The 72089-nt window shown below is 35.7% G+C and overlaps 5 protein-coding genes across 7 annotated transcripts in view; 2 read left to right on the forward strand and 3 right to left on the reverse strand.

Moving 5' to 3' along the window:
* Positions 1 to 3869: 3869 nt before the first annotated feature.
* On the reverse strand, positions 3870 to 11489 carry LOC143553314 (DNA mismatch repair protein MSH1, mitochondrial-like). 2 transcript variants are annotated; one of them, XM_077043335.1, is made up of 19 exons: positions 11413 to 11488; positions 10889 to 11008; positions 10690 to 10737; positions 10536 to 10600; positions 10345 to 10430; positions 10060 to 10224; positions 9873 to 9982; positions 9675 to 9780; positions 9522 to 9597; positions 9171 to 9229; positions 8782 to 8849; positions 8511 to 8684; positions 7638 to 7844; positions 7307 to 7563; positions 7076 to 7219; positions 5912 to 5969; positions 5404 to 5694; positions 4445 to 5107; positions 3870 to 4364 (listed from the first exon to the last, which is right to left on the reverse strand). In XM_077043335.1, exons 5-19 carry the CDS (start codon positions 10355 to 10357, stop codon positions 4134 to 4136), a joined length of 2622 nt encoding a protein of 873 aa, XP_076899450.1. In that variant the 5' UTR covers positions 10358 to 10430; positions 10536 to 10600; positions 10690 to 10737; positions 10889 to 11008; positions 11413 to 11488; the 3' UTR covers positions 3870 to 4133. The 2 variants fall into 2 exon arrangements, with proteins under 2 accessions (XP_076899450.1, XP_076899449.1); XM_077043334.1 differs by having other exon boundaries at positions 4248 to 5107; positions 11413 to 11489.
* An 11397-nt stretch (positions 11490 to 22886) lies between these two features.
* LOC143553315 (28 kDa ribonucleoprotein, chloroplastic-like) lies at positions 22887 to 33994 on the reverse strand. Of its 2 annotated transcripts, none has more exons than XM_077043337.1 (4): positions 33510 to 33994; positions 32848 to 32949; positions 32246 to 32518; positions 22887 to 23014 (listed from the first exon to the last, which is right to left on the reverse strand). In XM_077043337.1, exons 1-4 carry the CDS (start codon positions 33939 to 33941, stop codon positions 22961 to 22963), a joined length of 861 nt encoding a protein of 286 aa, XP_076899452.1. In that variant the 5' UTR covers positions 33942 to 33994; the 3' UTR covers positions 22887 to 22960. The 2 variants fall into 2 exon arrangements, with proteins under 2 accessions (XP_076899452.1, XP_076899451.1); XM_077043336.1 differs by lacking the exon at positions 22887 to 23014 and adding an exon at positions 31340 to 31660.
* Positions 33995 to 37946: 3952 nt separating this feature from the next.
* On the forward strand, positions 37947 to 40415 carry LOC143553298 (uncharacterized). Its single transcript, XM_077043324.1, has 4 exons — positions 37947 to 38094; positions 38191 to 38428; positions 38500 to 38649; positions 39554 to 40415. The coding sequence occupies exons 1-4, from the start codon at positions 37960 to 37962 to the stop codon at positions 40198 to 40200; spliced, it is 1170 nt and encodes a 389-aa protein (XP_076899439.1). The 5' UTR covers positions 37947 to 37959; the 3' UTR covers positions 40201 to 40415.
* Positions 40416 to 43487: 3072 nt separating this feature from the next.
* LOC143553309 (putative F-box protein At5g62060) lies at positions 43488 to 44879 on the reverse strand. Its single transcript, XM_077043331.1, has 2 exons — positions 44556 to 44879; positions 43488 to 44463 (listed from the first exon to the last, which is right to left on the reverse strand). The coding sequence occupies exons 1-2, from the start codon at positions 44877 to 44879 to the stop codon at positions 43726 to 43728; spliced, it is 1062 nt and encodes a 353-aa protein (XP_076899446.1). The 3' UTR covers positions 43488 to 43725.
* Positions 44880 to 65417: 20538 nt separating this feature from the next.
* LOC143553311 (uncharacterized) overlaps positions 65418 to 72089 on the forward strand; it is an 8020-nt gene continuing 1348 nt past the window's right edge. Inside the window, exons 1-2 of the mRNA XM_077043332.1 lie at positions 65418 to 65558; positions 70946 to 71626. Of these exons, the coding sequence (XP_076899447.1) occupies positions 65418 to 65558; positions 70946 to 71626 (822 nt within the window). The remainder of the gene's footprint in view (positions 65559 to 70945; positions 71627 to 72089) is intronic.

Genomic DNA, 72089 nt, shown 5'->3' on the forward strand with positions numbered 1-72089 from the left:
TGATGTTACATACATATATGTAGGTTGGTTGTATTTATGTCTTAATTACACATTCATAACTATCTACAAACATATAAATGTACCGAAGCTACATTCAAACCTATGTACCTACACACATACAAATATACATACACATATACAAACATACATACACACATACAAACATACGTACCTACACACATACATATGCACCTACACAACGCACATACACATAAGAAATAGAGTGAAATTAGGGATTAATGGAGTTACACCTTCACTTCTCGCACTTCTCGCTGTAAAAAAACTTTTGAAATGATCCAATACCTTGTCCACAAAAACATATCTTGGAAAATTTACATTAGTTTCCAGATGTTTTAGAAGACAAAAAACATCTTCAACGGTTTTTAAGTATTTTAACTTATGCAGAAAGTTATATTCCTAAACTTGCAGAACTTAGAAAACCACTACATGTAAAATTAAAAAAGGATTATGTATGGGAATGGAAACAATCCGATACATATTACATTAAAAAGATAAAGAAAAACTTAACCAGTTTTCCAAAACTTTATCTACCAAAAGAAAATGATTTTTTAATCATTGAAACAGGCGCTTCTCAAGATTATTGGGGAGGAGTTTTGAAGGCTAAAACAACCGAAAAAGAAGAAATATGTAAATACACTTCGGGAAGCTTTAAACAAGCAGAACAAAATTACCATAGTAATGAAAAAAATTATTAGAGGTAAAAAACACTATTTCAAATTTTTTTATCTACCTAACCCCGGTAAAATTCCTGGTAAGGACAGATAATGAAAACTTTACTTATTTCCTTAAAACAAAAATTTCTGAAGATAATAAGCAAGGCCGTCTAGTCAGATGGAAAATGTGGTTCTCTAGATATTCTTTCGACGTTGAGCATCTCGAGGGAACCAAGAACGTGCTGGCTGACTGCCTGACACGAGACTTTCAGAAAACGTGAAAAAACTATTCACACCTTTTTTCACCTATTTAAGGAGCCAAAAACCCCCTCAATGAGGTACAAACAATTCTATTCCACAAAAGGAAAAAATCAATGGAAGAATTAAATGCATTGCGCCTCAAAGAAAAAATTCTTCTTATAGAATTAAAATCCATTCAGGAAAAAATAGCACGCTATGACGAAAGTCTATTCAGAGCAGGAATCCGAAAGGAGACAATCTGAATCTATTCCCTTTCAAACGGCAAAGGGTAAAGAAAAAACAAGTCCGTTTACTCCTATTGCTTTGGAAAAAAGCAAAAGAAAGGAAATGAAGAATTAAAATCTTCATCTAGTCCAAAAGCAAACGGCTCTGGTAAAGACAAATCAAATCCATTGATGGCTAACAGTTTGCCAAAAACTGAAGAGATCTCACTAAGACCAAGCTACTCTCAAATTACCCAGAGACCAGAAAATCCTAAAACAAGGTTCTATGTTATCTTTGACGGTGAGCATAGGGGGGTATACGAAGACTGGTCAATAGTCAAAAGCTACGTGGATGAAAGTAACTATCCATTCAAAAAGTTTGGGACGTTAGCACAAGCCCAACAAAAAGCCACTCGCTATTCAACAAATCTTGGAAAAAGAGAAATACCTTTGAAGGTAACAATAATCTTTCATGAACCCTTAAAACCATGAAAACAAGAAAGAACCGTTGAGTTCAGAAAAGCCTCCCCATTTCCCTCAAAATTAAAAATTTCTGAAGAGAAAGAAGAAGAAGAATCCCAATATATTGTATCTCTTGATGAATTTAGATCATTATGGTCTAAAGCACGGTCTTTAAGTCAAAATGACTTCGAATCCGAGCACATTTACACAGAAGATAAGGCTACTAAAAGTTTAATTGTCTTTTGTCCAAGCGCAAGCCCAGAACTTATCTCCTTAGCATTCTCTGTTGGGTTAGTTAAGTATATTTACCATGCCTCCAATTTACAAGAAATTAGTTTAATGGCTGAAGGAATGAAGAAAGCTATCAAAAACTTTCGCAAAAAGATTGCAGCGGCAAAAGAGGCTAACATCTTCATCAAGTGTACTTCTACATTCCCATATTGGCATCAAGGAAAAACCTTCCAAAGCTACCATCATCTAGAAATCGGTCTTGCTAAAACAAGAACCGTAAATTCATCCAAAGTCATGGAAGAAAAATATGAAGACCCGAGCAACTGGGTTGAAATAAGAGTCAAGAGTCTTCTAAAAATTTTCGAAAATTTGCAGAAGATAAAAGCCGGAAGCTTTAATAAAGTGAACTATTACAGTCACCACTGAATAATCACCAGCTTCAATAGTATTCCGCTACCAAAGCACGAGAAAGAAGCTTTAGAAAAGATGGAGCAGAGAATCATCTTTAATAAAGTAGAAGCAGGATCAGTCACTAAAGAAAGGCTATGTTAGAAGCTTCAGTGCATTTATGAAAATCATAATTGTCAATATTGTTCAAGCGGTACAAAAGAAAATAATAGCTCTCATCTTTACAGCTATTACTCTGACGAAGACACCAGAGAACTGTACCCAACACATGGGTATGTCGACTAGAAACGTCATACATGACGAAATTGTAAGGGCATTTTAGTCAATTGTATAAATCTTCTCATCATATATAAAGGGGAATGATTTTTAGTTTGAGCATCGCATCCTCATCTAGTTTTTTTTTATTTTCTCTTTACTTGTAATATCAATCATGTGTGCTAGTGAGTAATCTTCTTGCTAAAGGAGAGTATTATGTAATTACCAAGAATTTCTTCCCCAGGGAAGAACAATTATGAAATAAATATATCAGTTCCTATTATCCATCATGTTCATCTTTAAGAATTTTGCAAAACCTGGAGCCCTGGAGCCATAAGAATACCGTTAAGGCAGGAGGCTGTAGGGAACAAATTGGTTGGGTTGGTCACTTGAAAAATTCAACTTAAGAGATTTACTTAGTTGGATAAGAAAAAAAGGCATGGTTTATTTTATGACTGTTAAATTACTTCAAAAGTATTTATTATAATATCTCCTTAAGCACTTTTACAAATATTTGATTTCTCAAACAAGACTCGATTAGTCTCTATCGAAACTAAATGATTTCTAATAAAAAACTTAGTCAAAACAAAACAATAAATAAAGACTTTATGTCCAATAAAAACGATCCCACAAATCGTTTAATACTCAAGAAATTGGTGCATCGACATTTTTACATGTCTTCTGACATAAATACCCATAAATTGAGTTTAATACTCAAGAAAAATGTATCAAAGCGACTCATTATATTGCGACTCATTATATTCAAGGTAGATAAAGAGGTTGTACATATAGTTATCCAGGTTGTACATAGATGCCATATATATATTATACATATTTTTAAAATCCAAATATGTCATGATACCTAGAAGAGATACAAGGCAAGTTATATAAATGCTTGCAAATGAAATAAACCTATAAGAGATACAAGGACAATTTTGAGTGTGTTTGGGAATCTCTTTATAGTTTATAAGTTATAAGGTGTTTAAAAAAGTTAAAGGTTGTGAGTGGATAAATCAGAAGTTACAACTTGAAAGTTATAACTTATGACTTATATAAATAATAAGGAAGTTAAATAAGGAATCCCAATAGTGAGTGCCTGAATGGTTTTATTGTGCAGAATCTTGAAACCACACGAAAACTTATTAATGGCCAGTTTATATAATAGGATGGAGTTCATACATCAATCTATTATTGCGTATAATAACATAACCCAGAAGTACCTACCGGTTTCTCAGAGGCACAAACCACAGTAAAAGACTGCGAGTCATGACAGTAGTTTGTTGATAATGACGTCTGAAAACGGGTCATTTTAGTAGGACGTTAAGTCGTTAATATACATATCAGGTGATATGGCCTTTATATAGAAATCGACTTTGGACAACATCAACTCAATTTGGCCCGTGCCACTTCTAGCTTAATTCTTTAATGTATGCTACAAGACAAAAACACAACCTAGACCGACAGATCCATCGAAAAGTAAACGGGTCAAAATTCCTACATTAAAAAGATGGTGAAAGAGCTATAACCTTCAGGCCCGCCAAACTAGTGGTGGCTGGCTGACAACAAAATTTCCCGTTCCGCCAGTATTTGAAACTACGATACATCAATTACTAAAAAATTTACACAGTCCCTCCGTTAATCACCTCTGTAAGCTTACACTTTCTATCGAGACATCACACGTGCCAAAGTTCCTATGCTTACCATCGGCTATATTCGTGAGCTGAAACCCATGTTTTGGTAGCTGGTTAATCAGAAGAGTTTCCAGCTGGCACGCCATGCTCTTCCCCGGTACTAAGAAATACAAAAAGGAAGCGTTTTGCATTCCCTGCTTTGATCGATGAGCACGCACCCGCCCCTCCAGATCATCACTCTGAAATAATAATTTATATCAAAGACATTAGTGGAAAATCAAAAAAATCTTGAAAATAATAGTTAAGTGAGATGACTTGCCTGTCCGACATAAAGGCTGTTATCAGGTCTAATAATCACATAAACGCTCGAAGCACCAACTGCAGATGGTGGCGGTTGTTGCCTAGGAGCAATTACAACGCATCTTATTCCACCTTCATATTCACTTCTCATCTTGCAAACCTCAATCAACCCCCTCTCACATATCATGCTAACAACATTCTCAACTTCCTCCAAAAAGTTATTCGTTCGGTCAGTCAGTTCAAGAGTAAGGTTTTTGTCGGTTTTATGAGACCCATTTTCATTAATAAAATCTTGTTCATCAGTCGTGTGCATTGAAACATAAAGCTCTTCGGCTCTTTGTATAATTGCCTCAGGAACCCCTTCGTTCTTAGCTGTTTCAAATGCAAGACTCTCCCGACAAATTCCATCAGTCAACTGCCATGTGGGTTTGGTTTGACCGTCCACGTGTTGACTTCCCATGGCTTTAAAGACGGTATTCTTTATGGTCAATGGCAGCTTGAAGATATCATGCAAGTGAGTTGATACAATGCCTAAACAACCAATCGAATCAAGAGTTTCAACAATACTAGCAGCAATACATGTCCCTTTTGCGGTTTCGGTTCCTCTACATATTTCGTCCACTAGGACAAGGCTCCTTGAAGTGCCCCCCGCGATAATAGACCGCAACTCCGACATTTCAATCTAAGATCACCAATCTGAGGTTAGTGTTGTTATTCGCAATATCTAGTAGGGGTGTACATTAAACCAAAATAACCACCGGTAACCAAACTAACTGAACCCAACCCAAAATTGACTTTTGTTATTAAACTTAATGATTATAATTTTTATTTTTGAATGTTAAATAATTTATATGGATATAAATTTTTATCCCAAAAATTTTAACCCCGTGTTCGATCCATACCGGTTCGGTACAGATTAAGCTTAAAACGACAGCACACCCCTAACGTTTAAGGCGTAAGAATTTATGGTTATGCCACCTGAAATGAGCTCTTGCCATCTGCAGGGCTATCATAAGATTTCATGTGTAACATAATAGAATCGAACTGAGGAATTGTTGCTGACTCAGCCGGGACCATAAACCCACATATTCCAAAGAGTGATGCAGCACAAATGGAACGCAGCAAGCTTGATTTACCACCTCCGTTTGGTCCAGTTAAAAGAAACATGGACTTCATATCAATCGTATTCCTCACACCGCTGCCTTCAGCTGCATCAAACCAATATGGTAATAGACCCGTAATCTGCATCCCACTTGTTTGCCCCGTTTCCTACATCGAAATTCAACGTAAGAACAAAATACTAACATTACATGACATGAAACCTTTATATTACTTGGTTTTCTAGCTCCTGCTATAGAGCATATCAGAATACTCTCACATAGATAACAGAAAGTGTGACAATCATAGTGAATCAAAACAGTAACAAACCAAAAGGTAATAAAATAATAACAGTAAACTACAGCTAACACAAAATGGTGAGAGATACCTGAGAAGCAAACGGATCAATGAGAGTAGGAAAAACCCATTTCCTTCTTCTCCCTTCGCTGCGTCAGCATCAGAGAAATCAGGAAGCATATTAAAATCTTTTCTGATCCCCTAATAATCAAGAATCTTACAAAATAGCACTTGCTTGTAAAGGTACAGAAACTGGCATGTACAAGAAATGAGAGAGAAGCAACTTATCGAGCCAAGCCGCCGGTGAGCTACTCAAGATCAATCACTACGAGCTCGAATCAAGCCGAGCTTAAACAAGCTTGAGCCTAATAATAAGCTTGTTTACTAAATGAGCCCAGGCCCAGTGACAAACTAGGATTTCTGAAATTCGTTGACTGAAAATTCATAACAGCTGGCCCAATTCGAGAAGGGCTAATTCTCCGATTACAAGGATACTGACAATAAAACTCGACAAAGAACGAAACAAACGAAAAATAATATTAAACCTACTACTATGAACAGTTATGAAACTGCTACCCACTACTTCATTGATGCAAATTAATTGCAGTTAAAGGACTTAGGCAGGAACAACCCGGTCTGACTTGTTTCCCTTTGGGGGGTAACCAGGTTAGTATCACCCGAGCTTCACTTATGGAGCTTGAGCGGACTCATGAGCCTATCCAAGCCTATTATATATAAAATTTTCCTTAGTATATTAATATATTTATATAATAATTAGTTCTGTATATAAAACTATAATAAAAATAACTAAATAATATATATTATGTTATATATATATATATGTATCACAATTAAAATGTTAAAAAAGAATAAAAAATGCATATAAGTTAATTAGTAGATCATAAATTAGCCGAACTCGAGCTTGAAAAACCACACTTGAACTGAACTCGAGCTCCCGTAAGCTAAACGAACCAAGCTCAAACCTAGTAACGCTGGGCTCAACTTGTTGGCACCCCTAAGCGCTAGGTGATAGAAAAAGAAGAGGCTATAAATGTGGGTCAAATTTAGGGTTTGGAGGAGGCTCATGTGTAAAAACCAAAAGAAAGAACAGCCTATAAATTGTTTTCTTGATGAAGAAGATTAATATGTAAAAGAAACGAGAGAGATGTAACTTTTGGGTGTACATAAAGCTTATCTAGTTGTACATAAAGCAACGCCACATGCTTTTTAAAACCAAGGTAAAGGTAATATGTACCTCACATGAGCAAATAATGCCTTTGCAATGACAAGCAACACAGAGGCAAAAACAAGAACATTAACTTTAGCTTGCAATTCACCAGAAAGCTCCCTTAACAACTCTAAAACCATTTCCTTTGCGTTTGCCCCAGCCTCGTGATACCTAAAACATGAATACAAAACCACAAGTTCCGTAACATAAACAATATAATAAAAACTATTTATTAAATCGAAAAGCAAAAACACTAACCTTGTGAGTGCATCCTCCACCTTCACTGTGGTAAACCATTCCTCCCCAACCTTTCTACCCCTCGAATCCTTACACGGCCTAAGTTGTTTTATTTGTTCTTCTCCCGGGGTCCCAGCCCACACAGCTGGCGCAAACCGTTTCCCTTTAAACCAAACAGCTTTGTGCTCACGCGCGTATGCGATTTCTCCCTTTGGGCCTCCAAATGGTGAGGTGCTAGCTTTTATTCTTGACACTATAGGAAGGAAATCTTCCGTAACCTAAAAGAATAGGCACACGTTCGGTTATGGTTATTAAACGTTTGATATAAAACAAGATTACTATTATTACTTACGGCTAACGATAAGGCTTCAGCAGCTTTATCAACTTCCTCGTAAGCTTCTAGAAGATGGATCCTCTTAACGCGGCCCTTCCATGAAGACTCCATCTCCTCAAAGAATTCATTTGGTATGTTCACATGCGAACTCATTTTCTGATTACTTTCACCGTCTAAAGAGATGATTTCACCAATTCTACATGAGACACTTTCACATTCTTTCACCTGAAAATCACCAACAAGAAATAGTTAACTAACCGTTTGTCTAAAGATGTCCATTTCAAAAAAAAAGTATAATTACAATATATAAAAGTGTTGTCAGTTGTCATACACTTATGTAAATGGTTCTTAATGCATAAACTATTTCTTGCTGTTTTGTACTTATATATCATGATACTCAAATTTAGGGGTTTAAATGAGCCAAGCTCGGCTCCTTTCGAGCTCTATCTCTAACGCTCGGGATTGGCTTGTGGGTAGTTTTTGAAGCTCAAGTTCAGCATGTTTATTATTTATTAGTTTATTAGTACCTTTATAATTATGTTTATATATAATTACAATTAAAAATTTATATTTAACATAATATATATTATGAAGTTATTTTTATCATACTTTTATATATAATAAAATTTATTTATGTAAATATATATTTAATATATTAAACAATACATGAATAACAGGCTCATTTAGGCTCGCAAGCCTACTCAAACTCAATAGGTGAAGCTTTGGCTCGTTTATTAAAGAAGCATATTGTTAGGATTGAGCTTGTTTAAGCTTGGCTTCATTCACGTTTTTAGCGAGTGGATATTTAGTAGCTCATGAGGGGCTCGGCTCGTTTACATCGCTAATCAAAATCTTTCAAGAAGAATCATTTGAAGAAAACTGAACACTTACTAGTGTCTCCATGTCGATTTTCAGTCCTGTTGCCACCCAAGTAGGATCCACTAATAATCTTAGAATCTCATTGAGTTCAGAGTTACTATACAACTGTAAGATCTCATCGAGCACACTTTTGATCTTCCAGAACTCAATGTGGTTTGTTTCCCTCAGCTCAAGTAACTTTACAAGCTGCAAGATACAGGGCCAAAGATATTGAACTCAGGTAACAGAAAGAAAAGTATCTAAAGATTTATGAGTGCCAAAAAATTGAATCAATTTTGAATACCTTTGATGGTGTGATGCAAGTGAACTCGGGAATTGTGCATGAAACATTGCTCATAAGTTTGCAGATGTCTGAAAATGTTGAAATAGAAAACAAAAGCAGTTAACATAAAAGTAAGGCAGAAATTATTTATAAATAGTTTCTAGCAGAGGTTTCGCAACATTGTGAACATCATTCACAAAATTTGAACACAGATTTACTTATGCGCTGTCAAAAGAGTTTGATCTCAGCTGACAAACTCTCTAACTATAACGAATTCCAACATAAGTCTCCTAGTCACACCTTCAATGAGACATGTTTTCTGGATGCGATGAATGATTACTAATATATCACATAAAAATTATGGTTGAATTGAATTATTTCATGCCAACCAATGTTAGCTAGAAACGGACCTTGAATGGTAGATGCAGTTGCGTAAGCAGGAGGATTCAAAAGAAGATCTCTAAAATACCTGTATACCGAGCACAAAAAAAATCAAGGAAACTTAATGGCAAAACATTAATGAAAAGATAACAAAATTTTATCATCAAAGATAAAAAATAAATAAATAAAAAATGATTGCATTAGTTGACATTCTTATTTTGTTTGTGGGAGGCATCGCAAAAGAAGACAAGAACTTTGGGCCATTTGGTAAGATTGACCCAATTCAAGACTAAAAAATGTAAGCATAGCTTTTCAATGTATATCTCTGCCACCAATGCATTATATAATACAGATTTTTAATTAACAGACTCTACACTTACATCGCCGGTAGTCCAGTACAATTTGATGGGAGCAAATATTTTAACAAAAAAGGTATCCCCTCAGTTTGTATAGCACCTAACATACACATGACACGTGTTAGAACACAATACAATGATACAAAATACATCATAATTGAAGAGATGACATCTAACCAATTTGTGAGGCTGTTCCAAGATGCAATGGACGAGGCCTGTTTTCTGAAGCAACTGTCACATTCCTAAATGCCACGTTGTCATCGAGCCCATATACCTCTTTTACCTGAAATTACAACATAAACAGTAAACCATTTATAACACGTTGACAGATGCAAGTATAGAAGTTTATAAAAATACATAAAATGTATATTAAACCTTAAATAAGATCTCATCAAGCATGTCCCCTAGAAGCCATTCAAAGTGTCTGCCACTGCATTCTGCCCACAATAACCCGCCTTCACCAAACTCTCTCCAGCTAGAAGTCCCTATTAAAGAAACGAGAGTCATGAACTCATGATATGGCATTTATTACAAAAATGTTGTATCGAAAAGAAAAAAATACCCGAAGAATTGTTCTTCAGTGATTTATGAAGAAACAAATAATGGTAATGGCAAGTACGAAGCTTGGTAACTAATGCTTCTTCAGTTAAACCGTCCTCTAAAGAAAACGTCTTCATAGTCTCCAGTACTGAAACCATGCAATACCCTTTTGCAGAACGAGATATGCCTATAAATTGTAAACAATAACAACAAGAATAGTTCGCATGTAAAAACTAAAAAATAATAATAATAAACATGATTTTGATAGCTACTGAGATAAATGAATAAAGTTATAACTTGTACATACCAACAACCGGCATTGGCTCGGGAAACTCAAGATCACGATCGTCTTCAACGAGCCCAAAAACATAAGGACTTCCAGGATGTGCATGCCTTTATAATGTATAAGCAAAATGCAATTGGTCAAATGCAAAGGGCGGTTAAAAACAGACTCAGAACGAAGTTGCAAGGATGAGATTTGAGTATGTAACTAACTACCCGGATATAAAACGGCTTTTGCGAGAACGGGCTTGAGTTGGACCCTGAACTTCTTCAACAATGCACTAGAACCACAAGCAATAAATTTTTTTTCCGAATCAAAAGTCAACCATGATGAGTAAAATTGACTAAAATCAAAAGTCAAAGAACTTACTACTGAAAACCCGTTACGTGTTAAATCATCCAATGTTTGACGTAAATTCTGCAGAATATAAAACAGATAACACTGATTACTTAAACGGAAGTCCAAGAAATAGCCAATCACAGCAATTGTGTGTAAAGTATAAACCAAGCTTAACAAATAACACAGGCTAGTTGTTAAAACTTTTAATATGGTGATTTATATGTCATACCACAACAGGACAGCCAGCTTTTGGAACGCTATCTGAACGAAGACCACCACAAGGATTCAAACCAGCATATTCCACAAGGATACAAGCATCAAATCCAATGGCTTCATAAAAGTCCCCAACCTAAATAAATAAACATCATTATATTAGTTATGAGTTTATGGCTATTAATTTCAACGAATTTACTAATGGATGGGTTGATTTAGGTTGTATTTTATCTCAAACGAGTCAAATAAACAGATTTAGAAAAGGTAGAACCACTTAAAATTCACCTGAGGTTATTGTCATTGCATACAGCCTCTTGAATCATTTTGTTTAAAGATTAATAGTATTATTGTTACAGTCATTAACTGCACACTATTTACCAAAAATTTTAAAAGATGAAAAAATAATTACTTGAGGGTCAACCCAATCACACCCCACCAGGACGTTTAAGCCCGTACCAAAAATTAGCCATTTCAACCCGTCAGCCACCCCACGCATCAAGCCAACTCTAGATAGAAGAAGAGAGAGTACTATGAACATACCCTACAAAGTAAAACTTCACGAGGGAACCTTGACTTTAACTTCAATATTTCACAATTAAGTGTTCCTTCTTTTAGACTTCAAATTAAAAAAGAAAAATCAGTTCCAAAGATTCAATAAGACAATTGAATATAATGAACACAAGGAAACAACACTTGCCTCCCATTCTTCAAGCTGTCATCCAATCCAAGCAGATTAGAGTTAACCAACCTCGTTACCAATTGAACAGAAGATGTCTTCACACATGTTTGCATTTTCTGAAACAACAAAATACCCAAAACATCTAAGAAAATAAGCAAATAAACTAGTTAAATGTTTATCTATAATATATTACCTCCTTCCACCACATAATATGAGAATAATCTTTCTCCACGGGAACATCTTTTGGTTCCCTGAGCTTTTTTGCTGATTTGGTGCTTGCAGCCCTTCTCTCTTTGAAGCAAAAAACCTGCTTCGGCTGCCTGCTACTTCAAAAACAAAAGACCAATAAGAGTGTGTTACTGTTCATCAATTTTGTAAAAATAAAAGAGGACTACTTATTAATTAGCAAACACTGGGTGAAACATACATGTGTGCTCTATCCAATCAAGAGTTAGGAACTTACGGCCAGGAAGAAAAGTAACGGAGAGGAAGAGAAGAAGAAGAAGAACGCCACCAAGCGGCCTTTGAGATACCCACGGACCCCACTGCCACCGTCACCCAACACATATTATTGCTTCTTGTCCGAAGCGCTTTCACCGTTTTCCCGCCATAAGGTAGAAGATGGATGCCAAACAGCGGAGTTCTACTTCAGACAAACATGTCTCTCACCATTGTTGTTTTCTAGTAGCCCAGCGCCTCGACCTGTTTTTAACTATTCGTTTGTGTTGGTTTAATTAAACGAGCGAACCAAAATGAACACATGTTTCTGCTCATTCATTTAACATTTGTTTATGTACTAATCAGCTTTTTACTCCCCCCCCCCCCCCCCGTGGGGTCCTAATTACGTGTCGTTCATTATTTCACTGGAGGCTGTCGCTTAGCCTGTTTTATTCACATGTTTGCTTTTCTTTAATCGATGTATCATTTCTTCTGAGAGAATGTTACTTTCTCTACACTCTTCAAATGTATTTCAAATGGATGACCTTCTATAATGCGTGTCAGCTCTTGACACAATAATATTTTGGTGGCTGCAGTAATTGATGTTTTTGAAACTTCCAACCGTAATTTGTTGAAGGGTTTTTAGAATTTTTAGATATCCATTGACTCTAATGGAGACCCAGTTGCTAACGTCTTCTCGTTCTTCCATTATTTTGGAAGGTTGGAGATTTCTTGTTTTGGCTATTCCAACTTCTAACACATGTAGAGCGGGAAAGCTTCTTCCTTGATACCAATCTAGTAATGCTGAAGTGAATTCTATGTAAATGTTGGCATCTTTTGCTGCTGCTATTTTCTTTCTAAAGGTTTTATAGCCTTCTTCATTCCTTCTGTAAGATTTCTTGTAAGTTTGCTGAGGGATAAATATGTTTAATTAATCCAGCCGAGAATTAACTAGATGGGGATCTACTCCTGGATAGAAGTTGTATAGACTCTTTGTCATTTTATCTTCTGTGAATATGTGCTCGACTTCAAAGTCTTCAGGACTAAGGGCCCTAGCTTTTGACCAAACTGATCGGAATTCGTCTAGAGTGATTAGATCGATTTCTTCATTTTGGATTTCAATTCTTTTCTCTATTCTTTTTCAATGGGTAAATTTGAAAAGCTAACCGGTGAGGTTTCTTTAGTTTTGTTACAGGCATGGGGAAGACCATAATCCTTAAAGATATATCTTTCTTTCCGAATTCTGCTGAATACCTTGTTGCTTCTTGTTGAGCTTGTAACAGGGAGCCGAATTTTTTGTAGGGAACTATTGTATGCTGAACGTATTTTGAGACAATAGCCCAGTCTTCATAGATTCCTCTGTGGTCTCCATAAAAAATGATGTAGAACCTCGATTTTTGATTTCCTGGAGATGTCACCTTTTGAGCATAGGTGGTTTTAATAGTTTTTGGCAAACTATCAGCCGTGAACGGATTTGAGTCGTCTTTACCGGAGCCGTTTGCTTCCGGACTAGAAGATGATTGTGGCTCATCTTTTGCCGTATGTATGCTTTTTCCCAAAGCATCAGGGATCAACGGACTTGATTTTTCTTTACATAACCGTTTGTAAAGGAATAGATTATGTTTTTAGAGTTTCGTCTTCCTGTACAGAATTTACAGTTTTGGCGTTAAGCAACTCATTGTATAGCGTTATTTGCTGTCGCAAAGCTTGTAATTCTATAAAAAGAATTTTTTCTTTTAGGCGTAAAGCCTTGATTTTTTCTTTCTCTTCTTCCATCACATTTGTTTTTCTAGATATGGATGTGATGAGTTTTGAAATTGTATTTTTTTGCCGCCAGTAATTCTTTTTCATTACTGTGGTAATTCTTTTCAGCTGGTTTAAAACTTCCAGGTGTATAATTACAAATTTCCTCTCTATCAGCTGTTTTTGCCTTTAAGACCCCTCCCCAAAAATCATTTGAGGCACCGGTTTCAATTATAAGGGAGTCTTCTTCTTTCGGAAGATAAAGTCTTAGAAAGCTTTTTAAGTTTTTCTTTATCTTTCTAATATAGTCTGTATCGGATTCTTTCCAATCCAATACTTAATCCTTTTTTAATTTTACCTGTAGCGGCTTTCTGAGCTCTGCAAGCTTTGGAATGTAGCTTTCTGCATAAGTTAAAACACCAAGAAATCTTTGTAGATGTTTTTTATCTTCTAAAGTGTGGAAATTTATTTAAATTTTCCAAAATATGTTTTTGTGGGCAATAAGTACCTTGATCTATTTCAAGACCTAAATAATTTATCTTTGTTTAAAAAAGATTTGCCTTTTTTCTTGACAAAATAATTCCATATTTTTCAATTGTTTTTAAAACTGATAAAATATGAAAATAGTGATGTTCCTCGGAGCTAGAAAATATTATAATATCGTCTACGTAGATGGTACAATAATCTTCTAATCCCCTTAAAGCATTCTGCATATGTCTTTGAAATATGCTTAGTGCTTGTTTTAATCCGAAATGGACTACCTTCCATTGGTAATGACTATCAAGACATGTAAATGCAGTTAATAATAGAGATTCTTCGTCTAACAATACCTGCTAGAAACCACTTTTGCAGTCGAAACTAGAAAATATGGTTTATTTCTCTTAAGAGGGTTAATAGTTTTTGCTTCCAAGGAAGATTGTCACTATCTCCTATTGTTGCGCGTTTACTGCTTTATAATTTACGACAATTCGCTTCTTTCCTCATCTTTTCTTAGCTTCATTTTCAACTAAAAAGGCTGGTGACATATGAGTTGATTTACTTGGATAATTAATTTTAATTCAAGTAACTCTTTAATCTGTTTGTTAAACTCTTCTCTGTCCTGTGGACTGTATTTTATGGGTTTTACTCTAATTACAGTCTTAGGGTCTATTAATTTTATTAAAGCCTTCATCCAGTTTTTGGATTTTTCCGGGTCAATAGGATTTTCTGAGCATACCTTTATAGTTATGCTCCCATTATTAGAATTTGGTATGCCTTTGTGATATGTCCCTTTCACAAAACTCATCACATCCATATCTAGAAAAACAAATGTGATGGAAGAAGAGAGAAAAAATCAAGGCTTTACGCCTAAAAGAAAAAATTATTTTTATAGAATTACAAGCTTTGCGACAGCAAATAACGCTATACAATGAGTTGCTTAACGCCAAAACTGTAAATTCTGTACAGGAAGACGAAACTCTAAAAACATAATCTATTCCTTTACAAACGGCTATGTAAATAAAAATCAAGTCCGTTGATCCCTGATGCTTTGGGAAAAAGCATACATACGGCAGAAGATGAGCACAATCATCTTCTAGTCCGGAAGCAAACGGCTCCGGTAAAGACGACTCAAATCCGTTCGCGGCTGATAGTTTGCCAAAAACTATTAAAACCACCTATGCTCAAAAGGTGACATCTCCAGGAAATCAAAAATCGAGGTTCTACATCATTTTTTATGGAGACCACAGAGGAATCTATGAAGACTGGGCTATTGTCTCAAAATACGTTCAGCATACAATAGTTCCCTACAAAAAATTCGGCTCCCTGTTACAAGCTCAACAAGAAGCAACAAGGTATTCAGCAGAATTCAGAAAGAAAGATATACCTTTAAGGATTATGGTCTTCCCCATGCCTGTAACAAAACTAAAGAAACCTCACCGGTTAACTTTTCAAATTTACCCATTGAAAAAGAATAGAGAAAATAATTGAAATCCAAAATGAAGAAATCGATCTAATCACTCTAGACGAATTCCGATCAGTTTGGTCAAAAGCTAGGGCCCTTAGTCCTGAAGACTTTGAAGTCGAGCACATATTCACAGAAGATAAAATGACAAAGAGTCTATACAACTTCTGTCCAGGAGTAGATCCCCATCTAGTTAATTCTCGGCTGGATTAATTAAACATATTTATCCCTCAGCAAACTTACAAGAAATCTTACAGAAGGAATGAAGAAGGCTATAAAACCTGCAGAAAGAAAATAGCAGCAGCAAAAGATGCCAAAATTTACATAGAATGCACTTCAGCATTACCAGATTGGTATCAATGAAGAAGCTTTTCTGCTCTACATGTGTTAGAAGTCGGAATAGCCAAAACAAGAAATGTCAAACCTTTCAAAATAATGGAAGAACAAGAAGACGCTCCATTAGAGTCAATGGATATCTAGAAATTCTAAAAACCCTTCAACAAATTACCCCCCCCCCCCAAAAAAAAAAAAAAAATCTTGTATTACAAGTTTGTTTTACATTTTTGTTTCTAATATTTATATTCTTGTTGGATTTAATTTTTTTTTATTGTAAACAAATTAATAATATACAAGTTTGATGATAAAATGGTTTCACAAATAATTGATATGCTATAACTCAGTTTAAAAGTTTTCTGGGTTTGCTGTGACACATGAGCCGCTTAATTTTTTTTTACTATAATATTGTCTGTTAATTATAAATAATATCTTTTTTAGGAAATTATATATTAATTTTTAATATATTTTTATTTTATAGGATTTTCATATCAAATATTTGGTGAGATTAATTTATAATTTAATGAGATGTTATAACTTGTTTAAGGGCTATCTGGGTTTGATGGGACCCATACACGTGAATTCGGGTCAAATACATGAGAATCCTCCGTTTACATATAAACAATTTGGTGGCTTGAGATAATGTAAGGAGCAATCAAAAAACTTTTAAATGTTTCATTTATATACTAGAAGTGTGCCCGCGCGATGCAAGGGGAAACACATACTTTAGTAATCATGTAAAAAATTTATGGGTATTCATTATTCCATTTGAAACTGTGAGACCGTTCATCAGTTTGGTTTCACAGTTGAAGCCAGAGCTGACCGTATATAATGAAATGTTAATTTTAATTATTTACTTATTTAATATTAGATATGTTTTATAATATATATTAAATAGTTTTAAAAGATAGTTAAATAAAGTTTTATTTAATACTAGTAAATGCGTCTATTACAATTTTAATATAGCCAAATTTCTATTATGATTTTTTGTAATCTTTATTCTTGTTATGATTTTGCTTTCTATTTATTCTAATAAGGTTTATCATTTCTATGAACAAAGTTATTTTTGTTCATATTATGATTATTTTAAGTAATTTATTAGTTGGTGCTTAATTTGAAGTGAATGTATAGACAAATTAATAATTCTTATTTTATACTCAATTTATTATCGAAATACAAACTACATCGGAACCTAATCATTGGCAATGGTTCGGTTTAGTTGGGTTTAATTTAAAACAGTTCAGTTTTGGTTTTGACAATAAAAAAACGTGTAAAGTTAGCTATTGGTTTAATTTAAAACCATCAAAACCGAACCACAAATGCTTCTGCATAAAATGTTTTTTTTTACTTCGAAAACTATAACAATATTATAATCAAATTATATATAATAAAATGCTCGTTTTTATGATATCATTTATTCTAAAAAATATTAACGTATGAAAAAGTTATAACCGTTTAAAAATCGTGAGGGTAGTTGGGTTAAAAGTCAAAATAGTATATATATATATATATATATATATATATATATATATATATATATGTATGTATGTAAATGATTAAGGATCAATATTGTAACTATGAGGGATTCAAATTGTAATTATTTTGAATAAGTTTCAAATGCACGTGATATTTAGTGTGTTAATGACCCTTCTACCCTTTGTTATAGGTTGTACCTCATGCTTGGAATGTTATAAATTACTTAAAAGATCGTCTTAAATTACCATTGTTTGGTGTATTACATATACTAAATATATATTTATAACGGAGTATTTAAGATAGAAAATCATTAAATATTATCTGGATGAGATATCATTTGTTAATTTGTGTTTCATTTAAGTGTTTTATTTATATTCGCTTGTGTTCATTTACATTTGTTCATATATGTTCATTTATTTTGTTCCGTTATGTTGGTTTATATTTTAAACAAACGAACGCAAATGTTCATTTTTTAAATAAACAAACATGAACATAAATATTTGTTTGATTAAGCGTTCGTGTTCGCTTAAAGTTAAATGAACGAGCACGAACATGCCCTTGTTCGTGTCCATTCGATTCGTTTACAGGTTTTCTTTATTCACATTGATGAATACATCGGTCTCAATCTCTAGTCTCTACCGATTTTATTTGTGTTCGTGAACACATTCATTTCCTTAATGAACGATCACGAACATAAGATCTCGTTCAATAAGTGTTCGTGAGTCGTTCGTGAAAATATTATTTCCTTAACAAACAAACATAACACAAAGCCGTGTTTGTGTTCATTCGGTTCATTTACAGCCCAATAGCGCCCGTTTCTAAACAAGTGTGTTCATCATAAATAACTTATGACTATAGGTTCATAATAAGTTACACCATGACTAAGACTGGTTTGTTAGACCATGTGAACGTGGTTTAGGCGAGTGTCTCATCTCTACATCACCACCGTAGCATACGCCGCAGGATATACGGGTATACTTAAGGGGAAGACGGGCGTGAAAAACCTCCGAGGTGAGAAAATTGACTTGGTAGAGGAATCACAAAGCAACACCTTGCGTCTTGTTTCTTATTATTTCTATTTTGATATATTAAAAAAAGTATATAAATATTTTTATATAAACTTTTGATGAAAACGTAGTTGTTTTATGTTGAAAGAACCAAATTTGTTAATATATATTTTTTATTAATTATATTTAACCTGAATTGTTTAAATTTATGGATAAAAATGTGATGTTAAAAGATGTTTTTGCATATACTTGATTTTAGAAGGAATTACGTCATGCGCAATTTAGGGGTGTGCAATAATCGAAACCGAACCGAAAACCGACGAAACCGAACTTATATAATCGAAAACTGAATTAACTGAAATTAACCGAACCGAACCAAACTCTTCATTTTTTAATATTTTCAAGCTTTTTTCCCTCTATTTCATGTATTATATGTATTAATAGTTAGTTATGTATTCATTTCATGTATTTAAACATTCATTTCATGTATTTTTAAGCAAAATTTTAGCCCAAGTTTGATATTGGTTATTAACCGGAATTAACCAAATCGAACCATGCACACCCCTAATGTGCATAAAGGAAAGTTGAAGGGCTTTTTGAGAGAAAGTTTGGAGATCCAACATGCCCAAGTTACGATCGACATTCATTCGGTTCATCATTGTCTTCTCCTTTCCATTTGAAGCAACAATTGATTTTTTCTGAGACCTAGCATAATGCATAAAATAATTTTTGAATAGCTATAAATTGTCTTGAAAAGCCCTGAGAAAGAATTCTGCAAGATGTTGTGTTTTCTCATAGAAATATATTCGTTTAAAAAGAGCTCTAAAAGATATTGACATATGCACATACACAAGAAGTATATAATTTATTTTGGGGAGAAGAACCGTCTTTATTTAAACTAGAAATAATAATACTATCTCAATCATAACATTTGGTAGTTATTGTTTCGTCCAATCAAATTTTTTTGTTTGATTATTCAAATTGGTGAATCGTGTATCGAATCTTTGTACTAAACAAGTTAAACAAGCCATAATAATAAGGTCTAAATAGCATTAACTAACTTTGGCATCTCAAAAATAAATATCACAAACTATTTGACACGTGCTTTGATTGACAGTTAGGATGAGAAGTAATTAATTAAAAATATTTAATAAAATACATTAAGGGTAAAAAATTAGTTGCAGCTGGTGGTTGGTGGTTTGAAGCTGGTAGCTGGAATTTTTTAATAAAATGTATAAAATTACTAAAATGAGCATAACTAAAAACAAGAGAAATCTGCTATTTGCCTCCCTGGTTTATATCGTCGCTGTATTGGTTAACCACTGAAAAAGATTTTGCGAACTTTGACTCCCTGTATTTCTCCTGCGGGTTCCTATGACTCCTACCACCAGTTGACCGTAGGTATTTTAGTAATAATACGGTATGGCTGGCAATTGGGTACCTGTTAAAGACACGATAAGACCTGTTAATCAAAAAGTGCGGTATGTGATTTTTCTATTTTCTTAAATAATTGAAATTAGTAGTCTAGACTCCCTCATTATCCCTTATTGGTACACAAAACTTAAAACTGTCTTATAGTCATGGCATATAAAGTAGTTAAACGAGTCGTATTCAAGTTTTAAATTTGTGTCACGTGCATCGCCTCTTACCTGTTAAACCTGTTAAGACACGAATTGCCAGCCCTAATAATACCAACATATTAAGGGTATTTTAGTAGTCTTCTAATAAATAATAAATATAATAATAATAGTAATAGTAATAATAATATAATATAATAATAATAAACAGAAATAATAATAATAATAATCTAGAACAGCAGCTTCATCATCTTCATAACATCAGCTTCATCATCTTCATAACATCAAGAACAACATCATCTCATCTTCATCAACATCTCATCTTCATCATCAACAACCTCAAATCCTCAAACCCACCACCAAGTAATCCCTCTTAATATCATCATCTTCATCATCAATTTCATAACAAGTAATCAAATCTCTCAAATCCTCAAACCCTAGATTTCATCACTCAAATCCTCAAACCCTAGATTTCATCACTCAAACCCTCAAATCTCTCATATCCCACCACTAATCGCTCAACCACCGCACCCATAAATCATTCCGATCAAAACCCCTAACTTCCGGCACCACGCCGTCGCTACGGCAGCCACCGCCGCCATGGATTTCGGCCATCTCGTTTTTCCGGTCACGGCAGCCACCGCCACGGCACCCACGTTCGTGTCTTCATCGACCTTCTGCAACGCAACCACCATGGCATCCATGGAAGCCACCACCCCCGTCGCACCTCCACCCCGTCGCAAGCCCACCCATGTCACACCCGTTTCTCCAGTCACTGGTGGTAAAAGATTCTGTCGGAGTGATTGCAAACGGTACTTTGATTCCGAGAGAAGAATATTGATTTATATCTTAATTTTTTTGTTTTTCTATTTCAAAAAATTTATTAATAATTATTAATTCTTGTGTCATATTTGTTGTTATTGGATTTTTGGATGAATATTGATATTTAGATCTTAATTGTTTTGTAAATATGGAGATGATAATGAACTTGAGATGTTGAAGATATGGTGATGATGATGATGTGTTAATAAAATCTGGAGATGATGGTGACGATAAACCTTTGATGAAGTTATAAAGTGGTAATATATATTTATATTATATAGTTATAACAAACATTAGTTTAGTTCAAATGGTTTGTTTTGTTTGTTGTTAACTGAGACGTCGTCGGTTCGAACCCCACCCTCTACACGATTTGGATTATTAGTTTTAGAATTAATTAAAGGCTCAGGGTTAAAATAGTCATTTCAACCTTTTTTGGTCAGTCAACGACGGGTCAACTGACGGCAGGAGTCAGAAGAACCCGCCGGAGTAACACAGGGAGTCAAAGTTCGCAAAATCTTTTTCAGAGGTTAACCCATCGCGCGACGATATAAACCAGGGAGGCAAAATGCAGATTTCTCCTAAAAACAATAATAGTAAATGTATTTATTTTGGAAGGTTATTTAAGTAAATTAAAATACTAAAAGCTTGTAGTTCTTTCTAAACGCTACTAGTAGAAGCTTTAAGCTTTTTCTACTGACCTAAAAACTTCAAGCTCTTTGAACCAAACAAAGCTTTTAATTGAGTAATAGTTTTTTCATAAAAGCTTGAAGCTTGAAGTTTCTAAAAGCTCTTAAAAGCTTCATGCCAAACACACCCTAAATAATGAAAATAGAGCACGCATTATTATAGACTCATAGTAAACATGTTACATGTTTAGTGGAAGTGGTGGTAACATTTTACTATCGCTTACCATAACACATGGTCTTATGGTCAATAAGGGATCTAAATATGCAAATAAGTTAAAAACTTAAGATTTTTTCTTTTAGTGTCGGTGGGAATACTGGATTTGTTGCGTGTTGCCATGTACATGAATTCGCCCACGTCTATTGCATACAACATAAGAAGCATAGATGATACATAAATTGACAAACTTATATTGGGTGCAACCAAATAAAAACGCGTGTTAAAAAAGGACTCAACTGTCATTTCAGAAAAAAAAATTGCATAACTTTATATCCATCAGAAGTTACGGATCCATGAAATCTGAAAGAAAATGGTAAAGCGGGTCGAATGTTACAAACACCATAGGCGTTTTATGTGACTCGTCAACCCCATCTAAACCCCGATTTTAAGTTCGGAGTTCTTTCGGTTTTAGCAATTTTGATTTATTTTTCTTTGATGGTAAAAACGTGGGACTTAATGTTTTACACAGGCAATTAGTTAAAAGTTAAAACTAGGTTGTAAAGCCCCAATCGATAATCAAACACGAACAAACTTATCAACGAAAGGGGACTCAATTGATGGTTTTATTCGATCTGAAATGTATCAATTTTTCTTAAAGTTTCTCTTTTATAATTGTGTTCCCACTATGCTTAGTTGCTTACCACCTGAAATCAGTATTTAGTTCATTTCATTTTGATTTTAGGATCTTACACCAAAGATGCACTCATTGGTACATGCTTGAATGTATGACATAACTTTGATCATTAATATCATATTCATTAAGAGGTCTTATTTTTCTTGTCTCATTGTATTTCCATATTGTAATTCACTCATCTGTTGATGATGCATGTCTCTTTCTGAATGTCTATATGCTGGTGACACCATCATAAAATAGGCTACTTTTGGATGTATCATCCATGAAAGTTTGTACTTTAAAATGACGCCTATAATGTTTCCAATTTCGTGTCACACGTACAAATCTAACATCATAATCAAACTTGACCAAGGAACATAACGGTCGTTACCTAAGCAAACTGCTATTCCCATTGCAGACATGTCTCCTGATTAATTTATTTGTCTCTAGACAGGGACTTTAGTACAATGCTAACACTATGCTAACCACACAACAGATCAACTGGCTCCATCCATCTAATCGCGCCTGCACTTGAAATCTTGAATCTTGGGACTCTTACTGCTTCTTTCCTTGTGCTAGGCTAACTCGTATTGACCGCCCTTCTAGCTCCTGTTAAAGACACAACACAACTGTCATTATTTACGAAAAATCGAGACATCAAGCGAAGGGGTGTAAACGAACCGAGCTGAGCCAAGCCCGAGTGTGGTTCGTTTAACTGAGCTTGAGATCATGCTTGCCTCGTTTTGAACTCTATTTCTAAAGCTTGAACTCTCTGCACATGAGTAGTTTTCAGGCTCGAGCTTGCCATTTTCATTATTTATTAATCATGTGTTATACATTTTTATTTGTTTTATTAATATTTTCAATTATCTTTTATATATATTTTAATTACAGTTTTCATATAGAACATAATATATATAATATAATTACTAGTAAAATTGCCCGCGCGTTGCGACGGGGACATAACGGGAATTCGGTCGGTATTTTTCGGTTTGTTATGGTACCCGCATTTCCTATATTTAAATTTTGTCTTTCCTGCAACCACTAATTTCTTCAATCTTATAAAAGACACATTTTTTTTAAAAAAAAGTATATATGATCACTCAAAAATGTAAAAAAATATATCAAACCTAAATACGTTGCAATCATCAAACAAGTATCACTGTTTGACCCATTAAAACTGATTTGGTAAGTTTGACTTAATGACCTGTATGAGGTCAAACCGCAAAGAGCCATTTATAAAAAAACCTTTAAAAATGCCGAAAATGCCCTTTGTTATCGATGTTGGAGCTGAAAACTAAAATGTGCAACCAATTTTCATTTTTGCACGTTGACCAGATTAGTCTTCGGTTTAATATGTTTTAAATACATTCATTTATGCAATAGGTGCATGATAATTTATCATTACAGGTAAAATTATCCGTTTGTTTCTGGTTCATCAGTTCTTTCACCTTGTTTTTCTAAATTAATTTTGTTTTTTTTTTCTTATATAATTTGCCATGGTACATTACACATTAGCCAAAATAAAACAAACAGCATCAACACATGTATATTGTTTATGAACTACCTAATCATCACTAACAACCTTTTTATAAAAAGTTAACAATATCGGACGACCATTTCCACCCGTACAAGAAAAGTTTCCGCTGAACCATTTACTTATGAGTGGGTATATATGGCTTATATTCATCACCAATAGGTCAAACAAAAATAAAACCAAATAGAAAAAACGGGTGAAACGGGAAAGTCACCCGCCGATTTTTTTTATTATATAATCATCGTAATCATTATTGACAAGAAATTGTTTTTAAGAACATTACAATTTTTTTACCAAAAGTGTTCCAATCAATCTAACCCGACTGTTTACCCCATATGTACACGTCAATGGAATTGTCGGTACAAATAGAAATGAATGGAGGAATATGTAGAGGGAACGTTGCCAAGCCGGAAAATTAATGAGTGTATTCCGGCGAGAATATGGTTTAGCCATCATTCAAAGAGTTCGTTCAATCCCGAAACCAATCCATTGATTACACCTGCGAATTTATTGCAGGAGGTTAAGCAAGTCCCGCCAAAAATATAAGATCATAACATCATAATTAAGAAAAGGATATTTGATAAATAAAAAAAAAGTATTTTGGGAAACAAATGTACCAGAGCCATAAATGAATGTACCACCAACGCTACTGCCAACGACAACACTCCCGTCGAAACCATTTCTGTTGCAGCCTGCGCCACCATCAATGGCTCTGCAGACTGCAGCTAGCAACAACGTGTTGACCCCTCTACCTATGTATTCACCATGTTGACACCACACCTACAACCACAGTATTGATACGTTTTTTAACCTCGCGCATAAAATATATAAATTGCATATGGTTAGTTTTTTTTACCTGGCTCTATTTGTGATGGAACTCGTTTTCACCCGAACCAAGTTGATGTATTTTTTAAAATAGCATGCCTTAACCTGAACTTGTTATTTGTTTAACCAAATTGATGTGCTTTTAAAAAGGCTCGTTTTGACCTGAACTAATTTTACTTTGAACCAATATTGTGTTATTGACCCGACCCATTCTGAGCGGAATCAGTCTGATTTTTTTAACATGACTCGTTTAGACCCAACGATGACAAAGATTTAATGGAAATAACTTGATCCTTGGACCCAAACTCAATCATAAACAAACCAAGTTGAGGAACAACATGATGGTTGATAAAGAATGGACATGAAATAACAAAAAAAAAACAAACAAACATTAATGAAAAGATAACGCAAAAAACTGCCAGAACTTCAAAAACTAAGCATATCCAAACACCATCTCATGTAACACATTTCGTTACCGTTGATTATTTGATTGTGAATGTTCAGCAGTTTCAAAAGTGTATCCAAGCATTTTTTGAAAAAAAAAAATAGTATAAAAGATACCTCCATAGATAATCCTGGTTGTAGCAGCAACATCAACACTAAAGTTTTGCTCAAACCATTCCATTAGTCCTGCATGTACATTCTTGTTAGAGATGTAACAATATATAGTAGTAAACGTACTAATTAACTATTAAACCATATGTGTTTTCCATATTGTATTGTTAAGACAATTTTAGGCCCAGTTTGTATGTATACCTGTGAATATAATTAAGAATTTGTCAAATTGTTCATATTGTAATAAAATATCAAATGCTAGCATAACGTGTAACATACAATGAGTTTGACCAAAGTCCAGTCAAGAAACTTGTATGAAGGTATCCAGGATCGAACCATGATCAAACTTTAATAAATTCGTGATCAAAGTACTTTAAAAGTGATTAAACAAATGAGAAGTAGTAAAAACACAAATTTGGATTAAAGACCTATAATATACTGATGATCCAATCCCCTATTGAAATAAGCTCAAGCTATAACTCAAGGTCTCTTGTCGCTTCTATAAAAATTCTCTAAATCCTAAAAAACGATTACCTCTACAACAACAAATCACATTTTATTTATTGAACAGTACTTTTCATTAATTAAAATGATCAAGTGACAAAGGAGTTGATTACAAGTTCTTAACATCACGAGTTTTGTCTTGCAAACAGTTCTTGTTGCATGAAACTGAACACATATTATTATTATTAGAAACACATGAAGGTAATAATAGTTTATTGACCAGTAAGATCCCAAATATAGTTTTTCTGGTCCGGGTTTCGATTCACATAAAATAGGTTATTCGGTTCCAGGTCAGTTCCGGTCCTAACCTGTCGGCTGACCTGTGTAACCTGTGAGAACCGATGCCTTGAAACAATTTAAGGGCTATAAAAATGGAAAAAGATGATTTGAATATGTTCTTCCATCATTGACCCGGCGGGTTTGCAGCTTAACCTTTAAAACTTTGTCTCATAATGTTTTTCTAATAGAAATAACAAAACACTAACAATTGACAAATAGGTAAACTTTAACACTAACAGTTTTCTTCAAATCGATATAATCACACAAATTGCATAAAAAAGATAAGGTACAATATGAAACTAATATATCAGCTTAAGATGCCAATGCTGGCCATGGTACTCAATAGGCCGATAACTACCCAGCCCTAATCGGATGATATTGAGAACCAATTCGGATTGATTTATATATGAAGCAGGTGTAGAAACTGACATCGACGATCAGTTGAGTCCATAAATGTTCCATTGAATTGACTACAATTGAAGTGGCGATTAATAGCGTCGGTAGCCCTAAAATTGAAATTTGAGAATAGCAAATGAAGGAGGGTGTTGTAACGGCTGCAATTAAGGAAGGCCGGAGTGAAATTGATTGTAGCCTGAAACGGAAGTATTCAGGCGATGAACCCACATAAATTCAACCGCAAAGTTGTCTATAATGTAATATTGATTATAATTATAATTTTATTAATATTGTTAATTAAAATTACAAATACACATTTAGTATACTAAATTAAAACTATTTAAATAATAGGTCGTGAGTCAATTTGAACTTGATAATCGAAGCTCAAGCGTGGGCCCGGGATTATTTATTAAATATGCCTAGTTTTAAGCTCGAGCTCATTTAATGTAAACTTGATTCGAGCTTTAAGCGAAACGACCTCGAGTAGCTCGCAAGCGGCTTAACCCGTGTACATCCTTAATCATGCAAGGGTCACGGTTAGCTAAAAAGTTATTAGTTATTGCCACTCCATTGAGAACTTGTCTCCATTTCGGCTTTTGTGTAGTAACTAACAAACCCATAACCACGAGACCTACCGGTTTCTCCATCATACAAAACCCGTGCTCCAACCACATTTCCATGTTCACAAAATAGTTCCGTTAGACTCTTGGAGGTAACTGACCATGAAAGACTTTAGTAATAATCTCATTCCTTGACATAAAAAGACTGTGGGCTATTTGTATCCCATTGGACGCGTTTGATGTAATGTGACACAAATAAACAGTGTTACAAGAAACGGGCTTGAAATTAATGATTTTAAAGGAAACATACCCGACTGCTCATGGTCTTAAATGCAAAGCCTCTGTTGTAGAGTACCGGGTAAATCAACACATAATTCTTTATGTAATTTCTCAATTTAAGATGCATATAAAAAGAGGTGACAATTTCTGGCATGACACGAAATGTGACTTGAACACAGACACAAAAATAATTAGGTTTTGGGTTGGCATATCTAACACGTTTAACAAATGGGCCACGTGCAGGTTGACATGCTTAATTAAACGGTTGTTTCGCGTTGACATATCGTCCCGCCAACATGTTTAGTTAATCAATCGACAACTAACCTGTTTAACCCATCTTTTTACAGCCCACCAACTCGATTAACATGTTTACAACTTGATTATCACTCACCAACCCATTTGACACATTTAGATAAATGTATTAAACAAGTTAATTATTGGGTTACACGATATTAAGTTTGTGTGGATTAGAGTTAATGTTTTGACATGAATAAAAGCATTACATGTTTTACACTCTTATGATAATAAAGCTAATATACAAAAGATTCACGTTTTCTAAAGTTGATGCAAGATTGATATATCATATATGGGGGAAATGGAACAAATAATTATAAGGATAAGTAGTTAAGCACCTCACCAAGCTCCGGGCTGCCGTAATCTTGAGTTATTTCGGCGAGCTGCGCACTGTCGCAGGGATACGGCAAATTCCAACAATACTGCTTTGTATTTACAGATGGGAGCTCGATAACGTAACGCACCCGATGGTCGAGACGAACTTCGGGTTGAAGTCGGTACCAATCAATGTAAATGTTTCATATGAGATTATTATTAGATAGAATATCTACGAAAAGGGCATTATTAATTAGAGGTATACACGTTGGATATGACATTTGTGTTCTATGTGGTTTATTCCCGGAATCATCGGAACATTTAATGTTACATTGTCGTGTGGCCAAATGAATTTGGTCAATTATCCACAGCTGGATTAAGGTATCGGGCCTGTCTGACTTTGATTCGGTAAAGGAGCTGCAAGATTATCCAGTGAAGCTCAAAAGGAAGGAGGATGAATGTATGTTAATACAAGCTATGTATATGGTGACGTGTTGGTTGATTTGGAGAACGAGGAATGTCAAAATCTTCAAAAATATACCAGTATTGGTGGACAGGGTGGTGAGGGATATTTAAGCAACCTCTTTCGTATGGGTCTTGAATCGGAGTCAAAGATCGGGTGTTGATTGGGAAGAACGGTGTTGTTCAATTTTGTTCACTTTCCTTTGTAATTGTTTGGTTGTTTCACTTGTTTCGGTTCCTAATATACCGGCCTTTCAAAAAAAAACATATTTTGAAAGTCTTTTTAGTAAATTTGGGAAAACAAAGAATATATTGTTTTGACAGTTGTTTAGATTGGTTGAAATACAAAGAATATATTGTTTGACTTTAAAGAGTCAAATAAGAGAATCAAGAAGCCTTTCAGCTTCTTGCTCATCATATGGGCATCTTAATGTCTATGAATTCTAGAACAAAAAACTTGGCATAACCTGATAATGTTTTAAACAAAGTTTTCAACAAACACAAAACACACATTCGAACACCATGATAATAAAACATAAAGAAACCTATCTGTCCTCTAGAAAGAAAATAAGGTTTCCATGTAACGATAAAAACCTGAGACATGAATGAAGTAATGATTTTTATGATATAACTCCTTAAAACTCTTGTCGTGAACATTGTACCATATCATCTTCGCGGGAGTTAACAGCACCAAGAATGTATCTTCTTCTTCTTTACCTCTAACCACATCAACGACTTTAAAATCACACTGGTATGGATGTTCCATCTCCCCGAAAGCACCCGGACGCTCATATTGAGAGATCAAGCACGGGAAATCAAGCAGAAGCTCATTAAGTTGTAGTCGATACTTGACAAACCACCCCGAATGATCCCTCAGCATCTCGTACACATTCACACGCAAAACATGGTCTTCGCCATCGGTGTAAAATATTAAATGTAGATGACCTCTTGATTCCCCCAAATACATTACACTTGTTTCGTAAGACATCATCTCCGCCGGTAACGGCAGCAATCGTAACTCTTCATCATCTAACTTAAAGTAAAATAAATTATGTTGATAAAAGGAAGCCCAATAAACAGCTCCATTCCAATAAACCGGGTCGTGGAACTTGGGATTCTGCGCAGAGACTGCATAAGACTCGATACGGACGAGTAGACTTGAATCTGAATCAAGTCCCCGCCGGGCTCAAAGGCATGGATACAAACAACTTTAAAGTGCACACAATTTGTTTGATGAAAAGCCAAAGCCATAGAACAGATGTTTTTACTTTTACCAACGCGGACGGATGGGATGAGTGCCAGTTGCTTGGTGGTGGGATTAAAAACGTAATATTCACGAGCGCCATTGTGAAAGGCGGAACAAAGTAATAAACCGTTACAAGATTGCTCGATTCTGACACATTAAAGTAGAAATCAAGACTAGTGAAAGGAGGAGTAGTGCTTCGGTTTTCAATGCCATAAGGAACATAAATATCGCCAAGAGATTTTGAGAGGTTGTTACTATTGTACGGGTGGGTTAGACCGGGAGCGTTTGAAAAGTTAATATTATCATACCGGTTGGTGAAATGTCTGTGAGTTAAAAGCAACCGCCAATGTTTAGTTGGATGGAGGTAACTGGGAGGCGGAAAAGGATTTCGGATATGAGGTCTTCGCTGGAAGTGATTCGTGTTCCGGATTGGTACTTATCGATCATTTTGTTGTTGGTTTTGGATCTTGTGTTCACCATTTTGGAGTGTTGTTGAAGAAGATGTACAGTTTTGGGGGTTTTGTGCTTCGTCTAAACTATAGTTAATTGCCGAATGGGAGTGATCGTGGGATCATGGATTAATAGATTTACTTTGAAGCCGGTTTAGTTTTTAATTTGGTTTTGGATTAATAACTATTAGTATTCAACCACCAACTCATCAAGGCTATATTTGATAACCATTTAAATATTATTCATGAAACTCCTCCTTAGTTATCAATTGAATATGCATAACTATAAGATGTTGTCTTGTTAAAACCCGTACCGGAAAAACTTATGGGACAAAACCATGCTAAGGAAAAAATAGTGCAACATGCGTATAATATTCCCCCTCGTTTATACATCCTTTAAGTGATGAGTTAATGAGTTATGTTCTTTTGCGAAAGTTTATCTACGACTTTTGTAGTTAACAATTCGTCACTTGATCTTCAAGCACATAATTCCTTGTGTCAACTGTCAAGTAATAATGCATTATCTTCATGTGTGACTTGTAGCACCAAGTCTTCAAAATAAGTATCACAAGATCCGTGACATTGTTGTATTACGTTCCCGACCTCAATACGATTAACCAAAACTTTTGTATGGGTTAGTAAACTATAAATTCATTTATTACATATTGAAAGTATCAAAATACTTAATTTTAGCTCATTTCGATGTCTCCTCACCGGAAACAAACTATACCGATAAAATATATTTAGTTGTGTATAACTAGCAAGAAATACTTAATTTTGCTCGAAACGATGCTCCACACGGCATTGGCTCTACCCCTTTGGCGCATCTTTCTACCCCCTAAGACTCAGCCTAATGCTTTACAATAATTTTACAATATCCTGCAAGATTAGAACGTATCTTCAAAAGGGGCCTGATGTAATAGTTTTATTCGATCTGTAATGTCTAAATTTTCCCTTTCTTTCTCATTTTATTTGTATCTGTCTTTTGTTACTTATACTTTGAAATCCATACAGGCTTGATTGTATGACATTAGCTTGATTATTAGACATTAGTATCATATTTATTAAGATGTCTTATTTTTCTTGGCTCATTTTATTTCCATGCTGCAGTTCACTTATCGGTCCCTGATGCATGCGTCTTTCTGAATGTCTTTCTATATGCTGGTGACACCATCATAAATTTGGTTTACTTTTGTAAGGTAAATGCACCTTGTTGAACCTTTGGATGTATCATCCATGAAAGTTAATGCTCCAAAATAATGCCTATAATGTTTCTAGTTTTGTGTCACACGTACAAATCTAGCATCATAACCCAAACTTGACTTGACCACCTAAGCAAACTGTTATTCCCATTGCAAACATGGCTCCTGATTAATTTCTTAGTACAATGCTAACGGTATGCAGTGCGCGCATCGATAGTGAGTACTAGCCACACAACAGATCAACTGGACCCCTCTATCTAAACATGCTTGCACTATAAAATCTTGAATCTTGAGACTCTTACTGCTTCTTTCCTTGTGCTAAGCTAACACGTATCGACCGTCCTTCTAGCTCCTGTTAAAACACCACACAACCGTCATTACTTACGAAAAGTCGAGACATTATGCGTAGAGTGTAAACGAGCAGAGCCAAGCCAAGCCCGAGCTTGACTAGGCTTGAGCTCGGCTCTTTTAACTTACAACCAGCTTGTGAGTAGGTTTTCAAGCTTGAGCTTGGCTGGTTTATTATTTATTAAATAATTTATATACATTTTTATTTATTTAATTTTAAATCGCTCTTACTAGGTTTGATTGATTGATTGATATATATTTTTTATCGTAATTTATTATATATACAATAATATATATTATTTAGTTATTTTTCATCATAGTTTTATAAGTATTTATAATAATTATAAAAATATACATTTTGTATACTAAATTGTAACTATCTAATTAATAGGCCCGTTGCTCGCGAGCTTGCTTGAACTTGATAATTGAAGCTCGAGCTTAGACTCATTTATTAAACAACCTTATTTTTAAGTTCGGGCTCGTTTAAGCTTGACTCAATTCAAGCTTTAAGCAAGGTGATCACGAGCAACTCACAAGCAGCTTAACTCGTTTAGACCCCTAGGGGTTAGCTAAAGTTATTAGTTATTACCGCTCCGTTGAGAACTTGAAGTGCCGTCTCCATTTCGGCTTTTGTGTAGTAACTCACAAACCCATAACCACGAGACCTTCCGGTTTCTCCATCGTACAGAACTCGTGCTCCAACCACATTTCCATGTTCACTAAACAGTTCCGTTAGACTCTCGGAGGTAACCGACCATGAAAGATTTCCAACAAAAAGTTTGAACTCGGTTTCGGGATACAATGGCTCTTTTGGCTTTGGCTTGTCTGAGAAGTTTACTCTTAATGTTCTACCACCATATTCCTGTAAACATTCAAACATGTTGGGTAAGAGGTCAAAATGGGCCCGGGTTAAAATGGGTCGGTCTAGTTACCTGGTACGAGTCAAAATGGGACGGGTCAGTCAGTCGGTCTAGCCCAAACATTTTTTAGTCCTTGTTTTAATTTTTTTTTGTAGTTAATAAATGGGTAATTATGACGACAAATCTATGTTATTGCAGTAACAATCTAAATCCTAGATATAGGACTTTGGGCTATTTGTATCCCATTTGACCCGTTTGATATAAAGCGTGACACAAATAAACAGAGTTACAAGAAACGGGCTTGAAATTAACGGTTTTAAGGGAAACATACCCGTCTATCAAGGTTTTCGATAACCGCTTTGCAATCTTCAACACTACTCATGGTCACAAATGCAAAGCCTCTGCTTTTACCGGTTTCCCTGTTGTAGAGTACCTGGTGAATCAACACATCAAATCCCGTTATTCTTTATGTACTTTTTTCCCAATAAAACTTTTGTATACAACGAAGGGTGACAATTCCTACATGACAAGAAACACAACTTGAACACGACACGAAAATAATCAGGTATTGGTTTAATAAAACAAAATGGTTGTGTTCAGGTTGACATGTTTAATTGAACGGTTGTGTTTCTGTTGACATTTCTAACCCGTTTAGTTAAACAGGTCGACTCATCAACATGTTTAGTTAAGCAATCGGGCAGCCGACCACTAACCCTTTAAACCTATTCTTTTGCGGCCCACCAACTCAACTAACATGTTTACAACTTGATTATCACTTAGCCAACACGTTTGACCCATTTAGATAAATGAGTTAACCAGGTCATGTTTCGGTTACACAACATTAAGTTTGTTTGGATTAGAGCTAATGCTTTGAAATAAATAAAAACATTACAGGTTTTAGTGTTTACACTCTTAACTAGTACACAAAAGATTGACGTTTTCTAATGTTGATGAAAGAATCATATATGTAAATAATAATTATGAAGAAATTACCTCAACAAGCTCCGGGCTGCCGTAATCTTGAATTATTCCGGCGAGCTGAGCACTGTCACATAGATACGGCAAATTCCCAAAATACAGCTTTGTATTTACAGAGCTACTGTCGGTCGGAGACTGATCTCCTCCGTCACCGGAGACTGGTTCTTCTTCCTTAACGGCCACCGTCTCCTCCACCTCCTCCGTCACCGACACCGCCGCTTCTTCTTGAGCCACCGACGCCGACACCCTCATCGCCGGCCACTTGCCGGACATGGGTATTGGTTCGATTCTTACACGAGATAGAGGTGATGATGTTGAGATTTGCAAGATGGGTGTTGTGGATTTTAATGTAAGAAGCATGGGATCGGAAGGCCATGGTTTTGATTTTAAGGAGAACGGAGAGCTGATGGCGGCGGTGGCGGTGGCGGTGGCGGTTGTAGCAGCCATGGTGTCTGCCTGTCTGATCCGGTGGTTGGGATAGTTTGCTTAGCTAGTGGTTGTGGTTGTGGTTGTGGTTGTGGTTGTGGTTGATTTGATGATCGGTAAATGCCATCGCTTTTTAGATATATGTAGTGACGTGGACTAAAGATATCCAATTGGATGTGAAGTTGAGTGAGATGATAAGATGGGGTCATGGAGGCAATGTTATACCAAATCAATTTTCTTACATTTTTTATTTTTATGCTGTTTTTGAATTTGGATTTTAATTTGCTTTTCAATTATTGATGATTAAAATGGGTTTATAGGAAACTAGCTAGATACGATATGATGTGTTTGGAAGGCTACAAAGATACTTATTTAACGGGAGGTTGTGAATAAAGAGTCGATCGAAACATGCTACTAGCTTATCTTGGGAGAATTTGAGGGGTTTTCGGTTGTAAAATGTTCATAGTTTGAGCCGGTGATTTGGTGTTCTTTTTGGTGGCTATATGTCTAGGTCTGGCTGGACATCTTTACATATATCAAAAAGTTGGTTGGTCTTTGAAAAAAAAAACCAAAAACAACATGTTTATACATTTAATTTGTTTCACTTAACAACTTGTTGAAATTAATGTTAGGAAAAAAAAGGAAAAAATATAATAAAAGTAATAATGTTTGTTTGTTTGAGTATTAATAAGTTTGTAGTTATATCTAAACAATTTCATGGAATCACGGGTAAAAACAACATTATGTTGAAAGGACTATGTTTTTTTTTTCATATATGTCATAACCGATCAATAGAAATACTTCAACACTTCACTATTCCATGCGTCACACTAGAAAGATATCATGTTCATGCAATATGATTCAATTTCAAGATGCCTTGGTGGTGAAATGGTAGATACGCGAGACTCCACATCTCGTGCTAGAGAGTATGGAGGTTTTAGTCCACCACCGGCCACCATCTTCGTCAGCTCTCTACACCTTCGCACCATCGACCACCACCGCTGCCGGACCCGAATCCACATCTCTTTTTTGCCCCGTCGATGTAGCTAACCAGGTTCAATATCTAATTCTGATTCCGTCGATTTATATTCCTTCCTCGATTGATAGATTTAATCGATTTCTGATTTCTATGTAATAGAATTCTGTTTAATCCATTTTTTTATTGTTTGGTTCAATCGATTCAGTTTAATCGGGTCAGAGTGGATGCATGGTCAAATTAAGATAACTTCTAAAGCTATGAAATCGTTCTCTTCTCTGCTAGTAGAACACAAGGTGTGATTTTTTCCCATAAACCCTAATTCTTGTATGTAATGATATTATTGAAATAATTTTGAAGTTGAAATCAGAGAATAAAACCTTGAAATCTTGCTGATTGTTGCTTAGTTATGAGTTATGACTGTAGGATTAAATTATTTATATTCAACTCATGTTTATCATTTTTGAAACTCAGATTTAAGTTAAAATGATATTTGGGATGGAATTGGGGCACGAGTTTGAACTTTATGCTTAGAATAACTAATATAATGTAGTTATGAGGAATTATGAATCAAATTGTATTGTTAATTGTTGGTGTAGTGTCTTTAATCATAAAAGTGGTAATTCCCAGTTGAGTTGTGGTTTTAATGAAGCTTATATAAGTGTAAACCGGAGTATGGATATTGATGTCACCAGAAAGGGTATAAAACTGTGTTTTGAATTGAATTTGAAAACAAAAACAAAGCTGATGCGCAGCTAATCTCGTTACTGGTCTGTCTTTAAAATTTTGTATAAAATCGCAGAAAAATCTAATAAGTGCGTATCTTATATGGTTAAAAAGCCCTTTCAGTTTACTGCATTTCATATTAAGATATAAAAAGCTGATTTGGATATTAAGTGGGGTAAAATGGCTGACTTCTGTAGCTTTACCTATAGTTCAGCAAAGCTGATGGCCAAAAATTACACTGCTGACTTGTTTTTCTCGAATTTATATAAAATCAATCGTATCTCGGATAAATGTGTATTATATATGGTTAAAAAGCTTTCCGAGTCTACTATATTTTACCTTTGATCATGTTGAAGTAATTCAGGTCGTAAGGGTGTCAAAATCCATAGGGAACAGGTGCTGCACAGAATGTGCAACACTAAAATTGGGATTTTATAAGATTAAACTATGTCATGCTATATTTTTTTTTATAAAGAAACTTGAAATGAGTAAATGAACAATAAGTGAAGAATACCAATGGCTGGGTGATTTACAGATCTGTCTTGTGTGTTCTAGTATTGAAAGTTGACATTTTATCAAGATAGGTGCTTCGAAGCTTAGAGGTAAACGAGCCAAGTGGATGATCACAAAACAAATATAATTAATTAATCATACAATTGAATATAATTATGAGTCATCACTTAGATATGGCTAATCTTTCATGGTGATAATGTGTAGGTAATTTATGAAAGTGTTCGAGTCATGCAGACAAACGAGGCGACTATAGGTAAAGTTTTGAATGCGAGTGCCAAGATGATCAAGTTTTTTAAGATTGGGCGTTGTAGAAGTATGAAGACATCGTTCGGGCTGCAAGAATGAAGACGCCGGTTTAGTTATTGTGTATTATGTTCATTTTTAAACATTTATATTTGTGGTACTCTGAATTTTTGTATCTTTGAAACTTTTATGTACATTGTTTTCATTTTTACGTATATATTTTGCGTATATATTGGGTTTCAATGGAAAAATAAGTATTATGGTAGTTTGTTGGGTTCTTCACGAAATATTTTAGAGGGGTAAAATAGTCATTATGCAGTCATTCAGAGATCCAACGAAACAACACTTTACTGGTTCAACACTTATTGGCTCAGAGCCTCTTAATCATTCACACCTCTTAATCATTCAGCACTTAATGGTTCAGCACTTGCCAAACAGCCCCATCTTTACATATATCAAAAAGTTGGTTGGTCTTTGAAAAAAAAACCAAAAACAACATGTTTATACATTTAATTTGTTTCACTTAACAACTTGTTGAAATTAATGTTAGGAAAAAATAGGAAAAAATATAATTAAGTAATAATGTTTTTTTGTTTGAGTATTAATAAGTTTGTAGTTATATCTAAATAATTTCATGAAATCACGGGTAAAAAGAACATTATGTTGAAAGGACTATGTTTTTTTTTTTTTCATATATATCATAACCGTTCAACACTTCACTATTCCATGCATCACACTAGAAAGATATCATATTCATGCAATATGATTCAATTTCAAGATGCCTTGGTGGTGAAATGGTAGATACGCGAGACTCCACATCTCGTGCTAGAGAGTATGGAGGTTTTAGTCCTCTTCAAGACATAATATTGAGAATGCTCATTGAATAAGAGAGCTTGGCCAGTTTCATATTCATTGAGTAATTTGGTATAAGGGTCAAGGTTTTGTAATATTTCAAGGGTGTGTATAGAGGTGGGCCCGCGGGGGACAATGGTTATGGCACAAGCGAAGGTGATGGTGTCATCGACGACGTTGCATGTCATGGCAATGACAAATGATTATAAGTTATAACGGTAGTAGTTGCCTTGGGATGGTTATTGTGGTGGCTACACGATAACAGTGGTTAGGCGATGAAGAACTACACGAGGCTGCGATGGGTGGTGACGATCCACTGAAGTTGTTTTAAGTTATAAAGTTTTACATGAGCAACCTATGTTAACTTTATCAGTAATTTAAATGATCCAAATTAACTCACTTAATAAACAAAAAATACATAAGGTGAGTCATTTCCCTCACCATGGGCCATTGACAATATATCTTTTAGTTAGTATATCTTTTTGGTAAGGATTTAAACGAGTCACTTACAAACTACTAAAGATGGTTTGTTAAGAGACAAAAATCAAATTGAGTTTAAATACGCTCAAAGCCTAAGTTGAAGCCCAATTACTTAAAATACCTTGAAATAACGCTGATCAGGGTTTAGGGTTTAACATTATGATGATGATTTTGAAGAAGAGGAGTGGATTGAATTTAGCATCATCAACCAAAAACATTCGTCGGTGGTTCAGCTCGAATCCTCGTCGAATGTTGGATGAAGGCGATTGGCTTTACTCATCGGAATGGTGGGACGATAACGACACTAGTAACACGGTCTTCCGTTCTCTTTCCGACAAGGGCAACGGCGTCGTTTCTGTTGTTGCTTCTCATTCTTCCAGACCTGTATGTTTTTATTATTAAATTAATTTCTCAATTAGTACCAATTCACCGTCATTTATATGAAATCTTGTCGTCTAAATCTTGTTGTAATTGTTACAGAGTCAAAGTGATTGGCACCAAACTGAGGATGTGCTTCGTCAACGCTACGCAGAGTTACATGGCTTACATCCAAACACTTTTAAAAACGGCTTGTTTAGAATTCTCGGGTATCAGTGGCGTACGCTTCGGTTTAATGACGATACCCGCCAAAGCACAGCTAAAGTCATGGCAGCTTATCATGAATCAGATCCTGGATCTATATTCTTAATGCAGCAGCCGAGTTGTTTGGCTGCTCCATGTAATTTATATCAAATTTGCCACGTGTGATTTGTTTTTTACTTTGCTGTTAATGTTACGCATTTATTGCAGATCTTCGAAGTATGATATCTGCTGGACTGACTTCCCTATCATGTAACTGTGATATGCTAAGTTCGGTTTATGGGAAGACTTGTATGAAGATTTTGTGTATTGGTCATGGTGGTGGAAGCTTACCGTTATTTTTGGCCCGTAAAGTTCCAGGTGAGTTATGTAATAGTAATTAATAGTATATTAATTAATGGGATGTAGTAGTATTATACTGATATATAATTTGCTTTTAGATGTACTTTGACAATTTACATATTTGGCATGACTTTGTACTTAATCCTTGTTGATTAGCACTCTTCTTTGAGTCAAACGGGTAAATAATTTAGCTTAGAAGAAAAAAGGTCAAACGGGCTGAAAATCGTCTATATTATTTTATCCAGGAGTTATATTATTCTTGAAATGATAAAGTTATATCAGTCGCATATACCATTGTAAACGAGTTGAGCCGAGCCCGGACTCAACTAAGCTGGAGCTTTACTCGGTTAACTTACAAGAGCTCAAGCTCGGCTCGTGGGTAGTTTTTTCAAGGTCGAGTTCGGCTCGCTTATTATTCATTAATATTTATATAAGTTTTTAATTGATTTATTTTCTAATTAACAGTTGTATATAACCTAATATATATTATATATAAATAAAAAATATATATAAACAATAGGCCCGTTTAGGCTCAATAGCCAGGTTGAGCTTGTTTATATGACAAGCTTATTTTTAGGTTTGGGCTCGTTTAAGCTTGGCTTGATTCAAGCTTTTAGCGAGCCAATTTTGAGTAGCTCATGAGTGGCTTGGCTCGTTTACACCCTTGGTCGCATTTGTCACACTTATAGTTTAAAAAAAGGTTCACAAAGTTGGAAAAGGTGTTTTGGGTTGATCAGGAGTGACCCATTTTAACGCACACTAAAAACTCGGTTGACCCGTTATCGAATCTGCCCAATTCGCCACATCCTATTGTTATGATGTTTGTAAAATGACGCAGCCAATTTTCATGGGTGGTTTGCAGTTTATTGCTTCATTTTGTCAAATTTAACGGACATTTTTATCTGATATGAATATTTGACAGGCGCCATAATCGACATAGTAGAAGTTGACCCGGTAGTTATTGCCGCTTCAACCCAAGCAATGGGTTTTCCATCTTACTCTATAATGAAAAAACACGGGGTGCGTTCACACTCGAAACCGAGTCTAATAGATCAAGTTTTATGGAATGGGATTCACGAAAGGCTATTCTTACACGAATCCGATGCCCAACAGTTCATAACCGAAAGTACCAGCATCTATGACATGGTTTTTGTGGATGCGTATGATGGTGACGATGTATTTCCCCGCCCGCTGTGGGACCCGGATTCTGTTTTCCTCAAAGCCTTGGGGGACCGGGTTCATCCGGACCACGGAACGGTTGTGGTGAATCTTCATTCGGATAATGATATTGAGGGTGAATCTTTATTGCCAATGGGTAAGTATGTGTCTCAAGTATGCAAGGCATATAAGAAGGTGTTATTAGATGATTTTGTAAGTGTCTCGGGTTTTGCGTTTACGGTTCAGGCTCCTTGGGTTTGTAACACGTCTCTTGTCGTTTCTAGGGGTTTTAGGAACAGTACGCGCGATACGGTTAAACAGGCGCTTATGTCGAAATCAATTCAATTTGGGGATACTATGTCATTCTCTTTTTTGCAATATATAACGAGAGGGTTAACATTTGTTGATTAATTTTTGGATTCTTGAAATTGATAGTTTTCGCTTTGTTTTGTTTTGGACATGGATTTTGTAGGGAGATGTATAAATGGGGTTGAATCTTGATGTAGGGTCAATGTTATGGCAAGTTGTCATAACAATTAGGATCTCTTGTCATATGAAAAAGAGATTCTAATTGTTATGACAACTTTTCTCAAAGTTAAGATATAATTTTATGTAATAATTATTGTACTGCCTCTAGATAATTTGGACTTTTATTGTGTTACAATTGGACAAGTTGATTATTTTATTCTAATTTGATTGGATTGGATTTTATTTTTAACATTGGCGTGATTTGTATGTATATATTGAAATACGTAACAAGCATCATATATACATCTTAAGCAAGCTGACTGGACTCGTTTATCGCAATATATGCATCTTAAACAAGTTGTTAGGAGTCGTTTATCGTCACTTTACCGTCGACAATAAATCTTAAATAACTTTTCCCTCTTTTCATGACCCCTTTAACCCCCGTGGTAATTGGTAATCAATGTGTATAGAAGGTAAGTTAACAAAACTAATAGAGTTAACAAACTACATACTTTTTCACTTGTTTTAGTATGGTTTGAAATTGAAACCATTTGCTAGCACCAAACGTTAACATTTGTTAATGTGTAACGGGCCAAGTTCAAAGCCTCAAACTATATTCTATGTTGGCTAATAATCTAATATGACTAACTAGTGATCCAGCCCAGTGACATCAGAAGTGGATCCTGCCCAATTATAATTAACACGTTTTAGGCCCAACACCCAAACACGTAGGAGAGCATACCAACACAAGTCCAGTTCCACGCTTAGATCACTTGGCCCAACCCGATAAAGATGTTCGGCCTAGAGGTGCACATTCCGGTTAACCAATAACCGGTTAATTTTCTAACTGGCTAATTGTTTGGCGGGAAATAACCGGTTAGACTAGTTAATCGGGTTGGGTACTAACTGGTTTTGAGACAAGAAACCCCTACCCGGTATAACCGAACTGGTTAACATGTGAATAACCGGCAAAAAAACTGTTTTTTTAAATAAGAAAAATCGGTTAACCGGTTATGGAAATCAATAATAAAAACCGATTTCTAACTAGCGGTTAGAACCGGGTATAAACCGGTTAGTGGTGGACCGGTTACTAACCAGTTAGGTTTCCAGTTAGAAATCAGTTAACCAGTTAGCTTGTACAAATTAATTAAATGTAAACATTTTATAAAATGTTAGCTAGCTATCTAGGTAGTTTATATTAGTGAATAAATTTTATGAAAATTCATACTTGCATGTTTAACTTTTATAAAATATTAGCAGAACATGCACACTATGTAATGTAGCCATTTGGATTTTATGGTGATTAAAGTGAAAAATGATTTACTTATTAGGTACGCCTCAAAACTATTGAATCCGAAATGCCTTTGAACCCAATCTGTGGGAAAATTCTCAAAATATGTCAAATGAGGAGAGAGATTTCTAATTTAGGCAAAATTTTTTGAAAAATCTCATAATGAGCCATTGAAAACTCACAGGGCCGTTACATTTGTGTTCGTGCCGTGAGTTTTCGCTAGCCACTAATATTATGCCACGTGTTATATGTCTAACCCCACCCTCGTGAGATTTCAAGCCAAATCTGTTTGACCCGTGAGTTTTGATACCAAAATCGTTTTCTTGAAAACCAACTCCCCCGTGATGTTTCACCATGCTTTTATCTCCTCCATGAGATTTGGAAAAAAGTTTGAATCCACCTAATTATACTAGAATAAGTTCTCTGTTCTTATATTGGCTTCAACTGTAGGCCACTTTTTGTTGGGAATTGGATACACAAAGAAGTTCAAGATGCTTTTATAAAAGTTTTGAAAGTTACAATGTATAAAATACTAGTTTACTTTATTCTTTACTTGGATTCATGCTGCACTGAACGCTGACTGTACACCCGTTGGAACCTCTGTTGAAGCCACTTAGCCAACCGACTTAGACAACTGACAATTTTACGGTTTTATGGTTTGGCTTTGCGGTCTTAGAAAAATGTTTCTTATAAAAACATATGCCTGCATTAAATTAAAGAAATGACTGTTCATAAATATAATCTTATATATATAGCATCGCTGTCAAGATCAAATACGAGCAATAATTTTTAACGTGAGAAGTGTGTGAAGTAAAATGAAAAAACTTGCCATGTAAAATCAATTACAATTAAAAAATTTTAATAATAGTAATCGGTCTATGGGAGAAACGAAATAGCAGTTAACGGTTCTTTTGCATTTGTGTAATTGAACAAAGCCTCATAGAAACAAATTATTCTTGTAGTCAATAAACAGTTACATTTACGTATAAAGATGATAGTTTAAAGGACATTTGAATACCACATGTTAAGTGAATCAGACGTTAAAAACATCACATATTCCTGCTTCTACTGTGATAGTTTTTGGCAATTAACAGGTGGAGAGCTTTTGATCAGCTATTTTCACTACAAAATTCTGATTTGAAACATCCTAATAATGTTTATTTAGCTTTATAACCGAGCTTTCAAACTTCATATTTCTGATTTTCTGAAATCCTTTTGCAGAAAAACATACAAACAATCCTTCAAAACATAACACAATTTTAAAACATTTTGGTTTACAGTTTAGTAAAACTTGTTTAGAAACACAAAAGTCTGTTTTTAAGGAAAAGCTACGTTCTAAAACCGGTGCCTGCAAATTCATTACACAAATAATCACATGGTAAAAATCAAAGCAAAACGCCGAGATTTTATATCATTTTTTGTATAACATCCCGCTGGCCCTGCTTAAAGAAGTCAACAGTCGTTCTCAGACTTTATACTACATCGATCCGTTAAAAAAGAGAAACCAACAATCCAACATACGATTATATTTATATTAACATAATCCTATTTGGACCCAAGTCAAAAGTATCTGAAGCCATTGAATTACAAAAGGGTTAAACAATCAATTAGAATTCGACCTGGTTAATTAAATAGCTTAAACATTTTTTTTTGGCTCGTTGGTTCCTCAAAAAAAAAATAAAAATAAATAAATAAACATTAGGGGCAAGACCTATAATCAAGCTATATCTGCCTAATTATACTATTTATCAGCAGAAGCTCAATAAAAGTAGTGCACAGATCACTTTTATGATGTATAAACTGTTGATTTCCAATATTTAAACTCAAGTTTAAGTTATATTACATCTTATAGCCAAAAAGATTATCAATATTAATTAAAATAGAAGACTAATTCCCTTCCACTCAGTATAGGTGAATGCATTAGTTTTGATGATCAACACTGCATATTTCTGATTTTTGTATAAAAGTATACAAACAATCCTAACATAACACGATTTAAAATGGTTTTACGGTTTAGCAAAACTTGTATAGAAACACAAGATCCAAAGAAGTTGATAGGTAAAACACTATTAATATAAGAAACTCCATTTAAACATACATCAAACCTGAACTACAAACAACATTTGCCCATGAAAGAACTTGTATTGGATCAGATCATCAAGTGTTGTCCTGTTCCTCTATAAAGGCGCCATGCTTTCAACATAACACTTGATCTCCATGAACTTCAGCGTTCTTGACAACAGAAACCGATACTGATGACCTAAAGTGAATCGCAACGATTTCAAACACCTACCCTTCTTGTTATAGACAGGTACACTTAAAACATCACCAGACAACTTGCTCTCCGAGGACAATATAAGCTCGTCCATATTAACAAAATCGATAGGATAAGGGCAACACATCATATGCTCGGGGTACTTAACGACTTCTCTGACCCAAACACGGTTTTCATAGTCTTGCAATATCCAACTATGCATCTCCTTGTTCTCCCACGTACGATCATGACATACAACACCAACAAAACCATTGACATCGTTAATGTAAGGATCGTCTTCCGGATACGGCATTACATCTTCAGGAGTGTTGATGATCGAAAACTTCTCCGTCACCAAGTCAAACGCCAAAATATCGTAAGCGTAAGGGCCATCTTCAAGCAATAGATGCACTACACTATTGACACAAACACTCATGACACAAGCTGAGTAGAAGCTAAAACGATCCCAGTTGAAACCGAGAGGAGGGTCCACTTCTATGGTTCTCCACGAACGATCTGACATAGAGAAAATCATAACCTCTACTCGAATACACGGCTCGTAAAGCTTCCTAATGATCAAAATCTTATGTTCGTTTTTAGACTCATCCAACCCATACAAGTAATGCACATCCACGTTATTATTAGTTAAAAATCCAGGTATAGTTTAAAAAGCTTACGCGTGGTCGGGTTAACGACGAACGCGTTATACGTGCACTGGCTGGGTGAGGTTTCTTTAATGCAAGTGAAACTAACAAGGCCATGCAAGTGTACGGGGTCAGTGGTGAAGTACTGATCGGAGTAATCTGTTTCGAGTGTGGTGAGGTGGGTGAGGGTTCCGTCGTGAGAGGCGGATAGGAGGTGGGTCTTGTGGGTGGAGGCGTCGTAAGCGGAAATGAATAAGGCGGTGCGGGTGGAGCGAGTGAGGTGGAGTTTGGTGAATGATGGGTCGGAGATGTAAGAGAGCCATGGCTTGGATACTGATCGGAATCGGAGGATGGATTTGACGGGGAGTCTGGAGAGTATTTCTACGGTGATGTCACTTGGGAATTGATCATCTTGTTGTTCTAGGGTTTCCATTTCACGATGAAGTAAACATTGTTTTTTTTCTGAAGGGCTGTTTATAGGCGTGAGCTAGGGTTTGAGCTTGTTTAAGCTCAGCTTGATTTAAGTTTTAAGCAAGCCGATTTTGAGTCGTTTACGGACAACTTGATTCCATTACACCCATAGTCGTATTTGTCTAGGGTTGTAAATGAACCGACCATTCAGCGAACAGGTCGTAAATCGTTCGGTGGGAAGTTCGATTAGTTAAACAAACTAACATGAAGAGAGCCCATGTTCCTTCATTTGTATTCGTGAACGTTCGGAAATGTGTTCATAAACGTTCGTTCAAGAAAGTTTTTTGTACTTTTAGTTATGTTTTCTAAGCATTTTATATTCTTTAATCTATTACCCATAATAATATAGAAAATCATATTCTTACATTGTTTTTGAATTATTCTCATTACCTTTCTCAATGTTCACATTGATAAATGCATCGATCTCAATATTTAGGATATGCCGATTTTATTTATGTTCGTGAACACATACATTACCTTAATGAACAAATACAAACATAAAATCTCGTTCGGTAAGCGTTCGTGAACTGATCATGAACACATTATTTCCTTAACAAATGAACATGAACAAAACCTTATCTGTGTTCTTTTGCAGCCCTACATTTGCCACAGTTCATGTTTATAAAAAGCTTCATAAACTTGAAAAAACTAACGCATTTTGGGTTGATCTAGATTGACCATGTTAACACATACTAGAAACTCGAATAACCCATCATCCAATCTGTGCAATTTGCTTGTTGCCACATCCTATTGTTATGATATTTGTGAAGATGTAGCCAATCTCCATGGTTTATAGTTTATAACTTTATTTTATCAAATTAATTTGGTATGAATTTTAATCAGACACTGTTAAAGCAAATTTTGATCCTTATGATTATAGATCTAGATAGGCTATGGTTAACAAGTAATGTGAGTGATATTTGAGAGGTATGAGATTTTATAGAAAACACATAGTTAAAGGTGAAATGATATCTATGATATTCATATATTCTGAGCAATGTTACAAATCTTTGGAATATTTATACAAGACAATATCGCATCTACAACTGTACTATTATTTCTTGTGGTCATGCCCGATAGCACGTTTCTAATGGTTGAGCTTGATGAACATGCCCTTTTCTAGCTTTCGTCTGTTGTACGACCATTTTTGTCTTTTACCGAGCCCTTATGTTCTCTTAATCTCCTCTCATAACAATGCTATGAGCATGGCTCTTTCGGTCGTATTCGTACCGATGCTTCTTTTAGGGTGTTACCCTTACAGACACCATAACCGATATGTGTTAATTATTTTGAAAATTTTTCTGGGTTATGGTTCACGCTCCGCGAGTTTACACTTGTCCTTTGTGGTTTCTAGGAACATACATGTGACAAGGTTCTAAATGATCCTATATAGGTGTAGAGCCCATTTTGGTATTTAAGTCTTATGTATTATTCTCGAACATAAATGTGTATTTATTTGTCTTTGTTTGTAATGTTTGGGCTGAGGCCACTTGATGTAAGCCCATTGGGCATGTGTACTAGTAACTCTATTGGGCCATGCTTCCCATATAATAGGAAGCATGTCATGTAATACAAGGAGAACCTTTTTGTAAACATTATCTTCTATTCTTACTCTCTCTATTCACAACCTAACTCAATTATCAACAAGAACCGAGATCTAGGTTAGCTTTAGTGATTTCCGCTAGCTAAAGCTTAGACTGATTCAATAACTTGTGTTGTTAGATCCGTATTTGGGACCTACAAATGGTATTAGAGCTTTTGGCTCTACTAGTAGTAGTTCTTGGATCACAACCTTGAATGTAAGTCTTGTTGTGGTGTTTTAAGAAGTATTCTTGCTTATTTTCGGGTTTCAAAGTGTTCTTGAACATTTTGAAAGTGTTCTCGGGTGTTAAAGTGTGTTTTGAAGACTTAGGTTCTTCAAGTGTTCAAGTTTGTGTTGGTTGCATTTGTGGTGCTTGTTGTGGATTTATTATTGTTTGTGTTGTAAAAGTGGTGAAAAAGTGTGTAGATCTACATTCGAATCGAATCGAACAAAGTACAAGTGTTTCCGAAAGTGAATCGAAGCATGCAAAAAGTTGTTTTTGGACCATTCTGGAATCAAATCGAACCGAAGACACAAGTTCTACTCGAATCTAATCACATCGTTTAATCGAATCGAGTTGCCATCTTAATCGAATCGAACATACAAACTAATCGAATAGAATCACCCATTCGATTCGATTTGTTTTATATTCGACTGAATAAAATCATTCGATTCGATTGAAATAATTGTTTGATATGACTAAAATATATTTAATTCGATTCCTTGTCTCGTTCAATTTGTTGGTCCATTCGACTCGAACTCCCTATTCGACTTGATTAGATTATACTTGGGTTTATAACAGAATTTTCCACAAGTCCTCTCAAGCTACTGTTCTACTGTACAAGATGTCTCACGATCCAGAATTGTTAAAGAGATGCATAATATTAGAAAATGAAGCAGGTACAACTTTGATGACTTTAAATGGAGGTTTAAGAACTTTTTGAGGATGACTGATCCTGGCCTGATTAGATCAATAGAGAAAGGTCCACACATACCAGTTGCCACTATTGCAGGTGGTGATGTTGAAATTCCTGGATTTGGTTTTTTTGATGCAGATAAAGAGAAGATCAAAGAAGATGATAAAGCCTACGGGGTTCGAGAGCATACTCCTGCAAGGGACTTTGGGGGTGCCCTTGTTGAAAAATTCGAAGGAAATATTGAGATGAAAAATATCAAAAGGGAAATGTTGAAAGGTGAGTTCAAAATGTTTAACCACATTCACAGAGAAACTGTTGATACACAAGTAAGTAGGGTTGAGAAATTAATAACCAAGATGAGGAGTAGTGGTCTCAGTTATGATCATGCTAAGATCAACCAGAAGTTGTTGAACTCTCTACCTTACTCCTGGAACAGAACTGTCATTGCCATTAGACGCACCACAAATTTGGTTGTAACCTCTTTGTCCGATCTGATCTCCACCATCAAGTCTTGTGAGATGGATGACAAGTTGAATTTGAACAATCATATCAGCTCTATTAACCATGATGGTATATCCACAAGCTCTGCTTTCTTGAGCCAAAATTCCGTGAGTGGTGCGGCCTTGCCTATAGCAAAGCCCACAAACAACACAGTTTTTAATTCTTATCAAGTCAGCCAGCTTCAGCAAACTCAAACTCGTTTCAAGATGCAGTGAACAAAGCCGTGGAGCTAGCACTCAAGGCTCACGGTATTAACAGGTCTACAATAAAAACAACAACTCAAGCATCCCATCTAGCCACACATCCTCAAAGTCTTATCCCTTGGTGAATGATTCCCATATTGCCCTGGTACATGCCTTTCTTTCAAGCCATGAAGAGCTTTTATAAGGGAAACTGTTACCTCCATCATTTGAGCAAGGTGATATCCGGGAGATCAATAATAAGGATCTGAAGAAGATGGAAATCAAATATCATATGGCCATGGCTGTTCACCAAGCTTCTAACTTCATGTATAAATATGGTATGAACAACTTCAAGGCTTCTGATCTCATGGATATTGGGTTTAACAAATAAAAGCTCCGTGCACAAACCCATCCAAGCTGCAAAATGACATTAACATTACTGAGGTAATTGATCAAAAAGCTACAAGGAAGCAAGATAAGAGTTCCATGGGTCAAAGGGGTGCTCCAGGTCAAAGAGTTCCACAGATTGGAAATGGAAGATTGAACAGTGGGAACTCTAGCTCAGGTTCAAGAGCCCTAATCATAGAAATCAGTGAAGGCTCTGCTCCTGGTTGGGAAGATGACTAGTTTAGGGAGCTATCCAACCCTTTAAACATGGCTGGGATGACTTTCACCAATGGGCAAGCCTCGACACTGCAACAACATGAGGAAACCAAGACACTTCTAAAAATCCCGAAGTATGCACCCACTTATGCTCACAAGATTGCATAGATAAGATAGAAAAATATAAAACTCATAATGCAACCCATATTAATGAAAATATTTGCCTTAGACATTTGAATAGTGAGTATATTAAGTCTGACAAAATATATACTGCCAAAATAAAGACCCATAACAACGACATGGCAAGGCTAAACATGAAGCTATTTCAAGCCACTCAAAATGCAGAATTTTATGAGAAAAGAACTGTTGAACTTAGCACTAAAATTGAGCAGCTAGAGTCTGACTTAGCTAAAAAGAAAATCATGGTAGATAAGTTTGAGCTTGCCTCTGAAAAATTGAATGGGATCATTGGTGTAACATCCTATTTTATGGATAAAAATAAAATATTTGAAATTTATATTTCAAATATTAGTAGACGAGTAAGTAACAGGGTAAAACGACTTATTAAAATACAATGTGTTTAAAAGTGTATCTAGCGCTACTTTATATAATTTAAATATATAGATAATAAATAATAAGAATTGTTATTATAATTATTATTATTATTATTATAAAAGTATTTTTAAGTTGTATGGGTGAATTAGTGATAATACATAATCATAATAAAAAAAATAATAAATGATAAAAAAAATTGAGATGCACACATGTTCTCTGCTCGCTACATAAGTTGAGGATAATAACAAAAAAAATAAAGAGGAAAATATAGGATAAATGAAATAGGTATAACCTTTATATCTAAGTAAACGTACCGATGAAGGATTCCACGTGGCATTCAAATCATTACACAAAAGATAATACTTGAAGGAATCTTCAATATTAAGAATGGTATCTTTCAATCTATATATATAGTGACACAAATATATATACCATAAGAAGTAAACAACATAATAGAAAGGGGCGATCCTTACAAAATAAACTCAAGTGATGCAAATACGAAAACAAGAGGACTATTTTAGAGAGCTATATACGGTAGTTTAGCCTCGTCAGTCATCAATCCGAGTAATCACCAAATACTTGGAACTTGCGTAGTATTTTCTCTAGGTTGAAGGTAAGTACACGGACCATAATCATGTTATTTTAACAAAAGTTTCATATATGTTTATTTTGTTATGCATATATATGATTATTTGAGAAATGATTGTGGGTCCAAGTATGTGAATTAATGTGTGGCTTAAAAAGAGGCTATAGTTTTAAAATAAATATGGTGGTATGCCTCTGATAAAAATACGGGTTATGGGTCACGAGGGTTTCGGTAGTTGAAACTCCAAAATTTTAATACTATGTATAAAATATTTCGGGAGTTGAAATCTTAAGAGGTTCGGGTGTTGAAACCCATTTATAAAAGGGGAGTTAATAACCCTCATCGGTTGAAAATGAGCTCATAAGGAATTCGGGTGTTGAATTCCCAAAGAATAATAAGGAGTAAAATTAAGGATTTTGGGTGTTGAAATCCCAAGGATTTCGGGTTTTGAAATCCCAAGGAATTCGGGTGGTTGAATTCCCAAAATAAAATATTGTGGAGTAAATATAAGGATTTCGAATGTTGAAATCTTAAGGAATTTGGTTGTTAAATTCCAAATAAAAATAAAACATATTTTTATAAAATGGTGTACTTACTTAGCGAAAGCTAATAAAAATATGTTTTAAAATATTTTCAGAATAAGGACCCCTAGATGGTTGAAGCTTCATGGACGGGACTGGACTGACAAGAGAACCATACTCTCGTGTTTAATAGTTTGTATAATAAAGTTTGTTTTAAACATATATGTTTTCTTGTACAATATATATTTTTATAAAATAAAACGTCACCACGAGTGACAGGTTTTGAATGTAAACTAGGACCTACTCTGATATGTATTTTGTAAAAGTATTATATATATAAAAAAAATTAGGGTGTTTCAAGTTGGTATCAGAGCACGGCTCGAGAGATTTAAGTATTTAAGATAAATACTTAGACTCGAACCATAAGTGCTCTTGATAAATAAACGAGAGGGTTCATTCCAGAAGCGATCCATGGAAGCTACAAAGAGGAGTTTTGTATGGGTGCATAAATGAAAATAAAAGAGAAATTATGTGAAAACTGAAATTTGTATGCTTAAAAGACAATATAGTAGTTAAGGGATCAAGATGACTATAATATATTTCTTTCATGCCTGACCAGTATGAGAGAAAATGTATCATACCGTTATGAATTCTCAATAATTATATTGTGTTGGAAACAACAAAGAGTAAGTGAGGGAAAAATAAATATGCATGAAATGATGTGCGTGTTTATATTTATTGCATCATATGTGCATATACGGTGCTTTGTGCTTTATGGCCTTAGATACATTGTTAGAATTAACAATAGATTGAGGAGTATAAAGTACCTTAGAAGGGATAAGATTATGGAATGACAATAATAATAAATAAATTATTCGTCACAGTAAAAAGATATGGTGGAGGAAGAAGGAAATATTGTACACAATGATGGAAACTGTAATGTAGAAATGCATGTAAATAATGCTTCAGAAAGATCTGCGTCTTCACCTCATCAAGATGATAATATAAAATTTGTACCTGATGAAATTCACAAGCAAATTGCAATCGAGGTGGGGAAAGCATTCGAAGCCAATATTCCATTTCTTCTGGCCGAAATGCAATATTCTTTAGGAATTATGCTGCAAGAAAATCTGAAAAAGAATGAATCGAATGTGGAAAAGTCTGTCGAGAACGTGGGAGTGGCACCAAGAGTGGAGGTAGAAACGCATCGATGTGCGTATAGAAAATTTCATGGCTTGTAAACCATTACAATTTAAGGGAGAAATAGACCCCTTGGTCAGCCAAAGGTGGATTACAGCCATGGAGACTATTTTTGATACTTGTCACTGCGACACGGCTGATGAAGTGATGTTCGCAACGAACCAGTTTGTTGAACGAGCTAAAGACTAGTGGGATATGGTCACAAAGGAAAAGGGTAGAGAAACGATAAGAAATATGTCTTGAGAGGAATTCAAACCAATCTTCCTAAAACATTTCAGTCCTCGTGTTGCAATTGATCGTATCACCGAGGAACTTCTTTATATGCGTCAAGGAAATGAAACGGTGGACGAAATATTTGGAATTTTCTATGATAAAGCCAAGTTTTGCCCTTCTCTCTTCACTAGTGAAGAAGCATGGATGACTCGTTTCCACCTAATCCTTAAAACAAAAATCAGAGAATTTATTTCTCCATCAAAGTGTGGAAGTATCGAGGAGCTTCTTAATTGGGCTCGTAAACGAGAAGCGGAGCTAAAAAGACAAGTTGAAAGAGATGGGAAGCGAAAGCCAGATGTTGTAATTCCTGCAGCACCAACAAAGAAAGCGAAAATTTTTAAGCCTACAAAAGTACCTAGCTTTAAGAAGGAATCTGATACTTGCCAATTCTCTGAAAAGAGGCATTTCGGGGGAATGTCGTTATAAGAATCCAACTTGTTATAAGTGTGGGAGACTTGGGCATACGGCACTAGAGTGTACTAGTCCAGTGAACTTATGTTATAACTGCTATAAACCGGGACATATGAAAAATGATTTCCCAGAGTTGAGGGCAAGAAATGGAAAGGCGGCAGAAGGATAGAGAATTTTAGAGAACGTGAAGAAGTTGGAAGCTCAAAAACCCCGAGGCAGGGCTTTTCAAATCACCGCAGAGGAGGCGAAAGTTAAACCTGATGTCGTAACAAGTACATTTATCGTAAACTCCCTCCCTGCCTATGTTTTATTTGATTCTGGAGCTAGTAGATCCTTCGTATTCAAAAATTTTGCTTGCCATGGTCCTTTTAGTAGAAGTAAATTAATAAATTCATTAGACGTCAAAATCGCTTGTGATAAGAGCTTTGTGGTCTCCGAAGTCTGTCGAAGTTGTAAAATAATTATTCAAGGAGAAGAATATTCCATCGACTTAATTCCTATTACTCTAAGGGAATTTCATGTAATTATTGGGATGGACTGGTTATTCTTAAATTAGGCTTTGATAGTTTGCAATCAAAATTTTTTTCAATTTAAGTCACTAACTGGAAAACAAATTTGTGTTTATGGAGAAAGGAAGAATGATATCATAATATGCTCGATGGCGAAGGCAAGGAATTATATGAAGAATGGTCATCAAACGTTTCTCTCCTACGTAATTGATACAAAAGAAAAAGGAAAGGAACTTGATCAAGTCCCTGTTGTTATTGAATACCCTGACGTTTTTCCTAATGAGCTATCAGGAGTTCCACAGGAAAGGGAAGTCGAGTTTAAAATTGGTATAGTTCCAGAAGCTAAACCAGTGGCTAAATCGCCATATCGGTTGGCACCAAACAATGAAGGAGCTGATGTCTCAACTCCAAGATCTATTGGACAAAGGCTTTATTCGCCTAAGTGTTTCACCTTGGGACGCACCTATTTTGTTCTTTAAAAAGAAAGACGGTAGCATGCAGATGTGCATTGATTACCATGAATTGAATAAATTGACCGTCAAGAATAGGTATCCTTTACCTAGAATTGATGATCTTTTTGATCAACTACAAGGTGCTAGTTGGTTTTCAAAGATTGATCTAAGGTCGAGATATCATCAAGTAAAGGTACGTGAAGAAGACGTACCTAAGACGGCTTTTCATACTCGTTACGGGCATTATTAATTCGTTGTGATGCCATTCGGCTTAACGAATGCCCCAACAGTTTTCATGGATCTTATGAATCGAGTATGTAAGCCAATGCTTGATCATTCTTTTATCGTGTTCATCGATGACATTCTCATCTATTCCCGAACTGAAAAAGATCATGCTCAACATCTTTGCGAGGTTCTTAATACCTTGAGAAGAAAAAAGCTATACGCAAAGTTCTCTAAATGTGAGTTTTGGCTTAGAGAAGTTCAATTATTGGGTCACGTCATGAACGAGGAGGATATCTTAATGGATCCCGCCAAGATAGATTATATTATGAAATGATCTCCTCCAAAGACCCCAACTGAAGTCAGAAGTTTTCTTGGTTTAGCCGGTTATTATCCGAGTTTCATTCAGGATTTTTCAAAAATAGCCTCCTCTGTAACAAAGCTAACTCATAAGAATTCCAAATTTGAATGGAACTCAGAACATGAAAAGGCGTTTCAAATCTTGAAAGAAAAGCTAACTAGAGATCCGATACTAGCTTTACCAGAAGGAACAGAGGACTTTGTAGTTTATTCCGACGCCTCACGTGTTGGATTAGGTTGTGTTCTTATGCAAAGAGAGAAGGTAATAGCATATGCCTCACGTCAATTGAAGTCACATGAAACAAACTACCCAACCCATGATCTTGAATTAGCAGCAGTAGTATTTGCGCTAAAGATCTGGATGCATTATTTATATGGAACGAAATGCACTATCTATACTGATCATAAAAGTCAGAAATATTTCTTTGATCAGAAAGAGTTGAACCTGAGACAACGTCGGTGGTTGGAATTAGTCAAAGATTATGACTGCGAAATACTCTACCACCCACGTAAAGCCAACGTTGTTGCTGATGCCCTAAGCCGAAAAGAGAATTATTCTCTCTCTGATTAAGGTGCAATCATATAAACTGATTGTAAATTCAAACTTATTTGACCAAATTAAAACTGCGTAAAAGGAAGCACTAAAAGAAGAAAATTTAAAGCGCGAAAGAATTGTTGGCCAAGTCCGACAATTGAAAGAAAATGACAAAGGAGTTAAGATTCGTTTTGGACGTATTTGGATTCCTAAGTCTTGTTCAATTAAAATGATCATTCTTGATGAGGCACATAAATCAAAGTACCCAATTCATCCGGGTGCAACCAAAATGTACAATGATTTGAAGAGCAATTATTGGTGGCCTGGTATGAAAAGAGATATCGTTAAATATGTGGAAAGATGTTTGACTTGTTTGCAAGTTAAGGATGAACACCATAAACCATATGGAAAGATGCAACCTCTAGAGATTCCATTATGGAAGTGGGAACACATTACGATGGATTTAATAACAAAACTTCCAAAAACAACAAAAGGACATGATACGATATGGGTAGTTGTCGACCGTTTGACAAAAAGTGCACACTTTATACCCATTCGTGAAAAATATACTTTAGAACGAATGGCAAAAGTATATATTAATGAGGTGGTGTCAAGACATGGAGTGCCAATATCTATCGTATCTGATAGAGACACTCGTTTTACCTCACGATTTTGGAGAAAATTTCAGGAGGAAATGGGCACCAAATTATTAATCAGTACGGCATATCATCGTCAGACCAATGGACAAAGTGAAAGGACAATTCAAACTATCGAGGATATGCTTCTTGCTTGTATTATTGATTTTGGTGGCAGTTGGGACAAGTATTTGCCCCTAGCAGAGTTCTCCTATAATAATAGTTACCACTCAAGCATTGGAATGCCCCAATTTTAAATGCTTTATGGTAGAAAATGTCGAAGCCATTTGAAAGCGGCTCAGGATCGACAAAAGTCGTATGCTGATAAACGGAGACGCCCAATTAAATTTCAAGTAGGAGACTATGTTATTTAAAAGTCTCTCCATGGAAAAGAGTGATTCGTTTTCGTATATGTGGTAAGCCAAGTCCACGATTCATTAGCCCATTTAAGATAATTGCTCGCGTGGGGCAAGTGGCCTATTATCTTGATTTACCCGAAGAATTAAACGAAATCCATAACACATTTCATGTGTCATATTTACGAAAATGTTTGGCTGATGAAACGTCATGTGTGCCATTAAATGACATTGAAGTGGATGATAAGCTTAACTATGTAGAAAAACCAATAGCAATTCTTGATCATAAAGTTAAGCAACTTCGAAATAAAGATATAAGCCAAGAAAAGTACAATGGAAACATCGGCTCGGTTCGGATACCACATGGGAAGCCGAAGATGAAATGAGAAAATACTACCCTGATTTATTCGAGGTACGAACAGGTTTCGGGGACGAAACCTATTTAAGAGGGGGATATTTGTAACATCCTATTTCATCGATAAAAATAAAATATTTGAAATTTATATTTCAAATATTAGTAGACGAGTAAGTAACATTGTAAAACGACTAATTAAAATACAAAGTGTTTAAAAGTGTGTCGAGCGATACTTTATATCATTTAAATATATAGATAATAAATAATTATAATTGTTATTATTATTGTTATAAAAGTATTTTTAAGTTGTGCGGGTGAATTGGTGATAATACAAAATCATAATAAAAAAATAATAAATGATAAAATAAATTGAGATGCACACATGTTCTCTGCTCGCTACATAATTTTAGTATAATAACAAAAAAAATAAAGAGGAAAATATAGGATAAATGAAAGAGATATAACCTTGATGTCTAAGTAAACGTACTGATGAAGGATTCCACGTGGCATTTAAAAAAATTACACTAAGGATAATACTTGAAGGAATCATCAATATTAAGAATGATATCTTACAATCTATATATATAGTGACACAAATATATATACCAGAAGAAGTAAACAACATAATAGAAAGGGGCGATCCTTACAAAATAAACTCAAGTGATGCAAATACGAAAACAAGAGGACTATTTTAGAGAGCTATATACGGTAGTTTAGCCTCGTCAGTTATCAACCCGAGTAATCACCAAATACTTGGAATTTGTGTAGTATTTTCTCTAAGTTGAAGGTAAGTACACGGATCATAATCATGTTATTTTTACAAAAGTTTCATATATGTTTATTTTGTTATGCATATATATGATTATTTGAGAAATGATTCTGGGTCCAAGTATGTGAATTAATATGTGGCTTAAAAAGAGGTAAAAGTTTTAAAATAAATATGGTGGTATGCCTCTAATAAAAATACGGGTTATGAGTCCCGAGGGTTTCGGTAGTTGAAACTCCAAAATTTTAATACTATATATAAAAGATTTCGGGAGTTGAAATCTTAAGGGGTTTGAGTGTTGAATCCCAAATATAAAAGGGGAGTTAATAACCCTCATGGGTTGAAAATGAGCTCATAAGGAATTCGGGTGTTGAATTCCCAAAGAATAATAAGGAGTAAAATTAAGGATTTTGGGTGTTGAAATCCCAAGGAATTCGGGTGGTTGAATTCCAAAAAAAAAAATAATATTGTGGAGTAAATATAAGGACATCGAATGTTGAAATCCCAAGGAATGTGGTTGTTAAATTCCAAATAAAAATAAAACATATTTTTATAAAATGGTGCACTTACTTAGCGAAAGCTAATAAAAATATGTTTTAAAATATTTTCAGGAAAAGCACCCCTAGATGGTTGAAGCTTCATGGACGAGACTGGATTGATAAGAAAATCATACTCTCGTGTTTAATAGTTTGTATAATAAAGTTTGTTTTAAACATATATGTTTTCTTGTACAATATATATTTTTATAAAATAAAACGTCACCACAAGTGGTTGGTTGTGAATGTAAACTGGGACCTACACTGATATGTATTTTGTAAAAGTATTATATATATACAATATTTTAGGGTGTTTCAACTGGGGCTCAAATAGGGGTCAAACAAAGGACATGACTGGGGTTGGTTTTAAATTTGCAGATTGCCCCACCTTTTAACAACAACTACACGTCCTTACCCCATTTCAGCTTTAACTCTACACACTAGAGGACAAAATCGTTTTTGGAGTTGGTCATGTACCAAAACCAAAGATATTTGTTCCTCCGGTTTCCAAGACCATTGATCGAATTCATGCTAAAGTTGATTCTGATAGTAACCTATTGACTATCAGGTGTAGTGTGTGATGGGAAGTCATTGAAAAATGATAGAGACCGTGCCAAAACCGATATTTTGAAATCTCCTTTTGTGTCAAATGAGTCTTTTTAAATCCTTTGTCATTTCGTCTTGTATTAATGAAACAATTAGTTATGATGAGGTACAATCTTGTAGTGATTGTCACACCCCAACCTAAGGTGGAAATGCATGGCACGAATTGATTGTTCACAAATCAAAAGGTACTATCATGCAATATTAAAGGTGACAATATCTATTTATTTAAATTAAATATCCAAATAAATAAAAACAAAATAAATTGTAGTTCAAATGTAAGATAAGTTTTGATCAATTTCTTCTAACTTAAAAGCATCACTAAATTCTTCACCAACTTGCAATCAATAAAACGAAAACCTACATATGCGTATAAAATAAAGTTAGCTAACACAAGGTTGAGTAGGTTAAGCATCAACATTTTAAATACAATATACTATAAAATGCAAAACTGTCCTTTGTGAGATAAACAAATAAAACCTTGAGCAATTAATGAGTGTCGGTAAAACCATTGCCTTGCGAAGTGGGCTTTGGCTACTACGACCCGCTATACACCATATGACCCACCTGGTGCCCCTACCACCCGTGCATGTTACCATTGTGGAGACCCAAATCATCTTCGCAATATGTGCCCACAGCTAATCCATGCTAATCAAGCTCAAGCTATGACTGCACCCTACTACATTACCCATGCCCATCAAGTCCAAACCTATCAACCCCACATCCTGTAAGCTCCTCTCATCAATCAAAATCATTCCTACTTAACCCAAACTTATCAAATTCCGCACCTGCAAGCTCAAGTTTACCAATCATACTCTAATCAAATCCCAATCGTGCAACCCCTTCAAGCTCAACCTATTCAAGCTATTCCGAGTCAATCTACCTCGATTGATCAAGCTCTAGTCAAACCAATCTACCTCGATTGCTCAAGCTCTTATGAATCCAACTCATCAAGGTGCTCCAAGTCAAACCAATTAAGCTACCCAAGGACTATGAAGACTTTTGCTGATTTCATTATTCTATCTTAATTTATTTTGTCTTTTCCAATTATGGATTGTAACGACTCCTTATGGTATTGAATAATTTCAATTTGAATTACTTATCTTTTGCATATCTTATCTTATGAATAAAGTTTATTTTATTTAAGTAAATTGGTTATAATAGCATACTCCTATGTTATTTTCTTATTCTCCTCCATCACAAACATTTTTTTTTTATAATTTCAACTTTTATTGAGTTATTCTTTTAGATTTTCAAGATTTATACATTTACGTCAAAAGGTGTTTTAAAATTTCCATTGTTTCATTTAAGCCCATTTCAATTTTTGAAATGTTATATACATTGGTGATTTTCCACTTTTATATTTAAAATTTCTTAAAACTTTTGTTTCCTCACGTAATTATGTTTTCAAGTGTTTTGTAAACCACACGATGGGACGAATTATGTAGACCATCTGACGATCTAAGTAATTATGGGTCGGCATGTAATAATCCAAGTCCTCGCGTGGAAATCATAATACGTAAAATTGTGTGTCATAATATAGAATCGAAAGTAGTTGGGATAACAGTGCAAATGTAAAGATGATAAGGGCATGGTGGATATGCCATTGGTACATCTTATATATAAGTGCCCTTATCGGATTTTTTCATTTGCAGTGTTGTTTCGACTACTCAAAGTTCCGCGTTATTATGAATTTTAAATTTGAAATTTTCATTTCCTCAAAATTTAATGGTTTTGTTTTGGTATTCTTTAATTTCGGGACGAAATTCCCAAAAGTAGGGAATACTGTAACAACTCAGACTTTTCTTTTATAGTATATATACATATAACCCGACCCAATTCTATGTTCGAGTAATTTAATCAATAAAACATCGTATATATCGAGTTATTATAATTTTATTATTATTGTTTATTATATATATTTAATTATCCATAACAACTTTGAGTTTTGTGAAAAATACACCCTAAACTTTAGTGTTTTTTGTTGTGGTTGTTGTTTTTGTTGTAGTGGTGATTGTTGTTGTTGAAAGCAGGTATGGGTTCGGCTTTAGCATCAGTGGATGAATCGGTTTTGGTCTTGTCGAGGGTAGTCTTGGAATCCTTTCGGGATAAAGTTCCATCCGTAACATGATCGTCGGTGAGGGAAGCATCTAGGGAAGCAGTTTATGGTGTAATTTGTACAAAACTCAAAGTTGTTATGGATAATTAAATATATATACTAGACAATAATAATAAAAAAAATAATAACTCGATAAATGCGATGTTTTATTGATTAAATTACCCGAACATAGAACCGGGTCGGGTGGTATGTATATATATTATAAATGAAAAGTCCAGTTTTTACAGTGATGGTGTTTGTGTTGGCACCTTTCACAATATTGTTAATGAAAATCTTGATGCTTTTTCTGACAATGATTGTGAAACTATATTTGGTGAGTCTATTGCCATAAATTGTAGTGAGAAGGTTGATGTAAATATAACTAGCAGTTCATTATCTGATTATAAGATTGTGGTTAAACCTGTAAAACCATGTGTTTTAAAAAGGGAAATGAACCAAGTACTTCCGGTAAATATATTCCACCTCACAAATACAACTTTTCCTAAACAACTAATCAGACAAATTACCCTCAGTCAAACAATCACTATGATAATGCTTATTATGGTTGGCAGCAACCATATCTGACTATGTTTTATTATGAAAATTACTTTTTTGACTAAGGTCAAGTGCCTTTCATTACACAAAACCATGGTCATTATTTCCTAAGACCCATGTCATCAACCTACAACTCCAATTACTACCCATATTCAGATGAGCGTTGTGAAAACTATAGTAGGAAATGCGTCTCACCTTGCCAGACACTGCAAGAACTGGCACAGGCAAAAGAAAAACTTGAAAAAGCAATTTGCTCAGTCCCCGTCCCAAATTGCTAGTCAAAAAGATTCCAGAAATGATCAATCCGACAATTGTGCCAGTGAGACAGAAGTAAAAATAAAAACCAAGAAAAGAAGAAAACCCTTTTGGGTAACCAAGAAAGAGAGATTAAAAAGAGACTATAAGAATGAAAAGTCAAAGGTTCCACCAAAAGGAAACGGTAATGGAGATCCAAAGATCGAAAGATCCGAGGATTTCGTTTTAAAACCAAGGAGGAGACAGTCACGCAAGTCTTCGAAATCGAAAGCACACGCATCTACGTGGGCTTCAAGTGACTGTCCCTCGGATTCCGAATGGTCAAGTAAGAATCACTTTTTCAAAATTAAAATTAAATTTGGTGACTTTATAGTTAATCTTCCCAAGACCACTTCGTCTCGTGATTCCACCTCTAATTAATTACCAAATTGTTTAGGGTCGGTCAAGAAGGTCTTTCAACAGTTTATGATACTTAAAAAGTGGTTGTACCTAATACATGACTTGGGATGAGTCCTTGCTATTCAGTGTACAGCCATTTGGTATTGGACATGTCTCCTTTGTTAGTGATTGGAGGGAAAATAACGAAGAGAGGTATAGTCTCCAATGGTGTATTGACCTTTGATGATGTGAAATTGGTGGAGCAATTGAATCACAACTTGTTTAGTGTCTCTCAGATCAGTGATAAAAGCTACTCAACCTTTTTAACTGAAAAAGAATGCTTGATCTTGAAACTAGGTTTTAAAGTCCCTGAAGAATGGGTGTTGATGCGTACTCTGAGGCATAACGATGCCTACATATTGGACATGAATAGTTCTTATTCACAAAGAGCTGCACCATGTCTTATATCCAAAGCCTCTGAGAACGACTCATCACTATGACATAGACGATTGGGTCATGTTAACTTCAAGAATTTGAATCGACTTGTGAAAGGTGAGCATGTGAGGTGCTTGCATGTTAAATATTTCTCTTGCATTGAAAAATGTATTTCATGATCAAAATGCAAGCAACATAAGCTTCTTCACAGGCGCAAAACTGTTAATTCGGTAGATTCCATTCTTCAGTTATTACATATGGACCTGTTTGGCCCCATTCATCCTCAGGCAATAGGCCGACAAGCCTATTGTCTTGTTATTACTGATACTTATTCTCTTTTCAGTTGGACTTTCTTGTTGCCACATGGATGAAACTGCCGACTTTTTGAGATTCAGACTGAGAAACGTGTCAAGTGCATCTGAAGTGATAACGGGACGGAATTCTGCATTAGGACAGTAAATTAATTCTGTCATTCAAGGGGGATCGATCGTTAGTTCAGTGCACCCTATACTCCACAACAAAATAGGGTGCCTGAAAGATGAAACTGAACATTGGTTGAAGCTGCGAGAACCATGTTGTCGTATTCAAAGTAGCCACTGATTTTTTGGGGTGAAGCGATTAATGTTGCATGCTTCATAAAAAATCGTGTTCTAATATAGGGCTGTTCAAAAAGCCCGTGGTTCGCTTGAAACTCGCTCGAAAATAACTCGAAAAAAGCTCGGCTCCAAAAAGCTCGATTCTAAATGAGCTCGACTTGACTCGGCTCGATTTCTAAATGAGCCGAGCTCGAGCCAGGGTCAGCTGCTCGTGGCTCGGTCTTGGCTCAGTTCGTTAGCTTGGCTCGTTGGCTCGTTTAGATTAAACCCTAAATTTAATATCTATATGTAATAATAATACCAAGAAATAAATAAATAAAAATTATACATATATTATGCCACTCGATACATAAAACCTTATAAAAGAATAACGAAAATAAAACATATAAATTTTTAAATTCTCTAATTTATAAATTTTTTTATATAATATGTATGCTAAAATTATATTTTTTTGTATTCCATACATCAAAATTTTAAAATATATAAAATAAAAAAATAAAAAATAAAAAAAATTAAAAAAATTAAAGGATCCCGGCTCGACGAGCTCGAGCTCGGCTCGAACTTTAAACGAGCCGAGCTCGAGCTCGATTTTTGAGCTCGATAAAGAAAACAAGCCGAGCTTGAGCCATTTTGATTAAGTTCGAGCTCGAGCTCAAGAACACTCTAGCTCGACTCGACTCGGCTCATTTACAACCCTATTCTAATAAACACGCATCAGAACAAGACCCCATACGAGATCTATTACAAATCGAAAACCCATGTCAACCACTATAAGACCTTTGGATGCCCATGCACACTACTTCTTTCAAACGCTAGCTCATATTCCAAGTTTGCTGAGACGGCGGATGAATGCTATTTCGTTCGATACTCTTCCAACAAATGTGCATTCCGGGTGTACAACAAAACTTCCAGGTTATTGTGGAATCATATAACGTTTACCGGTAAGAGCTTAACCCGACAGATGCTTACACGGGAGCCATCTGGTTGTTTGATTATTATGATCTCATTGGTCAGTTTCGCGGTTTGTATCCCACTCATCCTATCGCACCTACTGCAGCCTCAACAACATTGTGCGATCCTGTGCTGCTTCAAGCCATACACAACAACTTAGAAGACATCAGTATCTCTATCGCACTATCAAACAAGAACGTGGCCCCCACATTATTTCAACCCACTGCAATTGGTCCTGCTCCTCAACAAGCAGACACTACTAATATACCTATGGTTGAAGATGTCTACTCAGAAGTTTCTTATCCTTATGCTGATAGTGAAGAGCCAATAAATGTCGAGCCTGCTGTTAACCTTTAAGCAGAACTAAGCATTGTGAAATATGTCTATACATATCCTTCTTTAAATATAAATGCTGATCTGATTGCTGTTGAAGGTGCAACTATAAACAATGAAGCCCCTGTTACAACTTCTAGCAACACCGATTCAAAACCTGTTCTCACATTGTTATTCTGTTTGGTCAAGATCTTTGGGACAGCCCCATTGCATCAGAACATGTGGTTGATCAACCCGATGTTATTCAACCCACCACTTACGTTCTGATCAACGTTCAAGCATCTTTCACTCCGTCAAAAGCCTGACGGTTGAGCTACAAGTAGACCCCACTAATGACATTGTGGAATCTGTGGATCCTATTCCCCAACTGCCCATACACCGGTCCCACCCAACCGAAAACATCATCACCTCTCCAATTGCCAGAAAGTAGCAAGTCTGATACTATTAACAAATGCCTTTTTGCTTGTTTTATTTCACATGTGGAACCTAAGGACTACATAGTATCTATGAAAGAAAACTCATGGGTGGGAGCTATGCAAGAAGATTTGTTGCAGGTCTAGAAGCTGAATGTATGATGGTTAGTCAAGAAGCCAAAAAACAAGCGGCCTATTGGGACAAAGTGGGTGTTTCGGAATAAGAAATATGAGAAAGGGGTTATCATAAGAAATAAAGCACGACCGGTAGTGCAAGGTTTCTCTTAGAGAGAATGTCGGAATTACGATGAGAGTTATGCTCCAGTTGCTAGGATTGAGGCCATTCGTATCTTTCTCGCCTATGCATCCTATATGAAATTCAAAGTATACCATATGGACGTGAAGACTGCATTCTTGTACGGGAAAGTTAAGGAGGAAATATATGTGAAACAAACACCTGGCTTTGAGGATCCAGATCATCCCGATTTTGTTTACCAACTTGACAAAGCCCTCTATCGCCTTCATCAAGAACCCCGTGCTTGGTATGCTACACTTTCTGAACATTTACTGAAGAAAGGCTATAGACGCGATGTTATCAATCATACACTATTTGTTAAGAAGGTGTGCAAGGATCTGATTCTCGTCCAAGTGCATGTTGACGATATTATCTTCAGGTCTACGAGTGATAATTTGTGTAGAGATTTTGCAGAGGTAATGAAGAGTCGGGTTGAGATGAGTTCTCTCGGGGAAATGTCTTTCTTCCTATGACTTCAAGTTGAACAGAAGACATACGAGATTTTAATCCACCAAGAAAAATATATCCACGAAATTGTTCAGAAATTTGCTTCATCTAGAATCGTGTTCTAATAAATAAGCGTCAAAAAAAGACCTGATAAGAGGTCTATTACAAATTGAAGCCCCATGTCAACTACTATAAGACCTTTGGATGCCCGTGCACACTACTTCGTTCAAACGCCGGCTCATATTCCAAGTTTGATGAGAAGGCGGATGAATGCTATTTCGTTGGATACTCTTCCAACAAATGTGCATACCGGGTGTACAAAAAACTTCCAATGTTATTGAGGAATCATATAACGTTTATTGGCAAGAGCTTAACCTGACAGATGCTTACACGAGACCCAGCTGAATGTTTGATTATGATTATCTCAATGGTCAGTTTTGAGATTTGTATCCCACTCCTCCAAGTTTTGATTATCTCAAGCTTCTTATGCTTATGCTAATAGGGAAAAGCCAGAAAATGTCGAGCCTGCTGTTAACCTTTAAGCAGAACTGAGCGTTGTAAAATCTGTCTCTACATCTCCCTCTTTAAATGCAAATGTTGATCCGATTGCTGTTGAAGGTGTAGCTGTAAACAACGAAGCTCCTGTTACAACTTATGACAACACCGGTTCAAAAACTATTCTCACCATTGTTATTTCGTTCGGTCAAGATCTTTGGGACATCCCCATTATATTATGTCGGAGGTACCGAAACCCATATATCCCGTATTATATGATGATGAAGGAAATGAGTTGGAACCTACCGAACCATATCATGAAAATATGGTTCGTTAAACTGTTTACAAATCCATGTTGGATCTTCTAGCTCATGGGGGATATGTGTATAGAGGGGAGCTGCCTGGAAGGAAGTTTGGATTGTTTGTGGAGACGAAACTGTTAAGTGATGTTGAGGAATCCGGTGGCGGTGGTGACGGGGATGACAGTAATAGTGGTGATGCGCGTGGCGATGATGAGACCACAAAGACGGATACTGAGATCGAGGGGGAGCATTGAACAAAAAAGCTTCATGATCAACGGTTGGAAGCTATGAAGAGGAAGGCCGGCAGCAAGCCTTCTGCATGTGGTCCTTCTGCTGCTGTTGAAGACCCTGCAAGGCCCTTAAAGCGACTGAAGAAACTGGCTGACTCCCAGACGTTAACTCCTATGAAGATACCGACTTCATTTAAGGTAATCTTCACTTCAGTGCCTTCCATTCCGACCGAGACCCCAACCACACCTCAACCCAATCCCTACGTAGGAACAACCGAAGCCCTAACCCGGACCCTAGCTGCAATGAAAGAAAAACAATTACAAGTACCAAAAATGAAAACCAAAGCCAAAGCTAGAACCAAGACCAAATCCATTCCCTTAAACCTTCAGGACAAACCCATAACCTCTCCCGAACTCTCACATTCACATAGAGACCAACGATCTAGGGTTCCACCCTACCAAACCTATCTGAATCTACCACAACGCCATTCCATCCTTTATTCAACCTTGCACCTGCAACCACTACACAACCAACCCAAACATTATCCTCTCCTCCACCTATCCAAACCTTAGGATCCCCGACATTCGCCCAAGCGTCACCTATAAAACATCACTCACACTGGGATTCTACTTTCCTATCCTCACCCTCGACCCAAACCATACCCATATCTACAACTAAAAAATCGAAACTACCAGCTTACCTATAGTTGTTCCTTCAACTCTCCCAACCCAAACCATCACTATGCCCACACAAACAACCATTTAATCACACATTCAACTATCCTTACACCTACATTCATTTCCCAAGGAATGTCAAGGCAAACTGCAGTCTTCCAAGATCCTATCCTTGATAAGATAAAGGCACTTGAGGTCTCGCACAAATTAAGGGTCAAGCGGGAACATCATCTGATCCAGTTCGTCAAGGATCAGCAGAAAGTGAATGAGAAGGTGGTGAAGGATTAAGATGATTTGGCTGTTCTAGTGGCTAAGCTGGAGGAGAACCGGGAACTGGATAAAGCTTTAATCGGGAGTCAGATGCAATGGATCGAAAACCTCCACCACCGAGTTTACAGACAACAACAGTTGATTTCACGTGAATCTCTTCTGGGAGCTGAAAGACATGATGATAGATGTACATAGAAATATACATCTTTTCGGCATCAAATAATCTCTAAAAACTGTAATTTCTATCAAATAACATAGCATAAAAGGCTACTTATCATAATAAAACATAATTTCAGGTGAAACCAAGCCCCAAACAAAGAAAAAAGCAAAAAGACGAAGAAAAACAAAAGAAAACACAAGAAAACAAAGAAATACGCCCCCATGCCTCAAGAAACACGCCCCCATGCTTCTGAACACAAGAAAAGACAAAATTTGGAAGCGAAAGCACGGGGCCGTGCCTACCAAACACGGGGCCGTGAATGAGAACACAGAAAAGACAAAGAAGAATTAGCACATGTCACTAAAAACCACGGGGCCGTGCCTATCAACCACGGGGCCGTGGCCACCTTGCAAAAAAGACAAAACAAATCTCGCACATGTCATAAAAATGCACGGGGCGTGCCCACCAACCACGGGGCAATGCCTCACACTCCAGATTGCCTATAAATAGTGGCTCATGTTGCACTCATTTGGTGTGCCTTGAAAAGAGTTCTATCCGATTTTCACTTATAAAAACACACACTAACACTCACATTAAAGATCTAGTGAAGAGTTTGAAGGCTTGAAGGTCACCACCATCAACCATCATCATCAACCATCATTACCATCATTAAGAAGGAAGATTCATCTACAATTGGTTAGATTGTTCCAAGTTTAATCATGTATTTGTTATCATCATTCATCTTAATGTTTATCATCATGCTCATTATGAGCTAAACTCCTTTTACCATCTAAAATCTATGAAGAAGCTTTGTTTTACTTGATAATTAATCAAGACATATGATGTAGTCTAGTAAAGTACATGGTTATATTACAATTATCTTTTGATGAGAAATGTTTCACCATCTTAAATCACTAATTCAAAGTTGGTGGTTGTCAATTCTTTGGTTTGGGGGGCGGGGGTCAAATGGATATACATGGATATATAGTCATAATATGTATGAGTTAGTATCATATGTTCTAGGCCCAAAATCAGGGGGGGCACAGCCCATCCCTACCCTCTTGATGGTCCGCCTATGCAATCGACAACGAAGGATTGCCCACACCGGAGCACTGCCACCGCCAGACGATCACCGCCTATGATTCGTAGATCGAATCCGGCAACAATCGGCGGCGAGGTAACGACAACCGACGTTATAAACCCTAGATTTAACAGCCATTACTTCCCAACACTGGAGCACTTCCACAACCACACGATCGTTGCCTTCGGTTCGTAAATCGAACCCGATAACATAACAATCGGAGATAATGGAAACAATCGGTGGAAACGTAAAAGGAAGAAATCAAAGATTATGGTGATAATACGTGAAGAGAAGAACCAGATAGAAGAAACTTGTAGTTGTCAGAAGCACCGTCCAAAACAAACCATGAGAGAATGCCAACATTAACGCTGTAGGGGCTTGTACCACATGCTAAAAAATCTGTCTAGGTAGTACAGTAACAAATTGTGAGTACCACGGACCTTTACAATTAATATATATATAATATGGAAAGGAAGCTACCATGAATGCTTGTAGTGAGCCAATGGAAAAGCTTTGACTAAGTATTTCGTTATTTACCCATCGTTATTTACCCATTTCTTTTTGGTCACTAAAGTCACACGTACCATAGCTTCATGAGGATGGTGACGAACCCAACATTTTTTTTCGACCGTCGATCTTAAGTAACGAATCTGGTGTCGGCCATAGATAATCGGGGAGGGGGGTTGGGAAATAGTAATATACAAAATGGTAGATGAAATTTAACGCTGTCATCATCATCGTACTCAGTATATTCCACCAATCACAAAGATATGATAGTGTTTGAGGATGGTAAGATGTAGACAAACTTACCCATACCCTGATGCTTCCGGTGAGACCCCCGGCTCAATAGTAGTTTTGCATCAAGCCTTAGACATAAGACACGTAGCACTCAATCATCGGGACACCGACTAATTGGTGCATGTACCCTTGTCTTTCGGCTATTAACGCCACCACATGATGCCTAATCAACCTCCCGCCACTTTTAACGTTATTTTCATGAGATTAGTAAAATAACGTCAAAATTAGTGCAATTTCACTTTTACCCACCCGAGGGTTCACACATATGTACATTATATGTACGCACCGCAAGCAGGGCGTTGGTGATGATCTAGTGTAATTATGTAATTATACTATGTTGTAGTTATATTACACTATAATTACACTATGTTGTATATATATAACTACAGTATTTGATTATCATAATTAGCATGTTAATTTAATTTGTATTTGATCGGGACCCCCAAAAAGTAAACTATACCGTTTGATCTTGCATATTATGTACTAGGTCCCTTGGTGAGTGTAAATATGTATAGAATGAGTTAAGACTTTTGGTATTTTAAACACCCTTTTTCTTGGACTTCTATATACATGTTGTCAAGACATCGAACAAAGCTTTTTGACACAGTCTGTCAAATCATAAACCTCCAACAAGCATACATTTTGGCAAACCTAATCAATTTCCATCATGCAATGTAAAACTCAAGATTCCAAGGCTAAAAACTTTTTCAAAAGCGAGCTAAAGGAAGATGTGCTAAAGGTTGATGATTGATCGAGACGACACAGTCATCTTTGATAGAACAAACTAAAAGCGCGCTGATCATGGACCACCAATTTTTTCTTGCTTCTACATATATGATTGAAACTGACTTCAAGTAATTACCTAATGAAAATGGTTTTTGTTTGTTACAACTTAACCTAGATCGACTTTGTAGGTCTAGCTAGCTAGAACTTGGAATAAAAAGATATGGTGGGTAATGCAAGCTACTTCTTTTTGGTTTCTACAAGCTTTATTCTCTCATATCCCCTCATCACCCAATAAGTGTGGGTTGTAACAAATTTCTAAACTTTAGTGGCTACATATTCTTGAAAATCAATTGCCTAATTTCATAATTTTGTGGGTAATGCAAGCTACTTCTTTTTGGTTTCTACAAGCTTTATTCTCTCATATCCCCTCATCACCCAATAAGTGTGGGTTGTAACAAATTTTTAACCTTTAGTGGCTACATATTCTTGGAAATCAATTGCCTAATTTCATAATTTTTTTTATATTTGATATATACATATACTTTAGATACATATGATACGCCTATTGATTCAAAATTTAGGATCCTCTTATTTGAACCGGTTATACGAAGGCAAACGAGCCAGAAAAGGCTCTAGCATAAAAAGTGAAAAGCCTAACTTGGGCTATGAGTAAAGTTACAGGCCCCATAAGCATTGAAAAGAGGGTCTCGACGAGCTATAGACCGTTTGAATTGGTTTTCAAACCTAAATTCTATCAATTCTATCGAGCTTCATACCCTCACTAAAAATTTAACTCAGTTTTAACAGTTCCTTATCATTATATAAATGTTTGAATGTGCAAATCATTTATTATTTTAATTTACGTGTTTATTTAAGTTTTTAAGTTCTAGACTTGTAGCTGTTAAATTTAGAATCCATTATATTTTAAAGATTTATCACTTTACAATTTCGTACTCTCTCGGATATTTGTCACATTCATATGTACAATCAGATTATTTATAGCCTGAAAATTTCTATGGGTCAAGTGAAATTCAATGAAGTTGTTGGTTGACTGATTAGGTGCCACGCGGCCCACGCAAGCAAGACGATGCCAGATAGGACAAAACCACACTTGACATGGTCAGTGTGTGGCTAGGAGGAGTTCTAGGAGAATAAACACAATGTACAGACATTATTCATTATATAACCAAACCAACCTTCGAATCCTTAATTCACCAATCTAACGTACCTTTGTTCCATCTTACTCGTCTGTCTTTCTCTCTTTCTCTAGAAGCAAAATTTTCAGTTCTTTAAATTTTCTTGGAGCCTACACGAAAAGGTTTTCAGAAGTCGCAGGTTTTAATTCCGAATCATTGTTTCTCCAACAACTCTTTGTGTTAGAATATATTCCTTTAAATAATCTGGCCCGAAGAATGTGGCACGACCTCGTACACCCCCTTGGTCAACCTCATATGGTAAATCATTTGTTTATATAAAACGCTACGATAGAAGATACTAACCCTCCATGGTGGCGTGTCCTATATGGGTTGCCCGTCATTTTTGACATAGATTTTTAAGGTTTGTTAAGTTAGCGGTACGTCAATATCTATAAGAAAACTACGCTGCCCGCATGCCTAAATTCAATCATTTTACCAAACAAATTTAAAGCATGTCGTTTTCGAAGTTGTAATCACAAATATCTCTTCTTTTGGTATTCATATCTCTGTCACCATCGACAACGATGTTAGGTTTAAGTTATGGTATTAAAGTAGATACTTGATATTTAATCACACATGTATAGGAATAAAAAACATGAAGAGTCATGGTACAAAATTTTAAAATTATATGTTAACATTGTTTGTTAAAGTTTTTAATTATAATCTTTTGTGTCATTAGGAACATGCATCAAGCCCTTTGAGTGATCAAATATTGGAGTTTTGTGAATCAGATTTATTCAAGGAGACCATACAAAATTCAGATGTTACTTCTGTATCAAATTATTGTTATGAAGAACAATCATCCTACGCTAAAAACCTCTCTTTCCCTCCTGATATGATCAATTATGCTATGCCCGCAACCACCACTTCTGACTGTGGCGACGGTTACTTCACCGCCATGTTTGAAGAAAAAGCTTTAGAAAATGACATATCTACCCCTCTAGATTTCACAAACCTCCAACAATATTCTTTTAGTCATCAAGATGATCAATTTGACATATCTCTACTTGAAAACCAGATTTCGCGTATTCCACCGTACCCTCTTCCAAATGATCAGACCGATGTTGTCTCTATGATGGGATCGATGGGATGTGAAAACGACTACCTATCGATGCCACCTTCAAAGTGCATGCGGTTGAACAACCCTTCATCCCCTAGCAATTGTTTTCTTGATCATCCTTACCTTGCATCAAGAAACTCAAACCCCATCTTACCGATGGAAAGTTGTGGAATTTTCAATGGGAATATGTCCTTATCGAATGAGATTCAGGCTCATGAACTAGATTTTCGTGGCGATAATGATGGCATCTTCTGCTTGGATCCTCTCCCACGCCCTTATAATTCTAATGATCAACTCCAGGTAATAATCATGTTTCAGTCATGACTCGACGAGTATTTGGTTATGGGATTTATTTTAAAAAGGTTTACGGAATTACGGGTATGGGACCGGGTATGTATTAGGTGATCATACCTACCTGACTATATGAAACTTACATACCTGTATCTCCAAACAATACCCCTTAAATATTTTGTTTTTGTTTTTTTATCACCAGTAGCTAGCTCATTCACTAAATCATGTTTTTAACTTGAGTAATAAAGTTATATTTCAAACTAAAATTGGTAAGAAATGTATTTGAAAATCACAATCAGTAACTGTTAACAAACGATTATACCAATTAGCCGGCAAGCAATTAACCGACTGATACCCAACAGGTATTCGGCCTGAAGTGGGACTGAAACTACCAATACCTGTTGCAAACCGGTCCATTACCATCCGTACATTTTTTGTTGATCTTGTTTGAATTAAAGGTACTTAGTGATGA

Source organism: Bidens hawaiensis, unplaced genomic scaffold (assembly GCF_021521415.1).
Source record: "Bidens hawaiensis isolate Kalapana, Puna unplaced genomic scaffold, B.hawaiensis_p1.1 tig00017165_1, whole genome shotgun sequence".
NCBI classification, from domain to species: domain Eukaryota; kingdom Viridiplantae; phylum Streptophyta; class Magnoliopsida; order Asterales; family Asteraceae; genus Bidens; species Bidens hawaiensis.

Bases quoted from the DNA above. Each gene is read 5' to 3' on its own strand.
- LOC143553298 (XM_077043324.1), top strand. From the start codon at position 37,960: ATGTTGGATGAAGGCGATTGGCTTTACTCATCGGAATGGTGGGACGAT. The intron at 38,095-38,190 runs GTATGTTTTTAT...TAATTGTTACAG, and splicing joins CTTCTCATTCTTCCAGACCT to AGTCAAAGTGATTGGCACCA. The intron at 38,429-38,499 runs GTAATTTATATC...CATTTATTGCAG, and splicing joins GAGTTGTTTGGCTGCTCCAT to ATCTTCGAAGTATGATATCT.
- LOC143553315 (XM_077043337.1), bottom strand. From the start codon at position 33,941: ATGGCTGCTACAACCGCCACCGCCACCGCCACCGCCGCCATCAGCTCT. The intron at 32,519-32,847 runs GTATGTTTCCCT...GAATGTTTACAG, and splicing joins TCGAAAACCTTGATAGACGG to GAATATGGTGGTAGAACATT. The intron at 23,015-32,245 runs GTAATAACTAAT...TGTCTTTAACAG, and splicing joins TTCAAGTTCTCAACGGAGCG to GAGCTAGAAGGGCGGTCAAT.
- LOC143553309 (XM_077043331.1), bottom strand. From the start codon at position 44,879: ATGGAAACCCTAGAACAACAAGATGATCAATTCCCAAGTGACATCACC. The intron at 44,464-44,555 runs GTTAGTTTCACT...GCTTTTTAAACT, and splicing joins CCGTACACTTGCATGGCCTT to ATACCTGGATTTTTAACTAA.
- LOC143553314 (XM_077043335.1), bottom strand. The intron at 9,781-9,872 runs GTTTAATATACA...TTGTAATTTCAG, and splicing joins TTGATGAGATCTTATTTAAG to GTAAAAGAGGTATATGGGCT. The intron at 9,230-9,521 runs GTAAGTGTAGAG...CTCGGTATACAG, and splicing joins TGTACTGGACTACCGGCGAT to GTATTTTAGAGATCTTCTTT.